Consider the following 72,089-nt stretch of genomic DNA (forward strand, 5'->3'; position numbering starts at 1 on the left):
GCTGTATAAATTAACCACACTGTCTACAAATCACGATGCAAACTGATGTCTGTTCGGATTTGGCTAGTGCTGGTTACCAAGAGTCGATTCCGAAAGGAGTCGATTCCGAAAGGAGTCGATTCTGAAAGGAGTCGATTCTCCATTTCCAGGCATTGGGAATCAGGAGCCGACTCCTAAGCTTTGGAGTTAATTTCTCAAAATGAATAAGAAAACCTGATGCCTCTATCTGATATCTCTCTTAAGCTAGACATTACAAACAGTAGAAGTTGCACAGTGTTTTATATTTAAATAATAATAATAATAATAATAATAATAATAAAACAACATTTTTAATAGTAAGCTGAACAATGCCATGTAGAGTCACACCTCTCAGAAACTAAGGTACCAGACTGCAGTTCTGCTTGTTGCTGGGGTCAGCGTTAGTGTGTATCTTTTGACTTAATTAGCTGTTAGAGTAAAGCATTAAAGGTACATCAGTGCTCCAGTAAAGATATAAAGATATATTATAAAGGTACAAAACATTTCCCCTTGATGCTTCCACCTCAGCACAGAGACAAGCAAAAGTACAGTTTAGTACCTTTATTTCTGAGAGTGCACTTTATTAACTATATTGTTTAGAATAAATATATTATGTATTAGTGTGTTATGTAGCTATTGTACTGAACACTCTCAGGAAAAGGGTACTAAAGTGTACTATGATGCGATGGTCAAGAAATGAGGATGTAGTGTACCTTTAAACATGATTTAAAGGACACCGCTGGACCGTAATCACATTTCAGAGTAAAGGTACTAAAGGTACTAAAGGTACTAAAGTGTACCAGCAGGGCAACAAGCAGAGGTACAGTTTAGTACCCTTTTTTCTGGGTGTATATATATATATATATATATATATATATATATATATATATATATATATATATATATATATTAGTTTTTGGATTTGTTTGAGAATGGAGAAAATGATTCTGTTGAATCGACTCCTGAGTCTGGAATCGGAGTCTGAGTCGATTCGAGCAGCTGTAGTTACCAAGCGACACCCGCGCGCCTGCGCTAGGGAATAAATAAATAAATAAATAAATAAATAAAGACCCGGCCCACGCGGTGCAAGGCAAAAAGATGAGGTTATTGGCACACAGATTTGATTGCTGGGACAGCAGCAGGGGGAATAAAGCTGAAGCTGAAGCTGAGGCTGAAGCTGACCTGAGGAGCCGAACGCCCTGCTGAGGAGCCAGCGGACACTGGCGCTGCTTCTGGCTCGGCTCGGCTCGTAGCGCTCCAGCGGCCTGATCTCCGCCACCGAGTCCACCATGGCAGATAAACGCACACCGAAATGGACAAAAAAAACCCTTACAAAAAAAAAATCCTTATAATCTCATTTCAGTCTTCTGTTATTCCTCTGCATCATTTATGAAACCAATCCGAGAGCCAATCCTTTCATTTTTATTGTTCTCTCTGTTCTCTCTCCATCCTTCTCTCTTCTAACCGGAGAGGAGGATGTCACACTCTCTCACACACACACACACACACACACACGTCAATCAAACATCCTCGTCCAATGGCGTGGTGGTGGGCGTGGCCTCGCAGCATCCTCACACCAAACTAAACACAATCAGTGCAATGATTTTATTAAAGCAGCTGAAGCCTAATATTACTGCACCACTGACACTGATGTGCAATTTACATAATTATATAATATAATATCTCTTCTTCTGTATGTGTGTGTGTTAAAATACATGTATATTACATAACATAAAACAAATATAAAGCAGAATTTAAATAATTATAAAATATAATATCTCTTCTTCTGTATGTGTGTGTTAAAATACATGTATATTACATAACATAAAACAAATATAAAGCAGAATTATCTCTCGATAAAATAACCAGAAGTACAAGACATGAAATATATTTTAAAGACTTTCAGGCAAAAATGTGCAAAAGCAATGCTAGGTCATTTTATTTAGTAATATTATATAAGCTCTGATAGTCAGTATTTAATTCAAATTAGATGATTATTATTATTATTATTATTATTATTATTATTATTATTATTATAAAAATTAAATGATGTGTCCAGGGCATCCCCCACTTTGTGCCCCGAGCCCCAGGGACAGGCTCCAGACTCCCCGGGACCCTGTGTACGATAAGCAGTATGGAAAATGGATGGATGGATGAATGAAAATCTAGATCTAGAATGTTTTTGCAAGAAAGAGTGGGAAAATATCACCAAGTCAAGATGCACCACGCTGATAGACTCTTACCCAAAAAGACTGAGTGGTGTAATAAAATCAAATGGTGCTTCAAGAATGCATTAGTTTAGGGGTGTACATACTTATGCAACCAGGTTACTGTACATTTTTTATTTTTACTTTTTTTTCTAAAATGTTTCTGATTGTTTTTCATTTAATTTTTATACGTTGTAATTTCACATAGAGGGTGGAAAAAGTTCTGACATGATTTATTAAGTTTTATTTTTTTACTTCACAAAAACCTGCCATTTTCCCAGGGGTGTGTAGACCTTATATAAATATATGTGTGTGTGTGTGTGTATATATATATATATATATATATATATATATATATATACACAGTGGTGCTTGAAAGTTTTTCTATATTAGTTAGAATTTTCTATATTTCTGCATAAATATGATCTAAAACATCATCAGATTTTCACACAAGTCCTAAAAGTAGACAAAGAGAACCTTATTAAACAAAGGAGACAAAAATATTATACCTGGTCATTTATTTATTTAGGAAAATGATCCAATATTACATATCTGTGAGTGGCAAAAGTATGTGAACCTTTGCTTTCAGTATCTGGTGTGACCCTCTTGTGCAGCAATAACTGCAACTAAACATTTCCGGTAACTGTTGACTGCACATCGGCTTGGAGGAGTTTTAGCCTGTTCCTCAGTACAGAACAGCTTCAAGTCTGGGATGTTGATGGGTTTCCTCACATCAACTATGTGCTTCAGGTCCTTCCACAACATTTCTATTGGATTAAGGTCAGGACTTGGCCATTCCAAAACATTAACCTTATTCTTCTTTAACCGTTCTTTGGTAGAACGACTTTGTGCGTAGCGTCATTGTCTTGCTGCATGACCCACTTTCTATTGAGATTCACATCACAGACAGATCTTCTGACATTTTCCTTTAGAATTTGCTGGTAAACTTCAGAATTCATTTTTCCATCAATGATGGGAAGTCTTCTTGGCCCAGATGCATCAACACAGGCCCAAACCATGATACTATCACCACCATGTTTCACAGATGGGATAAAGTTCTTATGCTGGAGTGCAGAGTTTTCCTTTCTCCAAACATAACGCTTCTCATTTAAACCAGAAAGTTTTATTTTGGTCTCATCCTTCCACAAAACATTTTTCCAATAGCCTTCTGGCTTGTCCACATGATCTTTAGCAAACTGAAGACAGGCAGCAATGTTCTTTTTGGAGAGCAGTGGCTTTCTCCTTGCAGCCCTGCCATGTGCACCATTATCGTTCAGTGTTCTCCTGATGGTGGAATCACGAACATTAACATTAGCCAGTGTGAAAGAGGCCTTTAGTTGCTTAGAAGTTACCCTGGGTTCCTTTGTGACCTTGCAGACTATTACAAGTCATGCTCTTGGAGTGATCTTTGTTGGTTGATCACTCCTGGGGAGGGTAACAATGGTCTTGAATTTCCTCCATTTGTACACAATCTATCTGACTGTGGATTGGTGGAGTCCCAATTCTTTAGAAATGGTTTTGTAACCTTTATCTGATGAGGATCAACAACTCTTTTTCTGAGGTCCTCAGAAATCTCCTTTGTTCATGCCATGATACACTTCCACATACATGTATTGTGAAGATCCCTGCTCTTTAAATAAAACCGGGCACTAACTCACACCTGATTGTCATCTCAGTGATTGAAAATACCTGACTCTAATTTCACCTTCAGATTAACTGCTAATCCTAGAGGTTCACATACTTTTGCCACTCACAGATATGTAATATCTAGATCATTTTCCTGATTAAATAAATGACCAAGTATAATATTTTTGTCTCGATTGTTTAATAAGGTTCTCTTTGTCTACTTATAAGACTTGTGTGAAAATCTGATGATGTTTTAAATCATATTTATGCACATATATAGAAAACTCTAAATGGTTCACAAGCTTTCAAGCACCACTGTATATATACACAGTCCCCTCCGAAAGTATTGGAACGGTAAGGCCAATTCTTTTGTTTTTGCTATACACTGATGACATTGGAGTTTGAGATCAAAAGATGAATATGAAACAACAGATCAGAATTTCAGCTTTCATTTCCTGATATTTACATCTAGACGTGTTAAACAACTTAGAACACGGCACCTTTTGTGGCAGACCACCCAATTTTTAGGTGAGCAAAAATATTGGAACAAATATGTCTTGAAGTAAATTAAAGTAAATAACACTTAATATTTGGTTGTATATCCCGTGTGTAGGGAAAGCATTAGCTCAAAGGGAATATTAATTAATTTGGGGAAAATATTATCAGAATCAACTTATTCGTCCACTGAACATTTTGGTGAAGGCGTACGTTAATTCTGGAAAGTGATTACTCTTGTGGCCTTTGACAGTAATACCATATTATGATAACAAGACTATTTCCTAGCACGGTAACAAAAGAGGCAAGTTTATGGACTTAAATCATGAGCAAAAATCACAGAACAACTTCACTTTGAATATAGACAAGACTTTATTACACTATTCTAAACTACCACATGGAAACTAATCTAACACATGTACACACACACACACACACACACACATGCAGGAATGATAGACAAGAAATGAGTTTTACAGTAGAAGAATGACAGATTGCTAGATTTTATGGCAATGTATGGAATTCAGTTAGACCATGACCTGAGTGAACCATCAATACATTAAGATCAAGCTTCTTAGCTTTTACTTCACCAGCTTAATGAGAGTTGGGAGGTATCATACTTGCATTCCCTTAGTTAGTGGGAGGAGAGTATCGAGATGTCGTCAGCGGTCAGGAGGCCTAGTGGAATCTTGATCAGAGTTCTGAAGAAGTTGATCACAGCCGCAGACTAGTTTCAGACTAAGACTTAACCAAAAGACTTTGTGGAAAGCACAGTTACTTGAGTGGATAAGAACTGATACAAAACTTAAAGAAAAAAAAAGATGAAGACTGGACAGCGAGACAAAAGGATGAACCAGATAAGACTAACAAAAGAGTCTTTGCCACTGCCAGCTTAATGGTTCACTCGGCCATGGGGTGTTAATGTTAATAAACTTTGGCACCTTCTCATCTTCAAGTCAGACTTGCTGGCACCATCTTGACAGAATCGTTGGTTTATGGCATGGATATGCTTAGTGTATGGATTGTTGGATGGTTAAACCAAAGCTGTGGTCGCTCTGAGGTCCTACACTTGCTTGCAATAACTGCATTAAGCCAGTCACCCACTGACGTCACCAAACTGTTGCATTCTTCTTTTGTGAAGCTTTTCCAGGCTTGTAGCACAGCTTCTTTCAGTTGTTGTTAGTTTTGGGGGGTTTCTCCCTTCAGTCTCCTCTTCAGGAGGTGAAATGCTGCTCAGTTGGGTTAAGGTCTGCTGATGGACTTGGCCAGTCTAAAACCTTCCACTTTTTCCCCTGATGAAGTTCTTTGTTGTGTTGCAGTGTGTTTTGGGTCGTTGTCTTGCTGCATGATGAAGTTCCTCCCAGTTAGATTGGATGCATTTCTGTGTAAATTAGCAGACAGAAAGTTTCTGTAGACTTCTGAATTCATTCTGCTGCTATTATCATGAGCTCCATCATCAATAAAGATTAGTGAGTCTGTTCCAGAAGCAGCCATGCAAGCCCAAGCCATGACACTACCTCCACCATGCTTGACTGATAAGCTCATATGTTTTGGATCATGAGCAGATCCTTTCTTTCTCCACACTTTGGCCTTTCCATCACTTTGGTAGAGGTTCATCTTGGTTCCAGAAGTTTTGTGGATCATCTCTGTATTTCTTTGTGTATTCATATCAGACCCTCTGATTCTTGCTGCTGATGAGAGGTTTACATCTTGTGGTATGGCATCTACTCGAAGTCTTCTTCGAACGGTGGATTGTGGTACCTTCACCCCTGCCCTGTGGAGGTTGTTGGTGATGTCACTGACTGTTGTTTTTGGGTTTTTCTTCACAGCTCTCACAATGTTTCTGTCATCAGCTGCTGTTGTTTCCTTGGCCGACCTGTTCCATGTCTGGCTGTTAGTACACCAGTGGTTTCTTTCTTTTTCAGGACATTCCAAAATGTTGTATTGGCTATTCCCAATGCTCGTGCAGTTGATTTTCCCTCTTTTTTCAGCTTCTAAATGGTTTGCTTTTCTCCCATAGACAGCTCTCTGGTCTTCATGTTGGTTTATCCTTTTTAACAACAAATGCAGTCTTCACATTTGAAACCCAGGGGTCAAACCAAGAACAGACATTCAGAGCTATTAATTCTTTAAACAATCAATCTAACAGGCCACACCTGGGCAAAAAGAAACACCTGTCAGTCACATGTTCCAATTTTTCTGATAACACGAACAAATGGGTTTAAACAAAAGGTGCCTTGTTCTAAGTTGTTTAACACGTCTAGATGTAAATATGAGGAAATGAAAGCTGAAATTCTGATCTATCATCTCATATTCATCTTCTGATCTCAAACCCAAATGTCTTCAATCTATAACAAAAACAAAAGAATTGGGTTTATATATAGTCAGTTCTGTGTATTATAAAAAACAATAAATAAGCATTTAAATAAAACAAATATAACACACAATTATCTCTGGATCAAAAGTTGCATAAAGGTTTTTCAAAAGGTTTTGAAATGACCTTTTCAGCCGGTGTGAAAATAAATTTTTTAAAGACATTCAGGGAAAAATGAAACCTTAGCAAGGAAGAGCATTCCAAATATGGTAAATTTGTGTATTATTATTATTATTATTATTATTATTATACATTTTTACTAATTTCAAACTTAATCTTGTTCTTCTCATAATTTTCCTTATTTCAAGCATTTATTTTTTAAGCATTTATTGTAAATTCGACTACATTTAAGGTATTTTCACTTGATAATGAATCATATTTAATTTTTATTACTGTGTTTTATGATCTTGAAAATCTTGAAAATTCATATGGACCTAAAAGTCATTTATTTGAAGGCCAGATCAGGAGCTGACCAAGATGTAATCTGACATGCTTCTCGGAGATAGTGAGGTGATTGATCAGACTCCAGAAACCTTCAGCAACATGACATTTTTTTTTGAAAAATTGTTTTAATTAAATTAATTTTGCCCTTTTTTCCTCATACAGAAATACAATTTGTTCCTGTTTCAGGGTGTGAACTTCTGAAACTCTGGATCATTGACTCCCTCTAGTGGATCTTCAGGATGAGAGGTTTGTGTATCAGATGAATCTGCTCTCAGTGTTGTCCTCTCTGCTCTGTCCATCAGCAGAAAAGGTACCAGCATTGAGCAGATTTTATCTGAGTGTTTTTTCATCACAATGATATAATCTTGAATAATTCAGGTTTTGAGCTGGAGCTGATATCAGAACCGAGTCAGCGATAATTTTCTTCTTACTGTCCTGCTCTCCTGGTGTCTCAAAACATCTCACACACACACACACACACACACATATACATATATATATCACCCTTTGAATCAGCCTTTAAAGAAAAACAGTTTAAACAGTCTTTAGTCTAGAAGTTGTTATTATTAACATTTAAACCTTTTAAAACTGATTAAATAATGAACTGATGTATTTCCACTGGTGTTTTTATTTATTTATTTATTTATTTATTTATTTATATTAAACAAACTACAGGTAGTTTTAGATTCATATTAGGTAAAGTGGCAACCGTTTGTTTTCATGGATGGTGAAATATTAGTCCATGACGTTTTAACTGAAAAAAAATTCACTGAATCATTTGTGAGTCATTTGGGGAGTCGACTCTGGCGGTTCAAAGACGGAGAGTAACAGAGACAGGAAAAGATTTTATTCTCCGTTATTTCAGCTGCTTGTTACTTCAGCAGATATCTAATGGAATAATTATCGTGTTTCATTTTGTTTATGCGTTTAAAACCCGTTTGAAGCTTTTAAAGCAGCTGTTATGTTATGTATTATATGTTATATATTTGATGTATTTATCACAATGCGGAAGAAGCAGAAACGGAACTAAAACGGAAGGTAACTTTTTCCGGGTTTTGTTTGTGCCAGTTATTTGGATGAAAGTGCAGCAGAAAAAACGAGGTACAGCCCGGAATTTCAGCAAAATAGTAGAGGCTCAGATTTTTCTTCCCAGAGACTAAAGGTGAGATTTCCACACTGCAGGCATGCAGGAGAGGAGCTGTGAAGACCTGAGCTCTACACACACTCTACACACACTCTACACACACTCTACACGCACTCTACACACTCTACACACACTGATAACACACTGATCACACACTCTACACACACTGATCACACACTCTACACACACTCTACACACACTCTACACACACTCTACACGCACTCTACACACACTCTACACACACTCTACACACACTGATCACACACTCTACACACACTACACACACACTCTACACACACTGATAACACACTCTACACACACTACACACACACTACACACACTCTACACACACTCTACACACACTGATCACACACTGATCACACACTCTACACACACTCTACACACACTGATAACACACTGATAACACACTCTACACACACTCTACACACACTCTACACGCACTCTACACACACTGATCACACACTCTACACACACTGATCACACACTCTACACACACTGATCACACACTCTACACACACTCTACACACACTCTACACACACTGATCACACACTGATCACACACTCTACACACACTCTACACGCACTCTACACACACTGATCACACACTCTACACACACTCTACACACACTCTGCACACACTCTACACACACTCTACACACACTCTACACACACTCTACACACACTGATCACACACTGATCACACACTCTACACACACTGATCACACACTGATCACACACTCTACACACACTCTACACGCACTCTACACACACTGATCACACACTCTACACACACTGATCACACACTCTACACACACTGATCACACACTCTACACACACTCTACACACACTCTACACACACTGATCACACACTGATCACACACTCTACACACACTCTACACGCACTCTACACACACTGATCACACACTCTACACACACTCTACACACACTCTACACACACTCTACACGCACTCTACACACACTGATCACACACTCTACACACACTGATCACACACTCTACACACACTGATCACACACTCTACACACACTCTACACACACTCTACACACACTGATCACACACTGATCACACACTCTACACACACTCTACACGCACTCTACACACACTGATCACACACTCTACACACACTCTACACACACTCTGCACACACTCTACACGCACTGATCACACACTGATCACACACTCTACACACACTCTACACACACTGATCACACACTCTACACACACTCTACACACACTCTGCACACACTCTACACACACTGATCACACACTGATCACACACTCTACACACACTCTACACACACTCTGCACACACTCTATACACACACTCTACACACACTCTACACACACTGATCACACACTGATCACACACTCTACACACACTCTACACGCACTCTACACACACTGATCACACTCTACTCTACACACACTCTACACACACTCTACACACACTCTACACACACTGATAACACACTCTACACACACTGATAACACACTCTACACACACTCTACACACACTCTACACACACTCTACACACACTCTACACACACTGATAACACACTCTATACACACACTCTACACACACTCTACACACACTGATCACACACTCTACACACACTCTACACACACTCTACACACACTCTACACACACTGATAACACACTCTACACACACTCTACACACACTGATCACACACTCTACACACACTGATCACACACTCTACACACACTCTACACACACTCTACACACACACTACACACACTCTACACGCACTCTACACACACTCTACACACACTCTACACACACTCTACACACACTGATCACACACTCTACACACACTCTACACACACTCTACACACACTGATAACACACTCTACACACACTGATCACACACTCTACACACACTCTACACACACTCTACACACACTGATAACACACTCTACACACACTCTACACACACTCTACACACACTGATCACACACTGATCACACACTCTACACACACTCTACACACTCTATACACACACTCTACACACACTCTACACACACTGATCACACACTCTACACACACTGATCACACACTCTACACACACTGATCACACACTCTACACACACTCTACACACACTCTACACGCACTGATCACACACTCTACACACACTCTACACACACTGACACTCATCACACACTCTACACACACTCTACACGCACTGATCACACACTCTACACACTGATCACACACTCTACACACACTGATAACACACTCTACACACACTCTACACACACTCTACACGCACTGATCACACACTCTACACACACTCTACACACACTGATACACACTCTACACACACTGATAACACACTCTACACACACTCTACACACACTCTACACACACTGATAACACACTCTACACGCACTGATCACACACTCTACACACACTCTACACACACTCTATACACACACTCTACACACACTCTACACACACTGATCACACACTCTACACACACTGATAACACACTCTACACACACTCTACACACTACACACACTGATAACACACTCTACACACACTCTACACACACTCTACACGCACTGATCACACACTCTACACACACTCTACACACACTGATCACACACTCTACACACACTCTACACACACTCTACACACACTGATACACACTCTACACACACTGATCACACACTCTACACACACTCTACACACACTCTACACACACTGATAACACACTCTACACACACTGATAACACACTCTACACACACTCTACACACACTCTACACACACTGATCACACACTCTACACACACTGATAACACACTCTACACACACTCTACACACACTCTACACACACTGATCACACACTCTACCACACTCTACACCACTCTACACACACTCTACACACTGATAACACACTCTACACACACTCTACCACACTGATCACACACTCTACACACACTGATCACACACTCTACACACACTCTACACACACTCTACACACACTCTACACACACTCTACACACACTCTACACACACTCTACACACACTGATACACTCTACACACTGATCACACACTCTACACACACTCTACACACACTGATCACACACTCTACACGCACTCTACACACACTCTACACACACTGATCACACACTCTACACACACTCTACACACACTCTACACACACTGATAACACACTCTACACACACTCTACACACTCTACACACACTCTACAGCACTGATCACACACTCTACACACACTGATCACACACTCTACACACACTCTACACACACTCTACACACACTGATCACACACTCTACACACACTCTACACACACTCTACACACACTGATAACACACTCTACACACACTCTACACACTCTACACACACTCTACACGCACTGATCACACACTCTACACACACTGATCACACACTCTACACACACTCTACAGCACTCTACACACCTCTACACACTCTACACACACTGATAACACACTCTACACACACTATACACACTATCACACACTCTACACACACTCTACACACACTGATCACACACTGATCACACACTCTACACACACTGATACACACTCTACACACACTCTACACACACTCTACACACTCTACACACACTGCTAACACACTCTACACACACTGATAACACACTCTACACACACTCTACACACACTCTACACACACTGATCACACACTCTACACACACTGATAACACACTCTCTACACACACTCTACACACACTCTACACACACTGATCACACACTGATACACACTCTACACACACTGATAACACACTCTACACACACTCTACACACACTCTACACACACTCTACACACACTGATAACACACTCTACACACACTGATACACACTCTACACACACTCTACACACACTGATCACACACTCTACACACACTGATAACACACTCTATACACACACTCTACACACACTCTACACACACTGATCACACACTCTACACACACTCTACACACACTCTACACACACTCTACACACACTGATAACACACTCTACACACACTCTACACACACTCTACACACACTGATAACACACTCTACACACACTGATCACACACTCTACACACACTCTACACACACTCTACACACACTGATAACACACTCTACACACACTCTACACACACTCTACACACACTGATCACACACTGATCACACACTCTACACACACTCTACACACTCTATACACACACTCTACACACACTCTACACACACTGATCACACACTCTACACACACTGATCACACACTCTACACACACTGATAACACACTCTATCACACACTCTACACACACTCTACACACACTGATCACACACTCTACACACACTCTACACACACTGATAACACACTCTACACACACTGATCACACACTCTACACACACTGATAACACACTCTACACACACTCTACACACACTCTACACGCACTGATCACACACTCTACACACACTCTACACACACTGATAACACACTCTACACACACTGATAACACACTCTACACACACTCTACACACACTCTACACACACTGATAACACACTCTACACGCACTGATCACACACTCTACACACACTCTACACACTCTATACACACACTCTACACACACTCTACACACACTGATCACACACTCTACACACACTGATAACACACTCTACACACACTCTATACACACTCTACACACACTGATAACACACTCTACACACACTCTACACACACTCTACACGCACTGATCACACACTCTACACACACTCTACACACACTGATCACACACTCTACACACACTCTACACACACTCTACACACACTGATAACACACTCTACACACACTGATAACACACTCTACACACACTCTACACACACTCTACACACACTGATAACACACTCTACACACACTGATAACACACTCTACACACACTCTACACACACTCTACACACACTGATCACACACTCTACACACACTGATAACACACTCTATACACACACTCTACACACACTCTACACACACTGATCACACACTCTACACACACTCTACACGCACTCTACACACACTCTACACACACTGATAACACACTCTACACACACTCTACACACACTGATCACACACTCTACACACACTGATCACACACTCTACACACACTCTACACACACTCTACACACACTCTACACACACACTACACACACTCTACACGCACTCTACACACACTGATAACACACTCTACACACACTGATCACACACTCTACACACACTCTACACACACTGATCACACACTCTACACGCACTCTACACACACTCTACACACACTGATAACACACTCTACACACACTCTACACACACTCTACACACACTGATAACACACTCTACACACACTCTACACACTCTACACACACTCTACACGCACTGATCACACACTCTACACACACTGATCACACACTCTACACACACTCTACACGCACTCTACACACACTGATCACACACTCTACACACACTCTACACACACTCTACACACACTGATAACACACTCTACACACACTCTACACACTCTACACACACTCTACACGCACTGATCACACACTCTACACACACTGATCACACACTCTACACACACTCTACACGCACTCTACACACACTGATAACACACTCTACACACACTGATCACACACTCTACACACACTCTACACACACTGATCACACACTCTACACACACTCTACACGCACTCTACACACACTGATAACACACTCTACACACACTGATAACACACTCTACACACACTGATCACACACTCTACACACACTCTACACGCACTCTACACACACTGATAACACACTCTACACACACTCTACACACACTCTACACACACTGATCACACACTCTACACACACTCTACACACACTCTACACACACTGATAACACACTCTACACGCACTGATCACACACTCTACACACACTCTACACACTCTATACACACACTCTACACACACTCTACACACACTGATCACACACTCTACACACACTCTACACGCACTCTACACGCACTCTACACACACTCTACACACACTGATAACACACTCTACACACACTCTACACACACTCTACACACACTGATCACACACTCTACACACACTGATCACACACTCTACACACACTCTACACGCACTCTACACACACTGATAACACACTCTACACACACTGATCACACACTCTACACACACTCTACACACACTGATCACACACTCTACACGCACTCTACACACACTCTACACACACTGATCACACACTCTACACACACTGATCACACACTCTACATACACTGATCACACACTCTACACACTCTATACACACACTCTACACACACTCTACACACACTGATCACACACTCTACACACACTCTACACGCACTCTACACACACTCTACATACACTCTACACACACTGATAACACACTCTACACACACTCTACACACACTCTACACACACTGATAACACACTCTACACACACTCTACACACACTCTACACACACTCTACACACACTGATAACACACTCTACACACACTCTACACACACTCTACACACACTGATAACACACTCTACACACACTCTACACACACTGATCACACACTCTACACACACTGATCACACACTCTACACACACTGATAACACACTCTACACACACTCTACACACACTCTACACGCACTGATAACACACTCTACACACACTCTACACACACTGATCACGCACTCTACACACACTCTACACACACTGATCACACACTCTACACACACTGATCACGCACTCTACACACACTCTACACGCACTCTACACACACACTACACACACTGATAACACACTCTACACACACTCTACACACACTGATCACGCACTCTACACACACTCTACACACACTCTACACACACTCTACACGCACTCTACACACACACTACACACACTGATAACACACTCTACACACACTCTACACACACTGATCACGCACTCTACACGCACTCTACACGCACTCTACACACACTCTACACGCACTCTACACACACTGATAACACACTCTACACACACTGATCACACACTCTACACACACTCTAGACACACTGATCACACACTCTACACGCACTCTACACACACTCTACACACACTGATAACACACTCTACACACACTCTACACACACTCTACACACACTGATCACACACTCTACACACACTCTACACACACTGATCACACACTCTACACACACTGATCACACACTCTACATACACTGATCACACACTCTACACACACTCTACACACTCTATACACACACTCTACACGCACTCTACACACACTGATAACACACTCTACACACACTCTACACACACTGATAACACACTCTACACACACTCTACACGCACTGATCACGCACTCTACACACACTCTACACGCACTGATCACGCACTCTACACACACTCTACACGCACTGATCACGCACTCTACATGCACTCTACACACACTGATCACACACTCTACTCGCACTCTACACACACTCTACACACACTGATAACACACTCTACACACACTGATAACACACTCTACACACACTCTACACACACTGATAACACACTCTACACACACTCTACACACACTGCTCACGCACTCTACACACACTCTACACACACTGATCACACACTCTACACACACTGATAACACACTCTACACACACTCTACACACACTGATAACACACTCTACACACACTGATCACACACTCTACACACACTCTACACACACTGATCACACACTCTACACGCACTCTACACACACTCTACACACACTGATAACACACTCTACACACACTCTACACACACTGATAACACACTCTACACACACTCTACACACACTCTACACACTCTACACACACTCTACACGCACTGATCACACACTCTACACACACTGATCACACACTCTACACACACTCTACACGCACTCTACACACACTGATAACACACTCTACACACACTCTACACACACTCTACACACACTGATAACACACTCTACACACACTCTACACACACTGATAACACACTCTACACACACTCTACACACACTCTACACACACTGATCACACACTCTACACACACTCTACACACTCTACACACACTCTACACACACTCTACACACACTCTACACACACTCTACACACACTCTACACACACTGATCACACACTCTACACACACTCTACACACACTGATAACACACTCTACACGCACTCTACACGCACTCTACACACACTCTACACACACTGATCACACACTCTACACACACTCTACACACACTCTACACACACTGATAACACACTCTACACACACTGATAACACACTCTACACACACTCTACACGCACTCTACACACACTGATAACACACTCTACACACACTCTACACACACTGATAACACACTCTACACACACTCTACACACACTCTACACACACTGATAACACACTCTACACACACTCTACACACACTGATAACACACTCTACACACACTCTACACACACTGATAACACACTCTACACACACTCTACACACACTCTACACACACTCTACACACACTACACACACTGATCACACACTCTACACACACTCTACACACACTCTACACACACTCTACACACACTGATCACACACTCTACACACACTCTACACACTCTACACACACTCTACACACTCTACACACACTCTACACACACTGATAACACACTCTACACACACTCTACACACACTGATCACACACTCTACACACACTGATCACACACTCTACACACACTCTACACACACTGATAACACACTCTACACACACTGATCACACACTCTACACACACTGATCACACACTCTACACACACTCTACACACACTCTACACACACTGATAACACACTCTACACACACTGATCACACACTGATCACACACTCTACACGCACTCTACACACACTGATCACACACTCTACACACACTCTACACGCACTGATCACACACTCTACACACACTCTACACACACTCTACACGCACTCTACACACACTGATAACACACTCTACACACACTGATCACACACTCTACACACACTCTACACACTCTATACACACACTGATAACACACTCTACACACACTGATCACACACTCTACACACACTGATAACACACTCTACACACACTCTACACACACTCTACACACACTGATCACACACTCTACACACACTCTACACACACTCTACACACACTGATAACACACTCTACACACACTGATCACACACTCTACACACACTCTACACACACTCTACACACACTCTACACGCACTCTACACACACTGATAACACACTCTACACACACTCTACACACACTGATCACACACTCTACACACACTGATAACACACTCTACACACACTGATAACACACTCTACACACACTCTACACACACTGATAACACACTCTACACACACTCTACACACACTCTACACACACTGATAACACACTCTACACACACTGATCACACACTCTACACACACTCTACACACACTCTACACACACTGATAACACACTCTACACACACTCTACACACACTCTACACACACTGATCACACACTGATCACACACTCTACACACACTCTACACACTCTATACACACACTCTACACACACTCTACACACACTGATCACACACTCTACACACACTGATCACACACTCTACACACACTGATAACACACTCTACACACACTCTACACGCACTGATCACACACTCTACACACACTCTACACACACTGATAACACACTCTACACACACTGATCACACACTCTACACACACTGATAACACACTCTACACACACTCTACACACACTCTACACGCACTGATCACACACTCTACACACACTCTACACACACTGATAACACACTCTACACACACTGATAACACACTCTACACACACTCTACACACACTCTACACACACTGATAACACACTCTACACGCACTGATCACACACTCTACACACACTCTACACACTCTATACACACACTCTACACACACTCTACACACACTGATCACACACTCTACACACACTGATAACACACTCTACACACACTCTATACACACTCTACACACACTGATAACACACTCTACACACACTCTACACACACTCTACACGCACTGATCACACACTCTACACACACTCTACACACACTGATAACACACTCTACACACACTCTACACGCACTCTACACACACTGATAACACACTCTACACACACTCTACACACACTGATCACACACTCTACACACACTGATCACACACTCTACACACACTCTACACACACTCTACACACACTCTACACACACACTACACACACTCTACACACACTCTACACACACTGATAACACACTCTACACACACTGATCACACACTCTACACACACTCTACACACACTGATCACACACTCTACACGCACTCTACACACACTCTACACACACTGATAACACACTCTACACACACTCTACACACACTCTACACACACTGATAACACACTCTACACACACTCTACACACACTCTACACACTCTACACACACTCTACACGCACTGATCACACACTCTACACACACTGATCACACACTCTACACACACTCTACACGCACTCTACACACACTGATCACACACTCTACACACACTCTACACACACTCTACACACACTGATAACACACTCTACACACACTCTACACACTCTACACACACTCTACACGCACTGATCACACACTCTACACACACTGATCACACACTCTACACACACTCTACACGCACTCTACACACACTGATAACACACTCTACACACACTGATCACACACTCTACACACACTCTACACACACTGATCACACACTCTACACACACTCTACACGCACTCTACACACACTGATAACACACTCTACACACACTGATAACACACTCTACACACACTCTACACACACTCTACACACACTGATCACACACTCTACACACACTCTACACACACTCTACACACACTGATAACACACTCTACACGCACTGATCACACACTCTACACACACTCTACACACTCTATACACACACTCTACACACACTCTACACACACTGATCACACACTCTACACGCACTCTACACGCACTCTACACACACTCTACACACACTGATAACACACTCTACACACACTCTACACACACTCTACACACACTGATCACACACTCTACACACACTGATCACACACTCTACACACACTCTACACGCACTCTACACACACTGATAACACACTCTACACACACTGATCACACACTCTACACACACTCTACACACACTGATCACACACTCTACACGCACTCTACACACACTGATCACACACTCTACACACACTGATCACACACTCTACATACACTGATCACACACTCTACACACTCTATACACACACTCTACACACACTCTACACACACTGATCACACACTCTACACACACTCTACACGCACTCTACACACACTCTACATACACTCTACACACACTCTACACACACTCTACACACACTCTACACACACTGATAACACACTCTACACACACTCTACACACACTCTACACACACTCTACACACACTGATAACACACTCTACACACACTCTACACACACTCTACACACACTGATAACACACTCTACACACACTCTACACACACTGATCACACACTCTACACACACTGATCACACACTCTACACACACTGATAACACACTCTACACACACTCTACACACACTCTACACGCACTGATAACACACTCTACACACACTCTACACACACTGATCACGCACTCTACACACACTCTACACGCACTCTACACACACTCTACACACACTGATCACACACTCTACACACACTGATCACGCACTCTACACACACTCTACACGCACTCTACACACACACTACACACACTGATAACACACTCTACACACACTCTACACACACTGATCACGCACTCTACACACACTCTACACACACTCTACACACACTCTACACACACTGATCACGCACTCTACACACACTCTACACGCACTCTACACACACACTACACACACTGATAACACACTCTACACACACTCTACACACACTGATCACGCACTCTACACGCACTCTACACGCACTCTACACACACTCTACACGCACTCTACACACACTGATAACACACTCTACACACACTGATCACACACTCTACACACACTCTACACACACTGATCACACACTCTACACGCACTCTACACACACTCTACACACACTGATAACACACTCTACACACACTCTACACACACTCTACACACACTGATCACACACTCTACACACACTCTACACACACTGATCACACACTCTACACACACTGATCACACACTCTACATACACTGATCACACACTCTACACACACTCTACACACTCTATACACACACTCTACACGCACTCTACACACACTGATAACACACTCTACACACACTCTACACACACTGATAACACACTCTACACACACTCTACACGCACTGATCACGCACTCTACACACACTCTACACGCACTGATCACGCACTCTACACACACTCTACACGCACTGATCACGCACTCTACATGCACTCTACACACACTGATCACACACTCTACACGCACTCTACACACACTCTACACACACTGATAACACACTCTACACACACTGATAACACACTCTACACACACTCTACACACACTGATAACACACTCTACACACACTCTACACACACTGCTCACGCACTCTACACACACTCTACACACACTGATCACACACTCTACACACACTGATAACACACTCTACACACACTCTACACACACTGATAACACACACTGATCACACACTCTACACACACTCTACACACACTGATAACACACTCTACACGCACTCTACACGCACTCTACACGCACTCTACACACACTCTACACACACTCTACACGCACTGATAACACACTCTACACACACTGATCACACACTCTACACACACTCTACACACACTGATCACACACTCTACACACACTGATCACGCACTCTACACACACTGATCACACACTCTACACACACTGATCACACACTCTACACACACTCTACACACACTGATCACACACTCTACACACACTCTACACGCACTCTACACGCACTCTACACACACTGATCACACACTCTACACACACTCTACACACACTGATCACACACTCTACACACACTCTACACACACTCTACACACACTCTACACACACTGATAACACACTCTACACACACTGATCACACACTCTACACACACTCTACACACACTCTACACACACTCTACACGCACTGATCACGCACTCTACACACACTCTACACACACTGATCACACACTCTACACGCACTCTACACACACTCTACACACACTCTACACACACTGATCACACACTCTACACACACTCTACACACACTGATCACACACTCTACACACACTCTACACACACTGATAACACACTCTACACACACTCTACACACACTCTACACACACTCTACACACTCTACACACACTCTACACACACTGATAACACACTCTACACACACTCTACACACACTGATAACACACTCTACACACACTCTACACACACTGATAACACACTCTACACACACTCTACACACACTCTACACACACTGATAACACACTCTACACACACTCTACACACACTCTACACACACTGATAACACACTCTACACACACTCTACACACACTCTACACACACTGATCACACACTCTACACACACTCTACACACACTGATAACACACTCTACACACACTCTACACACACTCTACACACACTGATCACACACTCTACACGCACTCTACACACACTCTACACACACTGATAACACACTCTACACACACTCTACACACACTGATAACACACTCTACACACACTCTACACGCACTGATCACGCACTCTACACACACTCTACACGCACTGATCACGCACTCTACATGCACTCTACACACACTGATCACACACTCTACACGCACTCTACACACACTCTACACACACTGATAACACACTCTACACACACTGATAACACACTCTACACACACTCTACACACACTGATAACACACTCTACACACACTCTACACACACTGATAACACACTCTACACACACTCTACACACACTCTACACACACTCTACACACACTGATAACACACTCTACACACACTCTACACGCACTCTACACGCACTCTACACGCACTCTACACGCACTGATCACGCACTGATCACGCACTCTACACACACTCTACACACACTCTACACGCACTGATCAAGCACTCTACACACACTCTACACACACTCAACACACACTCAACACACACTCAACACACACTCTACACACACTCTACACACACTCTACACACACTGATCACACACGCTACACACACTGATCACACACTGATCACACACTCTACACGCACTCTACACACACTGATCACACACTCTACACACACTGATCACACACTCTACACACACTCAACACACACTCTACACACACTCAACACACACTCTACACACACTCTACACACACTCAACACACACTCAACACACACTGATCACACACTGATCACACACGCTACACGCACTCTACACGCACTCTACACGCACTCTACACACACTGATCACACACTCTACACGCACTCTACACACACTCTACACGCACTGATCATGCACTCTACACACACTCTACACACACTGATCACACACTCTAGACGCACTGATCACGCACTCAACACGCACTCTACACACACTCTACACGCACTCTACACACACTGATCACGCACTCTACACACACTCTACACACACTCAACACGCACTCTACACGCACTCTACACACACTCTACACACACTGATCACGCACTCTACACACACTGATCACACACTCTACACACACTGATCAAGCACTCTACACGCACTGATCACACACTCTAGACGCACTGATCACGCACTCTAGACGCACTGATCACACACTCTAGACGCACTGATCACGCACTCAACACGCACTCTACACACACTCTACACGCACTCTACACACACTGATCACGCACTCTACACACACTCTACACACACTCTACACGCACTCTACACACACTCATCACGCACTCAACACGCACTCAACACACACTCTACACACACTCTACACACACTGAACACACACTGAACACACACTCTACACGCACTCTACACGCACTCTACACGCACTCTACACACACTGATAACACACTCTACACGCACTCTACACGCACTCTACACGCACTCTACACACACTGATCACACACTCTACACACACTCTACACGCACTGATCACACACTCTACACGCACTGATCACACACTCTACACGCACTGATCACACACTCTACACGCACTCTACACGCACTCTACACGCACTCTACACGCACTCTACACGCACTGATAACACACTCTACACCCACTCTACACACACTCTACACACACTGATCACACACTCTACACGCACTCTACACACACTCTACACACACTACACACACTGATCACACACTCTACACGCACTCTACACGCACTCTACACACACTCTACACACACTCTACACACACTGATCACACACTCTACACGCACTCTACACACACTCTACACACACTGATCACACACTGATCACGCACTCTACACGCACTCTACACGCACTCTACACGCACTCTACACGCACTGATCACACACTCTACACGCACTCTACACGCACTCTACACGCACTGATCACACACTGATCACGCACTCTACACGCACTCTACACGCACTCTACACGCACTCTACACGCACTCAACACGCACTCAACACGCACTCTACACGCACTGATCACACACTGATCACGCACTCTACACGCACTCTACACGCACTCAACACGCACTCAACACGCACTCTACACACACTGAACACGCACTGAACACGCACTCTACACGCACTCTACACACACTCTACACACACTCTACACACTGATAACACACTGATAACACACTGATAACACACTGATAACACACTCTACACGCACTCTACACGCACTCTACACGCACTCAACACGCACTCAACACACACTCTACACACACTCTACACACACTGAACACACACTGAACACACACTGAACACGCACTCTACATGCACTCTACACGCACTCTACACACACTCTACACACACTCTACACACTGATAACGCACTCTACACGCACTCTACACGCACTCTACACGCACTCTACACGCACTCTACACACACTGATAACACACTCTACACGCACTCTACACGCACTCTACACGCACTCTACACACACTGATCACACACTCTACACACACTCTACACGCACTGATCACACACTCTACACGCACTCTACACGCACTGATCACACACTCTACACGCACTCTACACGCACTCTACACGCACTCTACACGCACTCTACACGCACTGATCACGCACTCTACACACACTCTACACACACTCTACACACACTGATCACGCACTCTACACGCACTCTACACACACTGATCACGCACTCTACACGCACTCTACGCACACTCTACGCACACTCTACGCACACTCTACACACACTCTACACACACTCTACACACACTGATCACACACTCAACACGCACTCAACACACACTCTACACACACTGATCACGCACTCTACACGCACTCTACACGCACTCTACACGCACTCATCACACACTGAACACACACTGAACACACACTCTACACACACTGAACATGCACTGAACATGCACTCAACACGCACTGAACATACACTGAACATACACTCTACACGCACTGAGGCAGACTCACAGTATGTCTCCAAACTCAGCACTCCATCACAGAAACTCCTGCAGGAACACACCTTCAGTCTGACACTTGTTTAATTGTATAAAAGAATCAATATCATTGATTTTTTAGATATTATAAACTATATGATGGTTGTTTTTAAATGTTACAAATCCTTGACAACAACTCCTGTGTGTGTGTTTTGTGTGTGTGTGTGTGTCTGTGTGTGTTTAATGTGTTTTGATATTAAAGACATTCATAGAGGAGTACTTAAAGTCCATCCTTTCCGCTCGAAATGGAGGATCGATCAGCGCCTCCTGCATCTACGTCCCTACCTCCTGTCTCTCTCCAGACCTCCATCACAGCTCAGGATGGAGCTGTTCATGCTCCTCAGGTGGTTGGTTGTCACATTGGAGGGAATGTCATTATCACAACTCAATCACACATGCACCCGACCGGTAAGAAACTTTTTAATAGTTTTTGGTCATTTATAAATAACACTCTGTATCTTAATAAGTGCTTACATGCTTCAAATACTCAGTGAAGATACTTGATGATTGAAGATAACAGATACATTTGAATACTGCATTCCCTTACTCTGCATGTTGTGTTGTTGACTAGCCGAGCCCCGTCAGAGAGCCCCGTGTGAAGCCTCTCATACCGGTGAGCACTGCGTTTAAATTCCACTCTTCAACAAAGCAAAAAAAAAAAAAAAGCATCGAGGACATACCAGAACAGGGATTATACATACTGCATGTACTAGAACTATATCAAGGAGAAGGGGGAGAGTAGTCACATTGGAGTATATGTAATACAAAAACTTTTGTTTATCACCACAACAAGAAATAAGGCAGGGAAAAGTTTAAATAAAATACATTACACCTTTCCAGAACAGCAAAATCACTCACTGCAAGGTCCTGGCAATGTTTCAGTGCACATTCCCAAATAATTCTTTTGATATTCATCTCACCTCACCCCTAACTCTTAACCCCTAACTCTTAACCCCTAACCCTTAACTCTTAACCCTTAACTCTTAACCCCTAACTCTTAACCCTTAACCCCTAACCCTTAACTCTTAACCCCTAACTCCTAACTCTTAACCCCTAACTCTTAACCCCTAACTCTTAACCCCTAACCCCTAAACCCTAACCCTTAACCCCTAACTCTTAACCCTTAACCCCTACCCCTTAACCCCTAACTCTTAACCCCTAACTCTTAACCCCTAACTCTTAACCCCTAACCCTTAACTCTTAACCCTTAACTCTTAACCCCTAACCCTTAACCCCTAACCCTTAACCCCTAACCCTTAACTCTTAACCCTTAACTCTTAACCCCTAACTCTTAACCCCTAACCCTTAACCCCTAACTCTTAACCCCTAACTCTTAACCCCTAACCCTTAACCCCTAACCCTTAACCCCTAACTCTTAACCCCTAACTCTTAACCCCTAACCCTTAACTCTTAACCCCTAACTCTTAACCCCTAACTCTTAACCCCTAACCCTTAACCCCTAACCCTTAACTCTTAACCCTTAACTCTTAACTCTTAACCCCTAACCCTTAACTCTTAACCCTTAACTCTTAACCCTTAACTCTTAACCCCTAACCCTTAACCCCTAACTCTTATCCCCTAACCCTTAACTCTTAACCCTTAACTCTTAACCCCTAACCCTTAACCCCTAACCCTTAACCCCTAACTCTTAACCCCTAACCCTTAACTCTTAACCCCTAACTCTTAACCCCTAACCCTTAACCCCTAACCCTTAACTCTTAACCCTTAACTCTTAACCCCTAACCCTTAACTCTTAACCCTTAACTCTTAACCCCTAACCCTTAACTCTTAACCCTTAACTCTTAACCCCTAACCCTTAACCCCTAACTCTTAACCCCTAACTCTTAACCCCTAACCCTTAACCCCTAACTCTTAACCCCTAACCCTTAACCCCTAACTCTTAACCCCTAACTCTTAACCCCTAACCCTTAACTCTTAACCCTTAACTCTTAACCCCTAACCCTTAACTCTTAACCCCTAACCCTTAACCCCTAACTCTTAACCCCTAACTCTTAACCCCTAACCCTTAACCCCTAACCCTTAACTCTTAACCCTTAACTCTTAACCCTTAACTCTTAACCCCTAACCCTTAACTCTTAACCCCTAACCCTTAACCCCTAACTCTTATCCCCTAACCCTTAACTCTTAACCCTTAACTCTTAACCCCTAACCCTTAACCCCTAACCCTTAACCCCTAACTCTTATCCCCTAACCCTTAACTCTTAACCCTTAACTCTTAACCCCTAACCCTTAACCCCTAACCCCTAACCCTTAACCCCTAACCCTTAACCCCTAACTCTTAACCCCTAACCCTTAACTCTTAACCCCTAACTCTTAACCCCTAACCCTTAACCCCTAACTCTTAACCCCTAACTCTTAACCCCTAACTCTTAACCTGTCAAAGTAGAAAGGGCTTAAAAATGGGCTTAAATAGAGCAGTTGCTCTTTGAGACATTTATGACTTAAACTGAATCACTCATAAATTAAATAAGGACAAATTAATAACAAAAGATTCTTGAAAATGTCAAACATCGTGTGCAAGTGTAATCCGTGTTTAAGTGAACTCAGCTCAACACCTATGTATTTTCATCTCTCCTGACATGTGATTATTTATTTTTTAGGACCTGACATTATATTAAGGGTCAGTAAAAAGTTGAAATCCAACCTGAGAGAGAAATTTGAGACCATCTTTGAGGGAACTGCTAAAAGAGGGAACCGAGCTCTCTTCAGGGAGATTTACACAGAGCTCTACATCACAGTGGGAGAGACAGAAGGCGTGAACAATGAGCATGAGGTTTGGCAGATTGATCCTGCATTCAAGACACTTCCTGAACAGGACATGCCAATCAACTGCAGGGATATCTTCAAACCATTTAACCAGCAAGGTCTTGTAGGGAACACAGAAGAAAAGAAAACCAAAGGCAACAAACAAGCAGAAGGTAAAATCAGAACTGTACTGACTAAAGGCATTGCTGGAATTGGAAAAACTGTCTCAGTGCAGAAGTTTATTCTTGACTGGGCTGAAGAAAAAGCCAATCAGGACATCGATCTGTTATTTGTTTTACCTTTCCGTGAACTGAACTCCATGATAAATGAGAACTACAGTCTTCATGAGCTTCTACGTGACTTTCACTCAGAACTTAACGAATTTAAAGATGTAAAATATTATGACGACTGTAAAACCCTGTTCATTTTTGACGGTCTAGATGAAAGCAAGCTTCCATTTGCTTTCGGAGAGAAAAGAGTGTCAAGCGTTTCCAAATCAGCATCTCTGGACGTGCTGATGACCAACATCATCCAAGGGAATCTGCTTCCCTCCGCTTTGGTGTGGATAACTTCACGGCCAGCTGCAATAGACATTATCCCTCCAGATCTGATTCAACGTATAACTGAAGTACGAGGATTCACAGACTTGCAGAAGGAGGAATACTTCAGAAAAAGAATCAGCGACCAAAGCTTGGCCAGCAGGATCATCTCACATGTAAGGAACGCGAGGAGCCTTGAGATCATGTGCCATATACCAGTCTTCTGTTGGATCATAGCTACAGTTCTGGAAAAAATGCTTATCAGAGAGTGTGAAAGAATCCCATCATCTCTTACTGAGATGTACACACGCTTTTTGCTAATCCAAACAAATGAAAAGAAGAAAAAGTATCTCGGAATGACAGAAAGGGATCCATTAAGACTATCCGATGCTGATGTTGAGATCATCCTGAAACTTGGGAAGCTGGCTTTTGACAAACTTCAGAAAAGCAGCATTGTGTTTTCAGAAGATGATCTAAGAGATTATGGCATTGATATCACTGAAGCCTCAGTGAGGTCAGGAGTGTTTACTGAGATTGTCAGAGAAGAGGATCCGATGTTTTCAGTAAAGAAGTACAGCTTTGTGCACTTAAGCTTTCAGGAGTATCTTGCAGCCTTTTTTGTCTTCCACAAATTTGCTGTTGAAGGAATCAGTGTGATGCAGTCCGACCAAGACAAACCTGCTCAAAACCACAATTATGTAGACTATAGCGACAACCTTGCATTTGATGATGATGATGATGACAACTACAACAGTGATTTTGACTTTTCACAGAGGGTTCCTCAGCAAAATTTGACCTTGCATGATTTACAAAAAAATGCAATACACAATACCATGAAGAGTAGGAGTGGGCATTTGGATCTTTTCCTTCGCTTCCTTCTTGGTCTCTCAATGGAGTCCAATTTGCTGTTGCTGAAGTCCATCCCTCTGAAAGTAGAGAACGTGCAGGAGAACATTCATCACACTATGCAATACATCAAAAACATGCTCAGAGAGGAGGATGACAGAAAAACTCCTTCCTCAGAGAGATGCATTAACCTTTTTCATTGTCTTCTGGAGCTGGATGATCACTCCATGGCAGAGGAAATCCGAAGATTTCTGACCACAGAAACACAAACTAGGCCCAGACTAACAGCAGCACAATGCTCCACTTTGGCCTACATCATTCTGCAGTCCAGGGAGGTCCTGGAAGAATTGGATCTGCATAAATACAACACATCTGAGGAGGGTCGTAGAAGGCTTGTCTCTGCTGTGAGGAGTTGCAGAAGGGCTGTGTGAGTGAAGCTTCTTTTGTCTCAGGAATATACTTTCTATGTTCAAAAATTCTAAATCAGCTACTATTTTAAATGTATTCTACTTGGTACTTACTACCTAATCTGATCCATCTGTCCATATATCTATCTATGTTTTTATTTATCACTAGGTAGCTAGCTAATCTTCTTCCCTCTTGAATTTCCTATTTGAATCCTATAGGAATTTCCTTTCCTATGAAACGTCTACCTGAGTTTGTCTATCATTGTATATATTTCATTGTATTGTATTTCTTTTGTCTATCATTGTATATATTTCATACATATATATATATACATACACTACTGTGCAAAAGTCTTAGGCACATGCAAAGAAATGCTGTAGAGCAAAGATGCCTTCAAAAATAATGAAACAGCAAACAGTAATAAATGAAACAAAGTCAATATTTGGTGTGACGATCCTTCGCTTTAAAAAAAAAAAAAAGTGTTGTCAGGTGCAGTGTGTGCAGACTCACCCAAACTGGACAGCTGAGGATTAGAAAGAGAAAATCTCCTGGTCTTTTTCCAGTCTTTACCTGTCCAGTTTGGGTGAGTCAGTGCTCATGATAGCCTCAGATTCCTGTTCTTGGTTGATAGGAGAGGAACCTGATGTGGTCTTCTGCTGTTGTAGCCCATCCAGCTCAAGGTTCGATGTTTTGTTGATTAATTAATCTTTTGCATTTCATTAGTAACACCTGGCTGCTAATTACTCTCTCAATGATTATGGAACTAGGAAGGGTGTACTTATTTTTTCCAGACTGGTTTTTGAAATGAAATCTGTTGTGGTTTTTTTGTTTGTTTATACAAGTTGGTGAGGATTTGAAATATTAAATAACAAGAGCAAAAGTGTCTGAATACCTTCCCCTCAGTGTAATTTACAGGTTTCAAAGCAAAGGGACTGTATACTTATGCAAACACAACTTTTACATAAATAATTTTGCAGACTATTTTTCAGACTTGCACACAATATCATTGTACAGTTGTGACAAAAAATGTGAAAAAGTTCAAGTGGGTGAATACTCATGCATAGCACCTAATATTTAGCCTACCTAGATGGTATTAACTTTGGTCAGTGTCATAGAATATTTTCTCTTCAGTATGTTCTTGAGTTTCTGAATCCACCTTGCCTCTGTATGATCTGATTGTCTCTATTATGTTTATGTAACTTCGCTATGCACAGAAGGATTTCTGGAGATTATTGATTATTGAGCGCCACAGGAAATGTAATTTAGTTGAATCTGTGTCTCTGCAGAATGGCTGATTGTAGTCTGACAGAACAAAGCTGCAAGACTGTGGCTTCTGCACTTCAGGATCCAGACACACCTTTAAGAGAGCTGGACCTCAGCCGCAATTTTGTGTTAACCATGAGGCAGGAGTCTCTCCTGCCTGGCCTGAACAGCCCGTATTGCAGGCTGGAGAATCTGAACATCAGTTACATCAACCTGGAGAAATCAGGAGCATCTCTTCTGCGTGCGGTTCTGATGGGCCCTCACCCTCCGCCACACACACTAAAGTGAGGATAACCACAGACCACAGATCATAAGAATCATTGAAATGAACATGTCACGTAAACACCAGTATGTTAATACGATTAATATTAGCAAAAATATATAAAAAGGTTACCAATATCTGTTCTTAGTCAACCCAATAAGTGTAAGTACAGTTGAGGTCAAAAGTTTACATCCCCCTTTCAGAATCTGCAAAATGTTCATTATTTTACCAAAATAAGAGGATCATACAAAATGCATGTTATTGTTTATTTAGTGCTGACCTGAATAAGATATTTCACATAAAAGATGTTTACATAAAGTCCACAAGAGAAAATAATAGTTGAATTTATAAAAATGACCCCATTCAAAAGTTTACATCCCCTTGATTCTTAATACTGTGTTGTTACCTGAATGATCCACAGCTGTGTTTTTTTGTTTACTGATAGTTGTTCCTGAGTCCCTTGTTTGTCCTGAACAGTTAAACTGCCTGCTGTTCTTCAGAAAAATCCTTCAGGAAAAACCATGCATTAAGAGCCGGGGGGGGGGTGAAAACTTTTGAACAGAATGGAGATGTGTACATTTTTCTTATTTTGCCTAAATATCATATTTTTTCATTTAGTACTGCCCTTCAGAGGCTACAGAAGATAGTTACATGTTTCCCAGAAGACAAAATAAGTTAAATTTACCCTGATCTTCAAATTCAAAAAGTTTTCACCCCCCGGCTCTTAATGCTTTTAATATCTTATTCAGGTCAGCACTAAATAAACAATAACATGCATTTTGTATGATCCTCTTATTTTGGTAAAATAATTAACATTTTGCAGATTCTGAAAGGGGGATGTAAACTTTTGACCTCAACTGTATAACTGATATGAAAGTCAATAATACAACAGTAATTTTAAATATCTAGTATGGGAAAAGCGTAACTATAATTTTCCAGGCTCAACTATGTGTGAGGTGATGCATATCTAACATCATTACCTCGTTAAAGTCACATGAACAGGGAGTATATAAAAGTAGAACTGTGCAGTAAATATTTTGAATATTTCCACAGCAACCCGTAATTCTAACAGTTAAGGTAAGGATTGGGGTTTTTAGGGTGTGATGGTTTCAGGGTTAGTCATGGTGTATCAGACGGTTTCATCACCACTGACTTTTTCAAATTAAAATACATTTCCATCTATTACTTTTTTTAACCTGTTCAAGTTCCTTACTTCAGTGGTTCTCATCTCTTATGTGTCCTTCTGAAACTCCCCCAAAAATTTCTCAGCCCCCTCCATCTGGACTCACACGAAGTCACACAAAAGCGCCTCCGTTTTTCCTGTTACCTCTCCTAATTTCTGCCTCCAAACCACGGTTGAAACAGCTCAGGAAAGCTTCTCTCTGCCATCCCGGTGGTGTTCCCTTACAAAGATGAGTCACTGCTGTCACTCTGAGCATATTCCTAACTTTATCATATACCCCAGCTATCAAACACACAGAAGAACATGGCATTGCTGACCACAACTAAACCAAACAATGCTCTATTTTTGGCCAAGCACAGTGCATAGTGCCATGCTAGTAAGATTTAGTTATTTAGTTAGATTTAGTTATTTAGTTAGATTTAGTTATTTAGTTAGATTTAGTTAGCCTTACGTCATAAGCACTCTCTGTTTATAATGCTTATAATGAAAAGTACTAAATAATGACAGTGTAACAGATTTTATGAAAACCTCATTTCCTAAATAATCTTTCTAAGAAGGAACAAGAAATCTGAATTCAGAATTGATCTTTTTGTTGGATATGTAGTGAGACTTGTATAAAGACTTTGTATAAAGATTTTGGAATATTTTTTTTCTTTTAATTTGATTAATACCATGAAATTTTAGACTATCATACCCTGAAATTTCAAACCATGGTACTGCTAGGATTCATCTACAGGATCTGTACTGGACCTTAAATGAATGGTTATTGATCCTTGAGTGAATGTCTTAAACCTCTAGAGTTTTTTTTTTCTCTCTAGAGTTTTTTTCACTCTCTCATCTATGAGAGAACTGCCCTGCATGAAAGTCTACCAAATGATCCATTCAATTCAATTCAATTTTATTTGTATAGCACTTTTAACAATGGATATTTTCACAAAGCATCTTCACAGAAATGTATAAATTCAGGATATAAATTTTAAATGTAAACATTTATCCCTAATGAGTGAGTCAGAGGTGACGGTGGTGAGGAAAAACTCCCTGAGATGATATGAGGAAGAAACCTTGAGAGGAACCGGACTCAAAGGAACCCATCCTCATCTGCGTGACACCCGATAGTGCGATTATAAATCATTCCCCTCTGTAACTGTGTACTATATGGACAAAAAGTGCAGTTGTGTAACCAGGAAATTCATTATAGTTTACACATGCGGTGTGTTTTGTTGAGGTTATCAGCTGTTCACTGGTGAAGACCTGAGTGCAGAACTGTTCATATGAATTGCAGTCCAAAGCCATCATCATGGTTTTTAAGTGGAACCATCCTCAGTAATCTCATGTATCTTTATCAATAACCAAATACATTCTTTATCTTTTATCTTTTTGCAGGCTCTGTGCATGTGATATTAAAGATGACTCTGCAGAGATTTTGTTTTCAGCCTTTCAGTCATCCGAGTGTCAGCTGAAAGAGCTGGACATCAGCTACAACAGCTTAACCCTGAAAGGAGTGAAATTGGTCCTTCAGGGTCTTCAGAGTCCCAGCTGTTATCTTGAAATATTAAGGTGAGGGAACATTACAATTTACGACAAAAAAACCTGTGTTAAAATAAGACCTTTTACCCTTTAAGTAATTTGTTAGTGGGAGAAACCACCTTTCCATTCAAATAGTTTTATAGCAGATCTTCAGTCTTTACCCATCTCCCATGCTCAATTGTTAACTCTCTCCATGTTTTTTTTTAAAAATAGCAAATATTATTAACTTTATACAACGTAAAATAATGCTAAGGAGGAAGCAAGACTAGAAAGCACAATAATGGATCTCTAAATGTCTGTGCATCAATGTGACTAATATCTTTTAGCTTAGTAATGAAGTAACTCGGATTAATAGAATAACCGGAAATCGTGTTTGTGAATAAAACAGACCTCACGGCCAGTTCATCACTTCTTGCCGATGTTTACTAATATTACTGTAAAATGTGATTTACAGACTGTCCGGCAGTCAGATCAGTGCTGAAAGCTGTAGTTATCTGGCATCAGCCCTCAAACACTCATTTCTGAGAGAGCTGATTCTGGACAACTGCAGCATTAGTGATGTGGGAGTAAAACGTCTCTGCCCCGGACTAATGAGTCCTCGCTGTCCGCTACAGACACTGGGGTGAGAATCAGTCACATTTATAGCAATTCTTTGCATATGAGAAGAAATCTTTACATGAATTAACCTGTCATGTTGATACAAATGTACCGGTACAAATGAGAAATATGTTAAATGATGAACTGAACATCAACAACACACATTAGACAATCGTTTTGTTTGGCTTTTTTCCTGTGGGTGGTGTTTTTCTTATAAGTCTGACCTGATATCAGTGGGAATAACTTAGCTTTAGCTCCACACATTCTTTTTGGTTGCTTGCTTCAGAATAACGAAAGACACCTTTGAAGCTTTTCAAAATAACATGCCTAGGGTTATAGCGTGCCTGAATAGCGGCATAAAGGCTGCTAGAAGACAGTGGGTGAATACTTATTAATTTTGCCGTCTTTTTTAGATTTCTGTATTTTTAAAATAATTCTGAGGACATCTGAGTGACAACGCAATCCAGTGTCACTCAGATGAGGATGATTCCCTTCTGAGTCTGGTTCCTCTCAAGGTTTCTTCCTCATATCGTCTCAGGGAGTTTTTCCTCACCACCGTCACCTCTGGCTCGCTCAGTAGGGAAAAGTTTATATGTATAAAATTAACATCCTGAATATATTTATTTCTGTAAAGCTGCTTTGTGACAATGTCTATTGTTAAAAGCGCTAAACAAATAAAATTGAATTGAATCGAATTAAATAATTTATTTAATGTTATTTCTGTGGAGAGTCACTTCAAACTGACCAGAAAAAAATCCCATTCTAATAAACTTAAATTTGATGTTACAGCAAAAAGAGAAATAATCACTAGGGGGTAAATACTTTCCGAAGGTACTTTATAAAGTGCAGGAAAGGGCAGATGTAAGATTTGATCATGTCAGAAGGGATGAATACAGGAAACAGAAAACAAACTATTGTTTAAAAGAAGTAGTAAACAGGATATGGAAGGAGAAAATTGATTGAAACTGCACAGTCAAAGCCTTGAGCTGGAAGAGTTGTTTCAACAGAACTACTTCACCTTACTCAGAGACGTTGAGTCTGCCCCAAAATCTCAGGTCTCTAGTAGCAGGAATAAATGTAAGATGCCACCCACAGGAATGCAATATATATTTGTTTGAGGGAGTTTACTGATCCTTTTTTCCTCATTCCCACAGGCTTAGACAGTGTAACCTCTCATGGAAAGCTTGTGTATATCTGACTGTGACTTTGGGCACTTACTCTGTGATTAAAACACTCAACCTGAGAGACAACGACCTTCAGGATTCAGGAGTTAAGCTTCTGGCTACTGGACTGAAAAATCCCAACTGTGTCCTCCAAAAACTGGGGTTTGAAAAATGTTTATGAACATTTCTTTTCATCCAGGTGATCCAGTGTTTGGCCACCAAATACTGTATATTCAGCCAAAAAAGAACTAAAATAAACAAATTTGTACATTCAAACGAGCAAAGTATTTTGACAGAAAATCCCAACTTCTCGCAACACCCCCTCACACAACTCAACCTCTACATCAATTACCCGAACACCACCCCCGTTCATCTCAACCCCTTTTTCATTCATCCCAAACCACCCCTTTAACCTGCATCTATTGATTCTAGGCCAAGAGCCAAACTCTCAAGTACTGCCTCACTTAACCTCACTCTCAACTCCTTACAGCTTCCATTTGCAGATTCTCCAAGTTGCAGACATTCATCTTTTCCCTTTAGTCCGCCTTTTTCCCCTTTCTTCACCACAGTTCATTCAAACCCTCCATGGCCAGCTCTGATTTTTCACTCAGCTACACCACAATTGATCACACCATTTTTCCCATTTAACAAGCCAGGCATGGAGATTGGTAGGCCAAGGCCAATATCACATCTACTGTAGTTTCAAGGTCCTAGATGTGTGATTTCTGGCATTATTTTGGAATGTCAACTTCTACATCACAGTCTGCCTCACCTTCAGCTTCACCTTCTCTCTTTTAGGTTGTCAGGATGTTCCATTAGTGTAGAGGGCTGCTCTTCTTTGGCTTCAGCGCTGAGATCAAACCCATCATCATTCCTGAGAGATCTCGATCTGAGCTACAACCATCCAGGACCTTTAGGAAAGAAGCTGCTCTCTGATCTACTGCATGATCCATGTTACAACCTGCAGACTTTAAGGTACACGAAATTAAATTCATTTTAGTTTAATATGTATATTTCATCACATTTATTCAAATATATTGTAAATACTTTAATGCATCGTAATATTTTAATGCATACTTTAATGTATCCAAACAACAAATGTGTTAATAACATGTGGTCAGGAAGTACAGCTTCACAATTTCAGATCCCTCATAGCCATGATTTTTTAAAGCAAGTGAACAAGTATACATTTACATTTGGCATATTCTTTTATTTAAAATGGCTTCCAAGCAGAATCCAGTCTAAGCTCAGTGTAAACAGCACATATGCTACAGAATGTCACCGAGTGTTAGTTAGCTAGCTAAAAAATAAGTTTTTCTTGAAGAAAAAGTACTCTGGGTCACATGCGGAGGAGGTGAGACAGATGCAGGTGCAGTATTTTTAAGGAGCGGGCAGATAAATCCAAAACACGAGTCAAAATCAAAACAGGAAACAGGAAACAGGCAGAGGTCAGGCGATCTACAATCCACGGTAATCGGGGTAATCAAAATACACAAACTAGGAGACAGAACAGGGTCAAGAACTGGAATATCGCTAACCAAAACAGACACGGCTCGGCAACGTCAGGCGGGTAAATGCTGAACGTTACTTCACCCAGAACAACACACAAGGGTTTCAAACGCTAATCAAAGGGCAAACTGAAAACAGGTGAGACTATACAGGAAACACTAGGGAGACAGCCAGTGACAGGGCATGGGTGGAGACAAGACATGAATCAAAACAAAACCACAATATAAAAACACACATAACAGCTCAGAAGTGCTGTTGTGTTCTCAGCGCTTGGCATGACGCTCTACTGAAAGGTCACAGCAGGTATACAAACTTCCCGCCACTAAATCAGACCCGACACCCACAGTGCTTAGAGCGAATTACTATTATAGAATTATCAGATTATAGAGGAGTTTTTCTCCCCTGAATCAAGTGCCAGTGATGAAATTGAGTAACTTTGTCTTTGCTAAAGAATAGAGCTGTTCTAGGAGCAAATCCACATATATGTAGCTTCAGCTAAACACAATATGTGTGTGTGTGTGTGTGTGTATAGATTGGACCATGATGGGCAATCACGACTAGCAACTGGTTTCTGGAAATGTGAGTGTTTATGAAATATTTTACATCCACTTCAGGGTCATAAAATGAATATAAGGAATGGCACATTATGCACAGTTGAGGCTAAACATATTCAATCTCAGTTATTTTTGAACAATTCCACATGTTTCATGTTATCATACATTCCTTTTGGCAAGTCAATTTGGGCATGTATCACATCAGAGGTGGACTGTGGAGTAAACATAGGGAATTTCAGAGAAGATGTCTTTGCCCAGTTCCAATAAGCTAGCCTGCGCTAGCTTTCTGTGCACTTCAAATCGAGATCTCAACTTTTATTTTTCCCTGGAACGAATGGATTCACAAGAATCTCACCAAGACGCATCATTCTTCGGATCGCAAATCAAGTCGGAGCATCAAGGCATTGATTAATGCACCTCTTCTGATCAGCCCAGACTGAGCATCTGGGCTTAATTAGCTATATGAAATATAATTTTTTTTCTATTTCTAGAAGAGTGATTTCTTATTTAGTAACCTGAATTTGACCTGATTGCATTCTATTTCTTATGATAGCCTATAAATAGACCTATACAAAATGCCACTTTGCTCTTTGTTTCTCTTTCTCTCCTAACATCTCCGTGAGCTAGTCTAATGCCGTTAGTTTTCTATTTGATCTCTGCGTTAAGCGTAGTCAATTTTCGTGATTTTGCCTCTGTACACCACCACAACGGATTTGAAATGAAGCAATTAAAATGTGATTGAAGCGTAGACTTTCAGCTTTAATACAAGGGGTTTAACAAAAATATTGCATTAACCATTTAGGAATTACAGCCATGTTTTACATAGAAATATTAGGATTATTTTTAATACTTGGAAGCAAATCCTTTGCAATAAATGGCTGCCTGAAATCTGGAACCCATGGACATCACCAATGCTGAGTTTTGTCTCTTCCTCTCTTGAGCCGCCTTCAGTTGCTGCTTGTTTGTGGGTCTTTCTGCCTTCAGTTTTGTCTTCAGTAAGTGAAAAGTAGCTCAATCAGGTTGAGGTCATCGGACATTTAAGAACATTCCATTTCTTTACCTTACGAAGCTCTCGGGTTGCTTTCGCGGTATGTTTTGGCTCATTACCCATCTGTACTATGAAGCACTGTCCTATCAGTTTTGCAGCATTTGCCTGAGTCTGAGCAGAAAGTATCTCTACACACTTCAGAATTCATCCTGCTACTTCTATCAGCAGTCACATCTTCAATAAACACCAGTGACACAGTTCCATTGGCAGCCATACATGCCCATGCTATAACACTGCCTCCACCATATTTGACAGATGATCTGGTGTGCTTTGGATCATGAGCCGTTCCTTTCCTTCTCCATACTCTTCTCTTCCCATCATTGGGTTCATCTGTCCAAAGAATCTTGTTCCAGAACTGGGCTTTTTTAAAGGTTTTCTAGCAAAGTCTAATCTGGCCTTTCTGTTCTCGCATGTTCCCGTTGGTTTGCATCTTGAGGTAAATTGTCTGTAGTTACATTCATAAAGGTGTCTCTTGATTGTAGACTTTGACAATGATAGGCCTACCTCCTCCAGAGTATTCTTGACTTGGCTAGATGTTGTGAAGGGGTTTTTCTTCAACAAGGAAAGAATTCTGCAATCATCCACTTTGGTTGTCTTCTGTGGTCTCCCAGGCCTTTTGGTGCTGCTGAGCTCGCCAGTGCATTCGTTCTTTTTAAGAATGTACCAAATTGTTCATTTGGCCCTCCTAAAGTTTCTGCTATCTCTCTGATAGGTCTCTTGTTTTTTAAGCCTAATGATGGCTTGCATCAACACCTCTTTGGACCACATAGTTCCCATAAACAGCTAGCAAATATTTTTGAGCCTGTGAGAATAGAGGGTCTCTGTGAAAAATGGCTGTAATTCCTAAATGCTTAATACAATATTTTTGATAAACACCTTGAATTAAAGCTGAAAGTCTAGACTTCAATCACATCTTGATTGCTTCATTTCAAATCCATTGTGGTGGAGTACAGAGGCAAAAATACAAAAATGGTGTCACTGTCCAAATACTCATGGACCCAACTGTACCTACAATACTATGGGAAAATCCAAGCTACTAGGACTAGACCTCAGAAAAAAAATGATGGACCTCCAGATGTCCGGTTCCTCCTTAGGATCAATTGACAAACAACTGAAGGTACCACAAGCATCTGTGCATCATGCAGGAAAGAGGCAGAAATGAACTCCCACGGATGAACAAACTTTGGGCCAAAAGGTTCAGCTGAACCCCAAAACACCAACAAAAGAACTGGTGAAGAAGTTGGAGGCATCAGGTACCAATGTATGTACACTGACCATTAAGAGAGTTCTGCATCACAATGGCTTGAAAGACTCTTATGCAAGGAAGAAACCACTACTCCAACACCATCATTAAAAAAGCCAGACTGAAGTGTGCAGGTGATAAGCAGAGAGTTCTCTGATCAGATGAAATGAAAATTGAACAGTTTTTTGTTGTTTCACAAAGACTAGAAATCAAATATGAAAAAATGATGTGTGAACCCGACCCAGAACCCGACCCAGAACCCTACCCAGAACCCTACCCAGAACCTGACCCAGAAGTAAAGTCTGCTATTCTACAGATTATTCTCTGGATAAGGTGTAACTCTGAAATTCTGTTTTCATAAATGATATCATAAATATGATAAATATGATAGATATGATACAATTTTGGATGATTATAATATTCTTAACTTGCGTCACCTGGACAGTCCTGTTCTTTTTTTTCAGCCGCCATGTTGTCCTCCTTTACCGTCACCATCTTTCTGTTTTCAAAGACATAGTGAATCACATTAGCAGTGCATTAGCCGCTAACACTGTCACATACTCAGTAATCACTGATACACATCTGGTTCATTCATGATCGTTCATTAGTTTTAGCCCAAAATGAATCTGAGAGCTTTCTGTAATATTTATGGTTTTAAAGCCAAAAACTGTTTTGTTTTGAACATCTTGCCTGCATATTTTTTTTGTTCATTTCAAAATGAAGAACAAATGATCACAATCTACATGGCCCAAAGTATGATAATCAGATAACCAGGTATCCCAGGCATCAGTAACTCCACCATTATATGTTGATATACTTAAGCCTAGTTCACAGACGGCACCAACCGACGCCAACCAACACGTTTGTGGGGTTTTGTCAGATCAGCGTGTTAACCCTGTCAGCGAAGAAATGAAATGAAAGCCGGTGCGCTAGGTGCTAGGCTTGCTAAATTGTTGTTGTGGGTAAAATGGCACATTTCTGGATGAAACAGAAAGAAGAGGATAAATTATATAAATAAAATTCTTTATTTTGACCCCCGGTGAGGATCATCTACTCTTGTGTTTTGGTTTTAATCGGGATCATCCGCTAACCGTACGCCATTTTCCATATTCTGTTTCTGGAAGTAAGAAGTGAAACTGCAACAAATGTTTATAACTTACATTTGCATGAAAATATTGTTCATAATGTATGACCTAATAATGGTCTTAGCTTACCACATCGCCTAACTTAAGATGTTTTTCTCTGAGTTGCTGAAACTGCTTGGGGGTAAACCAAGCAAAATTCTGAAAGCTCTGCATATCCTCTGTCTGCAGTTCTCTGCATAAATGTAAGTAAGCTCCCTGTCTCTCACGTCGCAACAACCAAGGCTTCACCCACAACCTCTTTCATTTCACTCTTCATCTTTTCAGGTGAAGAACGACACGTAAAGACAATAGTACTAGTCAAATTGTGATTGTGGTAAAAGGATCATCATTTTTAAACTCTTGTGGTGTCTGTTGGTTCAGTGTGAACATGAATGCTGTGTTTCGTTCTAAATCCAACAGCCAACTTTTAAAAGTTGGTGATTGTCGGCGTTGGTCAGTGTCTGTCAGTGCAGTGTGAACTAGGCTTCAGACTGCAATAGCATGTACATGCCATTTAAAGAATACACCAGTCTATTAAGTCTAACAAAGGGTTAATGTTTATGTTTTTTCTCCCTAGACTACCAAGAGCTCAACTTCAATTACAGCCATGATCTCATATGTTCTCAAGACAGGAAAGGAGTTGTTAGGTATCAGGAGCTTGTAGATATGTACGACCCGCCATATATGACCAGGGAACAAGCCCAGTGGGAAAAGGTATCCTGCAGTGAAGAACTGACAGATGGAAGGTTTTACTGGGAGGTGCAATGGGATGGCTTTGTCAGTATTGCATTAAAGGAGGACAAGCACCGTTTTAGGGGAAAATCTTTAAAGTTTGTCTGCCACAGTCACCAGTATGCTGCCATCCATGAAGAAAATGTACGTGTAAAAACACTCTTTGCTGTGCAGCCTGCCCCCACTCCTGGTTTAAAGACAACTGGAGTGTATCTGGACTATCCAGAAGGAACTCTGTCCGTTTACAGCATCTCCTCTCAGGGTGTGAACCGCCTCTACACGTTCCACACCACCTTCAATAAACCGGTGATCCCTGAGTTCCATTTAGCAAGGCCAGATGTGGTGGATGAACTAGGATCTATCATCGTCATTGTTACACAATCTCCCGAGTCTGTCCAGCATACTAAATTACAGCTCTTTCAACAAATTGTGGCTAGAGAAACATGGTAAATGATTATTGAACCTTATAGTGTAGGGGTTTATATTATTAAATACACAAGGAATCCAAGAAGTTACCAGGGCAGTCCACAATTTTCTTACTGAAATACGAGCAGGAAATTGCAATCCTCCCTTTTATTTGAAAGGAAACACAGAAGATTTAACACATTGATCTTTACTGTCACAGTCAGCAATATGAAAAATGATATATTAATAAAGCAAGAGAAGATTATAAATGGTAGTCTGTAGCCAGAAGTTCTTAGAATACAGCTTTGTGCATGTTCTGAATGATCCTGTGTCTCCCTTATGGTGCACTTGCGACAAGCTATAGCTAGGTTGCATCTTAGCATGCTAGTCATTAAAGGACAATATGAGATAATATAGGACTCGTACATCTGGAGATGTGGCATGAGTTCACATATAGATATAGTGAGTTCAACAGTTCTGTAGGCGAGTAACGTAAAGGACTGCCTAGCCATTCTACCCTATTCTACATCCTACCTATACTACTGCTTTTAAAGTCCATTCACTCATCTGATCTATATGAGGACTTGTGAGATATTTACTGATTCTTTAGAAGCATTAAAAAGTACAATGCAATGCTTCTTTTACTTTGGAAATCTCCCTACTGTTTCTATACACAGACTATATTGCACAGACTTCATTGAAACCACAGGGTGCAATTTAAAATCTTAAATTCGAACAGTTTTTAACACAAAGAAAACTAAAATCATCAGTATTGTCAACTTCGTGATATTTGTCAATAGATTATGTGACTTTTTAGACCTCCTTAGTGACTGATCACAATACTTTCTTTGTTCTTTCTTTTAAATCTTCTTCTTGGTGATATTCACAGGAATAAAAGTGAGTTATTCCATCTGTAACCATTTCCTTTGTGTTCCTTCTTTCCAATTTCCCAACTCCTCGCTACCACTGCTTCATTCTGTCTACGTTCTTGATAGAAATGATAAAGTTTTGTAAATGCATTTGTGGTGCTGTTCTGTGACTATCTATTCTTTCTATTCTGATAAAACAAATAAAGGCATATAAGCAGATTTCTGATGATTGATGATTGAACTGATGATGAAAGATGATGTCAACTCGCGGTTCAGTGACGCTGGGCTGGACAAGCAATGGTGCTTTTAATAACTGCTGAAATCTGTCTTTCACTTGGTCATGGAAAGGCAAATGCAGTACACAGGTCTAGGAGGAAAAAATAAGCTGTTTTTAACAGATGAACTTCAGAATGTGTTTTTGGAATATTCTGTTTTAATTTATCAATTTGAGGTTTTTAGTTTCACTTTTTATTGTTGTTGCTGGTGTTTTTTTGCACTCTTAAAAACCTTAGTAGATGCCCTTCTTCCTTCTTAGCTGCTATATATGGACTCTACAAAACACCCAGATCTATGACACGACCAATCAGAACCACCCCAGACCAATATAGAGGAGGCAGGAGGAGGGCAAGAGGGGCACAGAATTAGGCATGGGGGAAATCAATGAATATTAAAATTTCACATTAGTAATATAATGAAGTCACATGCAGTAACATTTCCAAAATCCAGATGAAAACCACTGATTGATGGACAAATTAAAATGGAACCGTAACAGATTTCATGGCTTTGATGAATTTGACTGATATAAACTAATAATTATGTTTTTTTTTAATCAGATGATGCTAGGTCACTGAAGCTACAAGTTAAAATGAACTGTTATTAGGAATATCATGTTTTTTTCTGCTTCTGGTTGGAGTTTTGTTGCAAGTGTAAGTATCAGGTGAGGACTTTAAAAGTACACAGTGACCTCAAATTATGTTACCCAAATTAAATTTAAAAATAAATTTGAAGTAAATCGTTAAATGTCCTGAAGGTCCTCATGCTACCAGCCTGGATGCTAGTTAACTAAATTTTGTGTATTTTTCTAGTTCTAAGAAATCCTCGACGTTTTTACTCATTTAAGAGCAGAAACCTTGTGAAAATGAGATTGTTGTCTGAGATCTGTGATGAGGTTAACATTTTTTTTTAATAATTCAATTAAATTTTCTTAGATTCAGTGTTAAAAAAATGATTTTTAAAAAGTTTCATGTTTATAATTTACTAGGGCTAAATGACATTGTGATTAAGGAATCTCTATTATTTAAATTTTATGTTAAAAGATAGAAAATACAATGCAAATAAGGTTATTTTGTTAAATACTAGGTAAAGTAAGATTTCATGGAATAATTTTAGCCATCGTTAGGCAAACAAGAACCATCACTGCTCAGAATATCACCACATTTGTCCAAAAAGTGGCAGAATGGCAAAGCAGAGTTACTCTTACCAGCTCAAAGTTGGTTATTTTCCAATAACAGCATGTGCCCAAGTGTGTTATTCCTTTTATCCCACAGCAATTTGCCAATGATGGCATTTTTAATTAAATAAAGAAACACACATCATACTGTTTATCCATTTATAGTTACATTTAATGACATTTTTTGTAGTTTAATTAAAATGAATGTGATTAATCCCATTAAGTCCAAGTGACCAATCAACAGGCTTATAACAATCATAACCTAAATCTACAGGGACAGAAGATAATTCATAACTCACATTTATCTACAGGGACAGAAGATAATTCATAACTCACATTTATCTACAGGGACAGAAGAAAACTTACAACATCAAGGTAAGATGATAATTTGTATCTCAGGACATCTACAGGTACAGAAGATCACTCGTAACTCGTGGTATCTACAGGTACAGAAAATAAATCATAACTCGTGGTATCTACTGGTACAGAAGATAAATCGTAACTCGTGGTACCTACACTCGTATCTACAGGTACAGAAGATCACTCATAACTCATGGTATCTACAGGTACAGAAGATCACTCATAACTCGTGGTATCTACAGATACAGAAGATAAATTGTAACTCGTGGTATCTACAGGTACAGAAGATCACTCGTAACTCGTGGTATCTACAGATACAGAAGATAAATTGTAACTCGTGGTATCTACAGGTACAGAAGATCACTCGTAACTCGTGGTATCTACAGGGACAGAAGATCAATCGTAACTCGTGGTATCTACAGGTACAGAAAATAAATCTTAACTCGTGGTATCTTCAGGTACAGAAGATCAATCGTAACTCGTGGTATCTACAGGTACAGAAAATAAATCATAACTCGTGGTATCTACAGGTACAGATGAATTATAACTTGTGGTATCTACTGGTACAGAAGATAAATCGTAACTCGTGGTACCTACACTCGTATCTACAGTTAAAGAAGATCACTCGTAATTCGTGGTATCTACAGGTACAGAAGATCACTCGTAACTCGTGGTATCTACAGGTACAGAAGATCAATCGTAATGTGGCACGGCCACAAAACAGAGAAGTAGCGCTCATTTCAAATATTCAAATCATTTCAAACATTTCAAATAATGCGGTGTTAATTGTGTTTATATTTTTGTTATGATTATTTATATGTGTATATTGTTTTGTGGGTGGGGGGAGGGGATATATTGAATTGGAATATGAGGGACTCTTATTGTTAAAGGTCACTTTTTAAGGAAGTGGTAACTGGCAGCCATTTTGTTTTAAGGTGAGGGCACATGGTGTGAGGGGGGCTCTCACTGGTGCCAGTGCCATGGGTTTAAGGTCTATCTAGTCCATTGACTTGAGGATTACCTGATTGGGGGGTTGAGGCCTATTTTTCAGTGAACAAGGATGTTTTCTCTGTCTGGGATCATTTGTGGATCACTTTTCCCTTTTTCCTGTGGCACTGCATGTGGGATCCAGAAATCCCTGAGAAGAAAACATGGGTGAGACTGATGGAGTTTTTTCTTACTTTTTCCTGTTTTACACCTGTTTCCTTTTTGCTGGGATTATTGTTTTTGTGGACTGCTACTTTGCTGTGGACTCTGAATGATGGGATTTGGATATCTGTGCCTTTATAGGACTCATGGATTCATAACAGCTCTTGCCTTTTAGACTCAATTTACTTATTTACCTTTCAGTGTGCTGTTCATTGTGCTGTGGGGTTGAACAGTGTTTGTGTGAAGTCTATATGTCTATTAATACATGCATTGATCACTGAGAGTCTTATGTTTGCACATGCTTTATTGAATTGATGGTTGGTCAGCTGTTCCATACAAGATTACTCTAAAAGAACTCTTTGGTAACAATAGGACTTCTAATAAGATAAGTTTAATTGTTACAGTAACTCGTGGTACCTACAGGTACAGAAAATAAATCGTAACTCGTGGTATCTACAGGTACAGAAGATCACTCATAACACGTGATATCTACAGGTACAGAAGATCACTCATAACTCGTGGTATCTACAGGTACAGAAGACAAATCGTAACTCGTGGTACCTACAGGTACAGAAAATAAATCTTAACTCGTGATATCTACAGATAGAGAAGATCACTCATAACTCGTGGTATCTACAGGTACAGAAGATCACTCATAACTCGTGGTATATACAGGTACAGAAGATCACTCATAACTCGTATCTACAGGTAGAGAAGATCACTCACAACTCGTGGTATCTACAGGTAGAGAAGATCACTCATAACTCGTGGTATCTACAAGTAAAGAAGATCACTCATAACTCGTTGTATCTACAAGTACAGAAGATCACTCATAACTCGTTGTATCTACAAGTACAGAAGATCACTCATAACTCGTTGTATCTACAAGTACAGCAGATCACTCTTAACTCGTGGTATCTACAGGTACAGAAGATCACTCTTAACTCGTGGTATCTACAGGTAGAGAAAATCAATCTTAACTCATTGTATCTACAGGTACAGAAGATCACTCATAACTCCTATCTACAGGTAGAGAAGATCACTCATAACTCGTGGTATCTACAAGTAAAGAAGATCACTCATAACTCGTGGTATCTACAAGTAAAGAAGATCACTCATAACTCGTGGTATCTACAAGTACAGAAGATCACTCATAACTCGTGGTATCTACAGGTAGAGAAGATCACTCATAACTCGTGGTATCTACAAGTAAAGAAGATCACTCATAACTCGTGGTATCTACAAGTACAGAAGATCACTCATAACTCGTTGTATCTACAAGTACAGAAGATCACTCATAACTCGTTGTATCTACAAGTACAGAAGATCACTCATAACTCGTGGTATCTACAGGTAGAGAAGATAAATCCTAGCATTTAGAATTCTGGGTAATTTTTCTTGTAGAAGATGTTTCCTTCTGGCTGCACCCTCAAGTGCACTGTGGAGTTGAACAGCAGGCCGTGTTCCTTCAGTTTCTGTTTTATCTGTAGAACAGAATTGTGCACAGTTAATGTTAGCATCACGGTCTGTTTAGCAAATATTTATATAACGTTTTATAGAATTTGCGTATGTTTGGTGTTGTGTGTGAGCGGCTTCATCGGGATACGTCCAGATATTTAAAAATGTTTCATGTGTGATACATGCAACAGATCTTAACAGAACTGTTTTATTTATTTTTATTAAAATTTTTATTTAAATTGTTGCACACTTTTTTTTTTTTTTTTTTTTTTGGAAAGACACCATGTGACTCACCAGATCTAAAGTAGTGAACTGCAAAGCCGGATCAGACACTGTGTCATCAGACAGCACCTGCAGTTTCATCACTTGCTTTTTTCTTACTGGAATAACTGGGCAACACACACACACACACACACACACACACACACACACACACACACACACACACACACTACATTCATTACATTACATTCATTTAGTGACAAACTCAGTCCTCATAGTTTCATTGTTGTAACATATTTTTTTTAAATCAAGAGAAATCAAGACTGCTGAGAGCCTTTAAAGTGGAGTTACATTATAAAAGTAAGTTTACGTTACGACAACATGATTGTGTTACTTTATCTGCAGCCTAATCCTGTGTTTGCTGTGTGCTCTTCAATTTTAGCAGAATTATTACTATTACTAGTATTATTATTATTATTATTATTATTACTCAATTTGAAGTTTGTTGATTGGACGAGAGATAAAGTCAACATTACTGTAATTATAACTTACAGCCTTTCATCAGCTTTGTGTGTGACAGACCCTGAGCTGGAGAGTAAAAAGTGTGCTTACTTTGTTACGACACTTAAGCCTGTTTTTAAACTTGAATTTCTACTCATAGCATTATCAAACATCACAACATTTAATTTTTATGTGATGTGGATGTTAAATGTTTGAGCCTTTGAAAAGAAGAAAGGTGAATTTTAGCATTTTTACTTAATTAAAAGTAAAATGCAGTTTAATAACTCACCGGTGTGACAGAAGAAATAGTAAGTGTTACTGCATGGTTCATCGCTAAACGGACCGTTATTAAACCTGACACAGTTCTCGGGTCGATAAAAGTTATTAGGCTGTGCAGGGAGCCATGTTATGTTTGACACTTTTGTCCCATCTGACCACTTCCATGTGTCCCTGTATAGTCCGAACCAAGAGCAACCCTGCTGCGACGCCACATTAGCTAACTCGCTGTTATCGGCTGCGCTGACCGCAGAGGCCAGATCTGTGTGAGACTGTCGACAGTAAGCCTGAGCATCCAGCCAGCTCAACCGAAGATTAGAGACGCCGACGAACCTCTCCGCACCACTGTAGTTTCCTGTGACACATGATTAAAGAATCTGATTAATTCTTTTAGTAGCACAGGTTGCTAAGTCAATGTTTCTGAAACCCGAAAGCTAATGAAATGAAACACACTGACTCACCATCGTAGCATATGAAGGGGTTCAGGTTAGTGCAGGGAAAATCCCGCCAGTATCCACCTGTCTCTATTGTCGCACACGGTTCATTGGCGTTATTATTATCAGGCTGTGAAGGGTACCACTGGCTAAAACCCGTACTCATCAACGAGATGTTGTTGAAGGACCAGCGCCAGCTGTTGACGTCGTTGTACAATCCGACCCAGGCTTGCGATGTCATACCTGCCTTTGCCAGGGCCATTATCTTTACCCAGTCATCGCTGCTTACGATAGTAGCCAAGTCGCCGTAAAATGTCCTGCAGTATTTCTGTGCCACTGGCCATGTGTTCGATGATTTGATCAAAGTGTAGTTGTGGAGGACAGTCTGCAGGTTGGCGACTGGGACAAGACCTGTTGGCAATATTTTATTTTACAATACACACAAAGGATCTGCACTCTGCCCTGGCTATGTCTACTACATAGGTGCATACCATCATGGGCAGGGCAAGAGGACATAGAAAGGCAACAAAAGGCTGGTGATAAAACATTTCCCAGTAGAGAACCAGATGTGACATGGAGATCGGCCATGAGATCAGGAATGACATCGTATCTTTATAGTAATATAAAAGGGAGACTGTTGGGGACAATGCTGGCACTTCTGCACCCTGCACATCAGTCCCGACACACACCTTTGTATATTTCAGCTCTGTGCTAGCTTCATACTTTGTCACTTTTTTGCTCGTCTTTGAACTTTGTGTAATTTAGCATTATGCTAGTTTTACTGTATAACTCTTGTGTATAATCTCTACACTCACTTCTACTGTACATATGAAAACATTTTTATCATATTCTTTGTACATGCAGTTAGATATCAGACATCATAGATGTACTCTGTAAATAGCAGATAATTGTACCCTTTACAGGTGCCATTTCTTTTGGGAAATCAACCCTTTTTCTCCTGTTTTGCTTATTATTTGCTTTCACGACTCTGGGATATTTGCATCGCGGCCACGGATGGCTGTGGCATCATCAGGATTCAAACTCGTGATCTCCCAACAACGCAGCAAACGCTTTTGTGTTGTGCCACTCAGGAGCATCCTGTATTTTTTTTTAATACAGTATATTTGCAATGAAATCACAAATCTGGTGTCTGATCTTTTTGATTTATGTCACGACCCTCGCTTCCCACTGACACAGCGAGCCCGACATTAACTTGTTTTATAGAGATGAACAAACCAGTTCATTGTAACACAATGACTCAAGGTCTCATGGGTATCCATTAGCAGCAGACAGGATAGAGAGCGTAGCATAGAGAAGATATTTAAAACAGAATGTAGCTGAAGTGACTTTCTAGCAAGCAGACTAAATAGCTACATTTATGCTAGATACACTAAGAAAGTGCTAATGACAATGTTCCGTCAACTGTTATGTACAGGCTGGAGAGTAGATAAAGGAAGTAGAAAAGAAGGGAATGAGACAGTTATTACTTTTTCTAACCAAATTCAGAGACTTCGAGAAAGAGAAATGGTAACAAGGGCATGTCCAACGCATCAACATACAACGCATAAATGCTTTGTTTGATATTTTGGTTGAAGTATCACTTTAAATGGATTTTAAAATTACTGTTCCTTAATTGAACTATCGCACATCAGCACAGCTAGGTCTCTTAGAAAGAAAGAGATGAGAGAAATGAGAAAGATACAAAAGGGACAGAAAAATCAGTGGAATTCAGGGCTGTGTTTCAAATACAATCATTTTTTTCTTCATTTAGTAGATCACAGACGTGACGTGGAAAAGCTTTAAGTGCATTCTTCCCTCAGTGAATAAGACGATGATGATTCCCCCCCTTTGGCTGATCCCGTTTGGGGTTGCAACAGTGGATCACCCGTCCACATATTATGATCCCGGCACAAGTTTTACACCAGAGGCCCTTCCTGACACAACCCTCCCCATTTCCCAGGCTTGGGACTGGCCCTGAGAGCGCACTGGTTCGTGCAACGCTCCAGTGGCTGGGGTCTGTCCCTGACCAGGAATCGAACCCACACCGTGGCGCTGAGAGCACCGCATTTTCTGATAATAATACCAGAAAATAAAAAGCTCCAATACTGAATAGTTTATCAGCAAAACAGTTATTAAATACACACTTACCAGTTAGACAGAGCAGAGGAAAAAGATTCAGCTTCATGATGGACCTAAAACATTGGAGTAAGAACATTTGCAAAAAAATATATGATCATGCTTAAATTGGTGATGGAAAAAAAAGGCTAGAATATTACTTCAAGTAAAAAAAATTAATAGATCATAACTATCGCATACTGATATACAGTTAATGCAACACAAAAATGTACCTGTAATGTGGAAATGTGAAGGCTCTGACTTTCTGAAAACCCCAGCTGAGCCCTTATAATCACGAACCTCTCTTACGCAAATCAGCATTCGTCACAAATGCCAAAAAGGACAAAAAGGACAAAAGAATTTACAACAACCCTTGTGTAAAAAAAAAAAAAAAAAAAAAAAAAAAAAAAAGGCCAAGACACAAGTCTCATTGAATAAACAAAAAGCAAGGGCATGGAAATGCCGAGCGATCATCTTCACTCGGCCTAAAGACGTGCAGTTTATTCACCTGTGTGTTAAAAAAGTGTGTAATGAACAATGCTAACATTCATGTCAGTGTTAATTACTGAAGAATGATACACATATATATATTTTTTAAATAAAACTTAACTTTCACAGTTCTATATTGACTTAGAATTGAGTCTAACCTACTGAGTATTAATCAATCATGGAACATTTTATTTATCTCTTTTTATGTTTCCCTCAGTTTAAATAGTGGCCATGAAAAGCGCACACGTGTGTGTTCATTCTCCTAAACTACTAGACTCATTCTTTTTAACATTAGTGAGTCGATTTTAAATGAAGTTTATTAGCTAAATATATTAGTTAGCTTGGATGGAGAAGTGTAAGTTTTGTCTCACTTCAGAAAGCATGTCATGTCGTCTGTTCATTAGTGCAGCAGTGTACACTAGGCTTAGGTCACTAAGCATCACCTGGTATTGGATGCTGGTATCAGAGCACTGTATATGAGCGTGAGTAAACGAGCATCGTATCGATGCATCCCTAGTTTTAACGGCTATCCCTGGGACACCTTTTCCCAATCCCTATCCTGGAGAGTTTAATAATTATGCTGTTGTAGTGGTTGGACTACAGACTAAAGCTATGAACTATCTTTCAATGAACAACTAGGCCATTTTACACCTATCAGCCATAGCATTAAAACCTTCTTCCTGATATTGTGTAGGTCCCCCTTGTGCTGCCAAAACGGCTCTGACCCGTCGAGACATGCATCCATTTTGTGCTACAGTAGCTCTTCTGTGGGATCAGACGAGCTAGCCTTCGCTCTCCACGCGCATCAGTGAGCCTTGGGCGCTCATGACCCTGTCGCCGGTTCACCGGTTGTCCTTCCTTGGACCACTTTTGGTAGGTACTAACCACTGCACACCAGGAACATCCCACAACACCTGCTGTTTTAGATCTAGCCATCACAATTTGAATCTTGTCAAAGTCACTCAGATCCTTACACTTGCCCATTTTTCCTGCTTCCAACACATCAACTTTGAGAACTGACTGTTCACTTGCTGCCTGATATATCCCTCCCCTTGACAGGTGCCATTATTCACTTCACCTGTCTGTAGTTTTAATGTTATGGCTGATTGGTGTAAAACTAACCACAGATTGTTTGTTTTGTGCCTGGGTTAAACCTTCCACACCTTATGTAAATCTATTCCACTAAGCTAAGCTACTTTGCTTTGTAATGCCCGCAGGATAAACTTCTTAATTCAAAACAGTACACTTAGCTGTTTACACACCTGCCATTATTCATCACAGTGACACAGAAATGCTTGCAGAGAATGATGCAGGAAAAAAATGCATTACAGTATAAAAATGATCGATGGTTTCAGCACATGATGAAAGAGCTTCAGCTTCATGGATGTAACTCAGCTCACTGGTCCTTATTTAAATGCATATGATATGTTCCAATTTAACTTCTATCCTCTAATGTACATCTAATTTACATGAAACACACTAGTTTATGCAGGTGTTACATCAGCGAGCCGACTATCAAGATCTGGAAAAATTGAATTCAGTGAAGCTGAGTTTGAGCTGTGCTTGTCTGAGCTTGCTGCAAATAAAAAGACAGATTTGGAAGTATCCTATTTACTTCTTTATTTATTTACTAAGCTTGTACTCCTGTGACCTCTATTTATAGCTAGGCTTTTATTCATTTTAGAACTGGTATAGATCAGATTTAATTAAAGCATCACTTATAAAAATGGGAGCCATGTTTTCTTCACAAATGAATACACAAATTATTATTTCATATCTACAAAATGCTGAAAGAACTGAATCAAGCACTGAAAAACAGATTACCAAAATGATGTTACCCCTAATGAAAATGATAGTTTGGTGCCACCGGGTGAAAGAGAGAAAATGTTACACAGGGTACACAGATAGTATCAAGATGGCTAAAAGGACTGTTGTTTTTTGCTCCCTGACATTTGAATTAAAATCTTGGACATTGGTCTGTCCTCTTGTTTAATTTTCAGTCTCTCCTCATAAATATGAGCATCAAAAGTCTTTTCTAAAATCAGGACAACATTAGCAGTGTCAGCCATTTCATGCCACAAAGACGTTTAGCTGCTAGCTGAAGGAGGAAGTGACAGCTAGCTAGCTAGAATTATAAACAACAGATTTCCAAAATGAATGCAATTAACCAAACAGAGCTTTACATTTACAGTTTATTTACAATATTTACAAATGACAAAGTGAGTAAAACTGTTTTGGATTAGGCTACTCAACTAACTAACTGCAGCTCCAAGCAAAGATTTCTGACTGGCGTCGATATGTTTAAGTTTGAGATGTCAGGCATGTTCATTACCATGTCAGTGATTGGCAGTTGGTTATGATGTTTCACCCCTTTGCGAGATCTGCCAATCAAGGAGAACCCGTGCATTCAGACGCAGGACAAGTGAAGAGCACGCTGTCCAATAACCTTTTTTTTCTGTGCAAAACCCACCCACCCCACAGTCCATTAACCCCACCCCCCTTTAAAAAGTCCAGAATCTTTTCCCAGGTGAGGGAAAGAAAGATGGATGGTATCAGATATGGCATCCTCTGTTGAGCGGTTGGGACCGTAGGTGTACTGAAATGGGTCCAGTGTGGTGGGAAGACTGCTCTTTATGTGTATCATAACTAGCTGCTCGAAGCACTTCATGATGGTGTGAGTACAACGGGCCGGTAGTCGTTCAGGCAGGACACTGATGATTTCTACGGCACAACGATGATGGTGGTCGTCTTGAAGCACACAGGGATGACTGCTTGGCTATGGGAGATGTTGAAGATGTCTGTAAGGACATCTGCAAGCTGATCAGAACATTCCCTGAAGCCAGGCATGTGGTCAGGACCAGCAGCGTTCTCTGGGTTATCTCCAGACAGAGTTTTCCTGACGTCTACTGCAGGCAGATGAAGTATTTGGTCAGTGAGAGTTGGCATGTTGTTGCTTTGAACCATGCATAGAATTCATTCAGTGCATCTGGGAGTGAGGCATCACTATCACAGACAAGTGCTGTATCTTTGTAGACTGTGATGGTCTGAATGTCTTGCTACATACACTGTGTGTCCTTGGTGTTAAGGAAGTGACCGTGAATTCTTTCTGCATAGTTGCACTTCACCTCTAGCCCAGGACAGATTTACATTTTCATTTACATTTACATTTATGGCATTTGGCAGATGCCCTTACCAGAGTGCAGTAGTCCAGTCTCGAAAGGACAGGTGACTGAACAAGCACCTGAGGGGCCTGTGTGGGTAGAAATGGACGAATCCTTCTGATAGTGTAAAGGAGAAATCGGGATGAGCATGTCAGATTAGCAATGTGAGAGGAAAAGGACAGTTGATTGTCCATGGTTAGCCCAAGGTTGCATGCAGTGACCAAAGGTGAGATCAGGGAGTTGTCCAGGGAGATCACAAGATCCTGAAGTCGGGATGAATCACCTGGGATGAACAGCAGTTCAGTTTTGCTGGGATTACGTTTCAGCTGATGAGCTGCCATCCATGATGAGATCTGAGTGGAAACATGAGTGTCTGAGGGAGGGAAGGAGAGGAAGAGTTGAGTGTCATCTGCATAGCAGCGGTATGAAAACCCATGTGAGGATATGACCTCACCAAGAGATCGAGTATAGGTTGGCCCTTGCTGTGTGGAGGGCTGCATTGCCATCAGTTCTGAAGGCATTGTCTTGAGTTTTCAGCAGTGAGTGCACTTCAGCAGTCATCCACGGTTTCTAGTTTGCACATGTGGTGATGGTTTTGAAGGAAGACACAACATCTATGCACTTGCTGATGTAGCCAGTCACTGATGCTGTGTATTCCTCCAAAGCTGTGGTTTTGTGGTATGTAGCAGCCTTTCTGATCATATTCCAGTCTGTGTGTTCAAAACAGTCTTGAAGTGCTGAGATCTAAGGTGCTGAGGCTCCCTTAGACCAGGTTCTCACCTCTTTCAGACCTGTTTTGGCACATTTCACAAGTCATCTGTATGCTGAGATTAGGATAACAGAGATGTGGTCTGTGCAGCTGAGGTGAGGGCAGGGTGCGGCCTTGTGAGCACCATGAATGTTGGTGTAAACAAGGTCTAGTATTTGTTCCCCTGGTCATGAAATCAACATGCTGGTGGAATTTTGGCAGCACTGATTTCAGGTTTGTGTGATTAAAGTCCCTGGACACAATGAGAATTCTATCCGGGTGCTCTGACTGTAGAGTTCGTTTAGTGCTTCCCTTGCATTAGCACCAGCTGGAATGTACACTGTGACAGTGAGCACAGGGGTAAACTCTCTGGGGAGGGAGGTCATATGGTTCGCACTGTAAAGTCACCAAGTCACTACCAGTGACAAACAGTAGCTTGAGACCACAAAAGCATTCCTGCACCATCCTTTGTTTCTATAAACACACAGACCACCACCGCGAGTCTTACCAGACAGTGCTACTCTCCTGTCGGCGTAATGTGCAGTTAGCCCAGCTAGCTGAATGGCTGCGTCTGGAATGCTGTTGTTGAGTGATGTTTCCGTAAGAACGAAGACACAGCAGTCCCTGAGTTCACGCTTAGTATTTAACTGTAGTCTGAGGAAGTCCAGTTTATTGTTTGGGAGTGGACACTGGAGAGGATGTTAGATGGATGGATGGTAGAGCCTTTAGCCTATCACAGATTCCGGCTTCACCGGCTTGCTTACCGTGCTTCCGCTTCCTTGCACACTGTTTCCGGTGCCTTCTATCCTTGTCAGCGACGTCAGGTAATACCATTGACCCAGGGCCTGGTTCACGTAGCAGCCCGAAGTCACCTACGTCTTCCTGCAGTCTATTGCTTATTTCTCCTGAGCTTTGTTTTCCAATGTTCACCAAAGGTTGGTGATGATAGACATGTTCACGAGTGTTTCAGATGCACATCCCTGGTAAACGTTTTCCAATCGGTATGGACTACACATCATGTACACCATATTTCTGGACCCGAAGTGGCCGCTGCGTGCTACAGCACCACCATCTTGGTCAGAAAATATATAAAACACGCCACCTTAAAAACATATATGTGAGCAATGTGTTATATATAAAAGGTATAGTACTTTTAGCAGTTATGCATTAAATCTGCCTAGTGTCTACTGAAACTAGAACTTTCTCAGTGTCTCAGAACTTTCATATGCATTCAACGCTTAGGAATAACATCCCTTATACATCCATGTTCAAACACAAATGTTGTACAAACTGGATACACATACAGTAAAACAAAAACTCAGTCAACAAACTAGTCTCTCATGTGCTCAGGCAAGCAATCTCTTAAGTGAACCAATACTTCATTTGCATTACGCAGTTGCAAATAAGACAGACAGAGAGACAGACAGACTGCAGAGTGACCCACAGATGCAGAGGGAGGAAGCCGATGAACAGGGAAGAACAAAGAACATGCTAGATCTTTCTGCTGATTCAGCACTGAAAGTTTATTGACTTGACAAGAGTACTGATCGTGAGTCAGGGTCAGACATTACGAATGCTAACAGTCCAGGTGGTTTAAAGAATAGCCCTGGCCTCGTTACAGTCCAGTTTTGAAGGGGGTTTTGTGTTTCTATTGTGCAAGAGCATGTAGAAATAAACACTCACCATTTACTGGAAAAGCAGATCCAGCATTTATTTCAGCCGGCTTCAGAAACTGGAGGAAAGCACTTGAAAGATTTATTTCACATGAAAAAAAGTCACTCAAAATCACTGTTCATTTTCACTCAAATACAGTTAGTGTTTACATGCAACCTGTAGATTTGCAGCCGTCTACAATGAGGGCAAGGCACAAGAACAAGAAAACCGGTACTGCTTTGAAAAGATTTGAATTTGAAAAGATTTGAACTCTCCTTGCTTCATGTAAGTAAACATCCTCAAACTGCTGCCACGAAGTTGGAAGCACACGATTGTACAGAACGTCTCTGTGTGCTGTAGCTTTACAGTTTCCCTTCACTGGAACTACGAGACTGAAACCTGTTCCAGCATGACAATGCCCCTGTGCACAAAGCGAGCTCCATGAAGACATGGTGTGTGAAGGTTGGAGTGGAAGAACTCGAGTGTCCTGCACAGAGCCCTGACCTCAACCCCACTGAACACCTTTGGGATGAACTGGAACACCGACTGAACCCCAGACCTCCTCGACATCCCAACATCAGCGCCTGACCTCACTAATGCTCTTGTAGCTGAATGAACACAAATCCCCACAGCCACGCTCCAACATCTAGTGGAAAGCTTCCCAGAAGAGTGGAGCTCATTATAACAGCAAACACACGGGGAATAAATCTGGAATGAGATGTTCAACACGCACATAGGGGTGTGATGGTCAGGGGTGCACATACTTTTGGATATACAGTGTGTCAGATTACTAAGTGTATATAAATGTGTGTATTGAAGTCTTACCATGCTGAGGTGTGTCTGATGTGCCATCTGGATTCTCTGTAGGGACTTTTGTTGCTTCTGTTTATCATGAGTCCATAATGTTTAGCAGTGTTCATATATTTATGAAAACACAAATACATCACAATATTAGCTGTAAACTGTAATTCTCCATGGCAGTGTAAAGCTCATTCATTCTGTCACTTCTACTTCTTCTAACACACACATATCTTTTCTCCTAATGCATGATATTTGTTTTGTCTTTGGAACAGTTTAATATGTGACAGCTCGTGATTTGTATGAAAGGCATCAAAAGATAAAAGCTGGAAGCCATAACCAGACAGTCGAGTTAAACTAAACTCTCTAGAGCCTGAAACAGTCACAGATAGCTACACTGCTGTTCTATTACACTGCTGGTGATAGTTTTATCAGAGGTGTGCTGTCATAAATGTTCAGAACAGATACACGTGCAAATACTGTAGCTATGTTCTTGGGAGGTAGGAGGAAACCGGAGAACCCTGGAGAAACAAACACAGGAAGAACATGTGAACCTCCACACGGACAGGAATCTGAGCTCAGGACTGAACCCAGGATACTGGAGCTGTGAGGCGACAACTCGACCCACTGCGTTGCCCAGTTCCACTCCATTCATTTACCATCATTTTTATAAAAGTATTAGAGAAAAATTTCCCCCATTCTGATGCTCTTGACCTGTATATCTGCACGATTTGATGCACGGTGCTGCTGACACATGATTGGATAACTGTTCCTAATAAATAGGACAGAGAGTGTATTTAAATTTAAATAATGATCATATTAAGTGCTTGTTAAACTGAGCATTTAAATGAAATAAATCATATAAAGTGTGTTCTTTGTCACTAGGGGGCAGTAGTGCATCTATAATTAACACCTTACATCATCTAGAGCTTTAGCATGACTGTAATAACCTCACCTTCTCAGGATTTAGTCAGGAGGTCTGTATCATAAAAAAATAAAAATACCAGCAACAAGAAACATTCACACTCAACTCTATATGTTGCTCAATGAAGAATGAATCTTTCTGTCTTTCCATCTTTCCTGTGTTGTGTTTAATTAGTGCCAGTAATCAGAGTTAGACTCAAATCATCCAGATAAAAATGCATTCCAAGGATATTCATTTTTCTTTACATTTAATATTTATTTACATATTAATTTTGGCATTATTTGTGTTTTGTGACTGTATGTATTTATATTACATCTGTGGGTTTATATTGAATACTCAGCTTTTGTAAGTCACACATATGCATTTAATTTAATTCATCATTAAAATAAATATGACTTCATTACATGACAAACAGTAAATGGTGACCTTGTGACAATAAATTGTAATAAAAACACGTTTAAATCGAATGGCAGCACAGAATTGTCCACTGGGTGGAGTAGGCGGAGCTTGATGTCAGCATGGCGCGTTTACTTTTAGGAGTTTTACGCACTCATGAGGGGTTTACTGAGCTTTCAGGTGTCAGTCGAGCCTCAAGCAGTGGGGTTTTCTCCTGTGTCGACTTCTTTATCCCTGTCCACCTACACACACACACACACACACACACACACACACGAGGTATTGTTGACATCTTCCTGCCAAGTTCATTTTTTAATCTAATTCACTTAAACCAGATGTGCTCAGAAGTTTCTAATAAAGAGATTCGCATCATGAAGCTGATGTTCCTGATCTCATATTATTATACACTATTCATTACATTATACAGGAACTCATTCATCATCATCATCATCATCATCATCATCATCATCATCCTCGTCGTGTGTCAGTATGGGGCATTAAAACACTGAAATTCATACTGTTCTTACTGTTGAAGACCTTTTTTGTGATTTTCTGTTAAATATATTTTCCGTTATTATTGTTCATTATTGTTATTGATCATAAATCACACAAACTCCTGAACGGCAAAAACACTGAAATCTGTAAATATTATATCTGTAATATTGCACTATAATATTGCATAAAGAACCACTGCATGGCTGTTTGACTCAAAGTTTAATTAATGTACTGTATCTATAAATGTATGTAATGTATATACAGTACTGTGCAAAAGTCTTGGCACCCCCTTTTTTTAGTACTAATTTTATAGATTTTCTGACTTCTACATTATTGATTCAGTACAAAACCATTTTAGATTCCAAACATTAGTTTTCCAGCACAAAATGAAACGTTCCAGAAAAATGTTTGTATGTCAGTAAAGAAAGCAGCAGATTCCATAAGAGACACTTTTCAGATAAAAACATAATGAAGGCTGCTGGGTTTCGCTGCAGAAATAAGAAGCGAGTCGACAGTCAAAGTCTCCAGAAGAACTGTGGCTGCTTCTGCAAGATGCTCAGTAACACTTCCAGCTCATTTCCTTATAAAACTGCACACACTGCACCTCAGATACTGCTTTATTTATTTAAAGTGAAGGATCGTCACATTAAATACTAACTTTGTTTCATTTATTACTGTTTACTGCTCTTTATAGGATTTTTTAATGTAGAAACATTTAATTTCATTATTTCTGAAGGCGTCTTTACTCTACAGCGTTTCTTTACACGTGCCTAAGACTTTCATAGTACTGTTTATACACGTGTGTACATAACAGTTTGTGTGTAATGTATATATGTAGATAACAATTTATACAGTTCCCTCAGAAAGTACTGGAACACAAGCCTGGAAAAGCATCATGAAAGAAGAATGCAGCAGTTTGGTGAAGTCAGTGGATCACCGGCTTGATGCAGTTACTGCAAGCAAGAAATATGCAACCAAACATTAAGTGTTATATACTTTATCTGTTCCAATACTTTTGCTCACCTAAAAAATTGGGTGGTCTGATACAAAAGGTGCCACGTTCTAAGTTGTGTAACACGTCTAGATGTAAACAACAGGAAATGAAAGCTGAAATACTGATCTATCGTCTCATGTTCATCTTTTGATCTCAAACCCAAATGTCTTCAATGTAGAGCAAAAACAAAAGAACTGGCCTTGTGTTCCAATACTTTCAGAGGGGACTGTGCATAGGTGTGTGTGTATGTATGTGTGTGTATATATATATATACACACACACACACACACACACACACACACACACACACACGCCACTGTGCAAAAGTCTTAGGCACATGTAAAGAAATGCTGTAGAACAAAGACGCCTTCAAAAATAATGAAATTAAATGTTTCTACATTAAAAAATCCTATAAAGAGCAGTAAACAGTAATAAATGAAACAAAGTCAGTATTTGATGTGACGATCCTTCACTTTAAATAAATAAAGCAGTATCTGAGGTGCAGTGTGTGCAGTTTTATAAGGAAATGAGCTGGAAGTGTTACTGAGCATCTTGCAGAAGCAGCCACAGTTCTTCTGGAGACTTTGACTGTCGACTCGCTTCTTATTTCTGCAGCGAAACCCAGCAGCCTTCATTATGTTTTTATCTGAAAAGTGTCTCTTATGGAATCTGCTGCTTTCTTTACTGACATACAAACATTTTTCTGTAACGTTTCATTTTGTGCTGGAAAACTAATGTTTGGAATCTAAAATGGTTTTGTACTGAATCAATAATGTAGAAGTCAGAAAATAAACATCTATAACAAAGTTTGTACTAAAAAAAAGACTTTTGCACAGGACTAATAGATAGATAAATAGATAGACAGATAGATAGAATGTATGTACTGTATATATGACTTTTGTTTTAATCACACTTGGTTTTTTTGTCGCTTTTCGTCCACCATCCTGTCGATCGCTAATTTCAGCGACATGCAGCTTTGTGACATTTGCACGCTTTAAATCAGAATTTAAAAGAAATTCTTTTTACTTTACCCACAGCTTTTATCTTCCCAGTTATTTACAGGAAACTGCCCCTCAGCTTATTTTTATATAATGAGGACCAGGTGGAGTCGCAAAGCAGAAGCGCACACACAGCATTTGAGTAACACACACTGGATTTTCCGACATTCAAATCCAAACCCACGAGCATTTCTTCTTGCAAATGATGCACAGATAAGTACATAAATAGTCATTACTCAAACACAGACACGCTGCATGTTTTTAAAAGCTTTTAATGTTGTACAGCTTGACCCCACAGAGCAAAACACAAAAAGCACAAACACACACAATATTTGAGTAACGCAGATTCTCTCCTAAGCAAATGTCTAATAAAGAGATTTTTAAAATGGTGTTATTTAGTGAAAGTTATTTAAAGTTATTTAGTCTTCAGCACATCGGAGTTTACGCTTCTTTGCGGTTTCTCTGTAACATGAAGCTGTGGTATAAGAGGAATAGAAATCTCAGAGACTCTCGTTTTAGGAAAATAATCAACAGTAACTTTCATCACACCTGGATGATCAAACATTAATCTGCATTACTCAAATCCAAACAATACAAAGCATCTGTAGTTTCTCTTTTATTTTCACTCATAGCACTGAGTCAGAGTTGCTCTTTTATGCTGAAGTTTTTTCTCGTAAAAGAAAGATTTAAAATATAACTGTGTGTTATTCTGGTTAGTATTTGTTTTTATAAAGAGGTGTATTTACATCAGCATAAAAGTGCTAACTTCTACAAACACAGTTCCAATACTGTTTCCAAACTGCCCTCGTCAACAAACCGCTCACCAAAAACACGCCATTTCCTCGCAGATTTACACACTCCGTACAGTCATATCATCTCGCTAACTAGCTGGCTTGCTAACTAGCTGTAATTTAAAATACAAGTTTGTTAATCAAGCTAGCTAGCTAGCAAGTATCTATCTAATCTAACGACTAGGATTTGCAAACTCACAAACTAATGGCTTCATCAGAATTTTAATTTAATACAGACTTGCTAACTAGCAGAAAAAAGTTCACTGTTTGCTGGTTTGCTTTTTTTTTTTTTACTAGCATCATAATTAGCTATCTAGCGAGTTCATTCATTACTCAAGTAATGCAACAGCACCATTAGACACTGTGTAAGCATTAGAGTTTATAAATATAAATGAAATAAGTCTGTTAAGTAGTAATTGTAATAATTGTAACCAGTTACCAGTTTGTAGTAACTGGCATTAAACTAGCAGGTTGGAAAACTTAGCTAGTTGTGTTAAGTAGCGCAGTTCCATCAGGAGGAACGAAACCGAAATGCTGTATTTTAGGAATGTTGTTGTTTATAATTATAGAAATATTTGTCAGCCATTTTGAAAAGGAAACTGTCAGATTGGAGCAAAGCCTTCTGGGTAAAGTTCTGGATAACGTTTACATTACTGTCGAGTGTGAATCTGATCAAAGCAGACTTTTTAGAAGTGTTTTCTAAGCGAGGGGAAGTGGACGAGGGCACGTTAAAACCAGCAGCGGGACTGAGACACGGCGAAGCTTCCGGAGACAGACAACATCAAACGATCTCCGATCTCCAAACGCTCCGCCGCTAACAAGCAGGAAGCAAAGAGACAGCGAGAAGCAGCTTGTTCCAGTGAGTTTATTTCTGATTAAAAAAATCCTCTGGAGCAGAAAATCCATCAGAATACAAAAATAATCCAATAAAACCTAGACAAAAAACAAACAAAAAATAAACAGCAAAGAAGTAAAATTATAACGCATTAGTAATGTAGCTTTGTACATGAGAAAATGGCTGCTCTGGAGGACACACTGAGGACGGGGATTGCTAACACACACACACACACACACACACACACACACACACACACACACACACACACAGAAATAACTAAACATCCGTTCTTAAGCACACAGACAGGAAGACAAAAAGCTGATGCAGGAAGTACAACAGCAATATGGTACAGTGTCTATAGTGACCTTTGACCTGTAGTGCAGCGGCGCTGGTGTGTAAACGTGTGTGTGTGTGTGTGTGTGTATCTGTGTATGTAGTTCATTTATAAGGAACCTGTTTACAAGCCAACCATCCCAAAGGCAACAAGCTCACTTCCTCACAGGACAGGAAACGATGTAAAATATCAAACGAAAGCTGTTGTTGGCGCATGAGCTAAGTGTGTGTGTGTGTGTGTGTGTGTGTGTGTGTGTGTGTGTGTGTGTGTGCGCGTGTGTGTGCGCCATGCAATGCTTGCGTGTGACACTAAAAATGTTTCCATCCACACACTGAAGGAGGGATCTGTAAATATTTAAGTGATTATTGTACACACATGTCCAACCTCGGTGCGACAAACGTAGTACACACACACACACACACACACACACACACACACACAAATCCGATGCGCATCTGTTCACCATAACCAGAAAACCTTGGGGGGGGGGTATGGTAACAACATATTGCTATGGTAACAACATGCTAAGGGTCAGTTAGCTGTATACACACACACACACACACACACACACACACACACACACACAACAACCCTCTAACATCCCCTCTACATTCACATCATAGCCATGTGCTGATAATCGGTTCTACAACATATTGTGATATTTTTTGGCGTTTCTGATATGAAGGTTCGAGGAAATTCCATAAATCAGAACACGAAAGTTTAAACAAAGTGGCTCTCGTATATAATATTGCAATAATATTATGCAAAAAAAAATGACAGAAAATCTAAAACATTGTTAAAAAATACGATATTGTCACAGTACTCTACAATAGCGTGTAAAAAAAAATTAAAAACAACCAAAAGTTAACACACCTGTCAGCTTGAGATTATTTAGCATTTATTAATAATAACGAGCTGCAGGAATGTTCAGGAATGTTGTGTTAACTTTCGGCCGAAAAGAAAAATGTATATACGAGTGAAAAATTCTGACAGTTTAACAACAGGAGATTTGTGTGTTTTTATTTTTATTTGTTTATAAGGACCTGAACAAATACCTACATTATGGGGACTCGAGTCATCATGAATGAAATATTGACCCTTCATCAGAGTTTATGATCTTATCACGATACTGTAGTGTGAAAACGACTGCATAGCAAACATCTTGTTCATCGCAACATTATTATGGGATCGCTCAGGCAATGTCGCGACACTCAAAGATATTTTTACGATATATGTTGTGTATCTTGACCATTCAAAAGTTTACATTAGTTTAAATTAGCGAGAAGATTGTGAGTTTGAATCTCAACGAAGCCACAGCCATCCATGACCGGAAGTCCAACAGAGCAACCTGTGTGGGAGGGGCATACTCTCTCTCCTGTCAATCACAACTACACTAGCCAATCACGGGGGTCTCTGAGCTCATGTATGTGGAAGAGGGCGGATAGCGCTTTCCTCCGAGTGTGTTACGCCGCACCGTGACGCAGCATGAGCAGAAATGATACGGCTGGCTTCACGTGTCTCGGAGGAAGCACACGATAGGTATCTGTCGTATGACGGGGAGGAAATCGGGGAAAAAAAAAGGAAAAGGGGAATTAAATTTAAATATATAAATAAATGTTAACGTCATTGCTTGTTACTGTAGTAATGGAGTTAAAAGCACTGACAGCTGATGATACGCACAATATTCAGCAAAACGCAGGATGAATCAGTTCATATATTCTGGTATTGATTCATGTTTCACTTCGACTAAACTGTAAAGACAATTATCTGCACATGGCTATAATCATCTCAGCTAACCCTGGACTTCTCCTTACAGTTATTGAGGAATAAAGTTAAAGCTAACGTTCCTTTTTAATAATAAAAGTCGGGTTTATGTATAATGAGCAGCAAATTAATGTGTGTACATGTTAAAAGGACTACAGCAAAAAAGAGAGAACACATTACAATGAAAAACAGAATGTATACATCAGATGTTCAAAAGTTCAATCAAGTCTGATTTTCACCCCCACACGAGGATGAAACACAGGTTAATTTACACGCTACACACGAGTCCTCCAACTCTGCTGGCCTTCTCTGGATAGCAAAATGGCAAAATAAAGAAAAGAAAAAGGAAAAGGAGAATATTACACAATTATTCGGGAGTAATTAAAGAACAGCAGATGAGTAGTGTTATAAATACGGAATGTTTGAGATTGTTATATTATTACGGGATAAAAATCCCAACTGCTCTCACACACACACACACACACACACACACACACACACACACACACTCATTAGCATTTAATTGTTCGGTCTCATTTAAAAAAAAAATCAAAACACTAAATTAAAAAAACTAGCAATGCCCCTTAATGCAGATAAACACGCAGCACAGGGATATAATGATGAAATTTAGATAAATTTTGGGGTTTGAGATTTAAACAAATAATTAAATGAAGACCTCAGAGAAAATCTAATCTCACTCCCAGTTTTAAAAAGCGTTTCCTCTGCGCTCAGCTCAGGTTTCTGGTGCTAGCATTCTTAAGGAACTATGATAACATTTATAGATTATTAGCTTGCTAGCTAGGTGACGCCATTAACACCATGCATTGTGGAAACATTGTGGAAACAGCGTCAGTGTTGTTAGCACCTTGCTCCCTGCTGTTCCTGCGTATCTGTAGCAGGCTTGGTCTTGGTGCTGATGCTAAGTTTATGTTTTTAAGCCAGTTTTAGCACTGATTAGCGTGACCTTGATGTGTTAGCACTGCTCTGTTAAATGCGACAGCGTGGTGATCTGTTTCATTTGAAGCTTCTAAAGACCACAGATGATTAATAACCTAGCTAGAATATTCAGTCGAGTTTTCCGATTGTCCGAAGCGTTGATGTTTTCCACAACCAGTTCTACCAGTGAACATATTTCAGAACAATTTCGTGACTTGACCATTTAGCGCTTTCAGTTTATTGGACTAAAACGTTATCTACAGTCCTGTGGGTTGCTTGTGAAGGGAGGATTTCCTTATGATGCAGTGATGGTGATTTTGAGGTCAATGTGGTGCTACAGCGCTGAAAAAAAAAAACAATAAAAACAACCAAAACAGCTAACACAGCTACATCCCTTCCTGTTTTATCATCATACTTTTTACTAGCAATTTGCTTTTTGGGGTCACTGTAAATCACGACAGGACCACAGCTAAAGAATCAAAACTGTTGAACTCACTTATCTTGAACATGCTAGGTTTAGAGCAGTTAGCGGTATGACAGACGGGTTTCTAGCGACTTTTAAAGCACCTTGCGCTCGATGTTGTATCAATATTAGTGTCTCGTTGCATGTCTGAAGTGGAGGTTTGTTTTCTTTAAAAGGCGATTTTGTGCCATCAGGATTTTTTAGGCTAATATTAAATTTAAACATAAGAAACCAGCTACTGAAGGAACTTTAAAATGGCTAAACCCTGGCTGCATTTATGACGTTCTCGTTGCATTCTTATAGAAAAGGTGGTAGTGGTGTGTTTATAGTAAAGCGCACTACGATGGGATTAGCGCTTACAGCCCTTCAGCGTCTTGACTTGGACCTGATCTCGGCGTGGTGCGTGATTTCGGATCCGTTGGAGTCAGTCAGTACCTCTTGGTTGAGCGTGTTGAAGCGGACATCAGCGTGCTGGCCTGTCCGTCCACGCCGGAGACACAGCCAGCACAGGATGCGCTTAAACGTGCGCCGCATGTCCTGGTCACGGTACGAGTAGATGATGGGGTTCATCAGCGAATTTAACTCGGCCAGGACCAAGACGAACTTCTCTACTTTGAGCACGCCGCAGTTACACTTCACACCGTCCAGCAGCAGCAGCACCAGACCCGGAGTCCAGCACACCACAAAGCACCCTGACACACAGACAAGAAGCAAAGCGTTACATTAGCAACATGGAGTTACAGCATCAACTCTCAACACAGTCCCAGATCCCAGTCTGTGCCCTTATTTCCATTACTGAGTAAGTCACAGTGTAACTAATCGAAGCGTGAAATCGTGCTTGCTGATTGCCCAAATTCAGACTTACACATTTATCTAAATTCAGATCTCAGATCAGATCACTAGTCTCACACCAGAAAATAAATAATGCGTTAAAACCATAGACCGCAATCTGTTAATTTGTATGTGGTTCGGGACGTGGCCTAGCGAGAAAGATCATCATTTCTATGCTGAAATAAAAGCTAAATCACATCTTGAAGCTCGTCCATTATTGTCACCAAACCACACCCTCCAGAGAAACTCCGCCCACTTTCACAAGCACTGTTTTATATAGTACCACAACTGTACCATATTAATTTATGCTTTTTATCTGAAGGTTTCTTCCTGATATCATCTCAGGGAGTTTATAAATTTAAAATGTATATTCTGAATTTATAGTTTTCTGTAAAGCTGCTGTGGGACAACGTCCGTTGTTAAAAGCACTACACAAATAAAACTGAACTGAATTGATGATTTAGCGAGTCTTTTACACAGACAGTGAGACGGGAAACGAGACGGAACCATCGAGAACATCAGCATTTACTCCAGATGTGTTGGAAATGACTAACTAAAGGCTAAGATTACACTCGAATTACACTGAGAATCAAACACTGAGGCTCTGGACATCTTTTTAAGAAAGCATCCTTTTTATTGTTGCGTCTCACCTCATGAAAATTCAGTCACTGATGTCGAATCTTTTCATAAACACGGAGACACATGACTGTTTCCAATGTAGCAAAGAGCTAAGAGCCGATATCGCCTGGATTTTAGACCAATAATCCAGTTATTCAGCACATGTTTTCTCTAAATCTGGTTCACGGTCGGGTTGTACTTCTGCTTTAACATGTATTTGCATTGCGTAACAGACACATGCTAACATTCAGTCCTCCAATAAGCTAACCGTGAACCGTATGTAGCTGCTGTGCTGGGTGGCAGGTAATCACTGATTGGTTGGCTGGGAGGCGTGTCCGATTGCGTGTCCGATTTGATGGGATTTGTGATATTTCTTCTGCAGTTTTAATCAAATTCAGATGAATATTGTTTAAATCAGAGTAATACTGTTCATAATACATCTAAAGTGTAAACTTTCACTCTAAATTTTCCCTCATCACATGAACTTTCCGTCTTCTGTAGACGAGCTCGTGCTCTGAAGCTGCTTTCTGAAAGTGTGGTTCGTTAAAAACCTGAAAACAGCTGGCAGCAGAAACGGGTGAAAAACGCAGTGTATAAATCTCAGTGTAAACAGATTCGGTGTGTGAGTGTCTCAGACCGGTGTCTTTAATAAACACTTCTCCTCTGGGGTAAAACCCTCACGCTCAACAGCGAGTAGAAATGAACACGAGCGCGTTTCCTGCGTTTCCTGTTCACACACGGCGATAGGAGCGATCACTTTACTGTATAACGCTTTTATTTACAGAAAACTGCAGTCGTGATAGTGTTAATATAAATATATAAAGTGTGAGGCTTAATAACAGCTGTAATGTGTGTTATCACACACTGTTCTGTCTCTTTCTTCTAACACACTCCTAATAAACACACACTGTAGGTGATGTAAAGCACAGCAACGCAATAACAATAAAATCTAAAGCATCGTTCGTGAGTGATGGATTTCATTGTGGATATAAATGCTAGAGAAACTGAAGTGTTTTCATACGAGAGCTGCTCATGCTGCTGACTACAGACGAGTTAAACACCTCCGAAACGCCTTCAGGGAGAATTCACTCGCTTTATAATTAATAACGCGAGGTTTCTGTTTTCCCAGCACTTTACAAAACAAGGTCATGTCTGTGTTCTCTTCTATTTCTTCTTCTTACACTGAAACATAGAACTCGCATTGTTTTTCATCTTTTCTTCTCTGTTTAATTCAGAATATTGTGCTGTGGTTCGTGCCGCTGAGTTCTGGATTGTGATTGGTCAGAAGTGCAGCTGCAAATCACAGGTTTATTTATACTAACGCGCTCGTTGTCGTACGTTATGGTTTCTATAGTAACAGCTCATTCACAGGGACAGTCAGAGGTAAAGCTGTAACTTTAAGTTGTCTGACATCTTCAGAAACTTTTTTTTTACTTTAACAGAGAAACGCTTTGCAATTTCTCAGTAACATACGAGCTGTGTTTTTTTTTAATCTTATTAACTTGAAGAGAGAGATAAAGAGAGGCTGGTGAGGGAACTACTATTTATAGCTGCTATTACGTAAGAGACAACAGGGACTAACCTGCTTCACAACATTAAATGTAACTATAAATGGGTAAAATGTATGACATCATTCTTTACTTGTAATTGTTGGTAAATTGCTGTGGTGTAAGAGAAATAAATCACTTTGGGGACGTGCTGTAAGAGGAAAATAATCCACTACAGGGTGGTAACAGTACCTCCGCTTCATCACTCCACCCTGTGCTTAATGATCTTCCTGTAACACACATGTTTATAACTTGGTAGGAAGTGTAAGTTCCATGTTGTGCCCTTCTAATTCGGAGGTTGATTGGCATGTTGCGGTGTGACAACATGCATGTAACCAGCCATGAATATTGAGTTTATTGTTATCAGCTCACTGACATTAAAGAGGAATTATTAGATTATTGAGCGTGGAAGAATACTGAATGTGGAAATGTACAAGAATTTCAGGTAGTGTGTGTTCTGTTGGGACATGCATCCATGTGATCAGGAGTACACCAGATTCCTCACACACACACACACACACACACACAGAGAGAGAAAGGAATGCAGAGGAAGTACAAAGAGTGTGTGTGTGTGTATGTGTGAGAGAGAGAGAGAGGGCAGGAATGAAATGCGAAATGGTGAAAGGCTGGATAAGCGAGTCACGACAAGCCCAACACTGCTCAGCACTCCTGCCCTTATTTTGTGTGTGTGTGTGTGTGTGTGTGTGTGTGTGTGTGCGCGCGCTTCTCAGTGTAACTTGACTGTAAACACGTTCCAGGTGAACGAGCGGCAGAAAGATATTCCTGAATCCCTGTAATAAAGGAGTGTAAACAGAACACACACTACACCACTCCGTTGCTGCAGGGCATCAAGAGGAGGAGAAGAAGAAAAACGAGCAGCGGTTTATAAGCCGAGAAAAACCAAGCCACGATTGATCCACATACCTACAGATGATTGATTTAGTCTCCAATTGGTCAGAGATTTAACCTGGTCTCCAATTGGTCAGAGATTTAGATCAGTCTCGGACTGGTTGGAGATTAGACCTTTCTCAAGTTGGTCCAAGATTTTGGACTGAGACTTAGACCGGTCTCTAACTGGAAAGGAGGTTTAGTTTAATATATCATATGACTTATTTATTTATTTATTTATTTATTTATTTTTATAGAGCTTTTAAGGGGGTCATCAGTTGTTCCTCTGGGGCAGAGGTATTCAAGCTGTGGGAAAGGAATTGTGGAGGATGAGGGTGAGATGGAAAACACCAAATAAATTAATATTAATAAGTAGTAATGAGGAGAAATAAGTAAATATTTAAATGACCCTTTGCACATTTTGAGAGGTCTCAAAAAACTGGGAAGTGGGGCTCATGAGGAAAAGTTTGAATGTGTCTGCTCTGGGGGAACCCCTAAAGGTTCTTTGTAGAACCCTATAGCAGTGTTTCCCTAACAGAAACACTTGCAAACAGAATCCTGTTTAGTAAACCAGGAACCCTTAATTATCCATGAATCCTTAAAGAACCCTTCAAGAACCCTTTTTTTCTAAGACTGTAGACTTACGCGGTGTTGAGTGTAAGTGCTTTTGTATGCATGTATGTTACCCAGAATGACAAAGACGGTCTTCATCAGGTTCTCCACAGTCTCTTTGTGTTTGCTCTGCACTGTATGCTGGCTCATGCGCTGGCTCTTGTGCCGGACATAGAGGAAGATACGGGTATAGACCAGCACCATGACGCTGAAGGACAGCAGGTTGAGGACGGCCCAGAACACCAAGTAGCTGCGGCTGTACATGGGCGCCATCTTGGAGCAGTTGTCCGTGTCACACAGGCAGTTCCAGCCCATGCTGGGGATCAGACCCATGAGCACGGCAATTGCCCAGATGCCCACAATCAGCAGGATCACCCGCATGTTGCTCATCTTACTGTGGAGCTGCATGGTGAAGATGGTCTGGTGTCTCTCTAGAGCGATGGCCATCAGGTTGATGACTGATGCAGTCAGACTTGTAT

The 72,089-nt window shown here is 40.6% G+C and overlaps 3 protein-coding genes and 1 long non-coding RNA gene across 13 annotated transcripts in view; 1 reads left to right on the forward strand and 3 right to left on the reverse strand.

Annotated features, from left to right (window-relative positions):
- The window catches only part of LOC113524911 (calmodulin-regulated spectrin-associated protein 3), a 27,595-nt gene extending 26,094 nt beyond the window's left edge, over nt 1-1,501 (reverse strand). For all 3 annotated transcript variants that reach the window (XM_026911298.3, XM_026911297.3, XM_026911296.3), the window contains exon 1: nt 1,201-1,501. In XM_026911298.3, coding sequence (XP_026767099.3) covers nt 1,201-1,309 — 109 coding nt within the window. In that variant the 5' untranslated portion in view covers nt 1,310-1,501. The remainder of the gene's footprint in view (nt 1-1,200) is intronic.
- Nucleotides 1,502-7,975: 6,474 nt separating this feature from the next.
- On the forward strand, nt 7,976-43,585 carry LOC113524903 (NACHT, LRR and PYD domains-containing protein 3). 2 transcript variants are annotated; one of them, XM_053229806.1, is made up of 11 exons: nt 7,976-8,326; nt 25,531-25,736; nt 25,900-25,941; nt 27,950-29,906; nt 31,174-31,434; nt 33,979-34,152; nt 34,577-34,744; nt 35,874-36,044; nt 36,681-36,857; nt 37,924-37,970; nt 41,938-43,585. In XM_053229806.1, the coding sequence occupies exons 2-11, from the start codon at nt 25,574-25,576 to the stop codon at nt 42,540-42,542; spliced, it is 3,765 nt and encodes a 1,254-aa protein (XP_053085781.1). In that variant the 5' UTR covers nt 7,976-8,326; nt 25,531-25,573; the 3' UTR covers nt 42,543-43,585. The 2 variants fall into 2 exon arrangements, with proteins under 2 accessions (XP_053085781.1, XP_053085783.1); XM_053229808.1 differs by lacking the exons at nt 31,174-31,434; nt 33,979-34,152; nt 34,577-34,744; ... (2 more) ...; nt 37,924-37,970; nt 41,938-43,585 and having other exon boundaries at nt 27,950-29,910.
- A 3,039-nt stretch (nt 43,586-46,624) lies between these two features.
- On the reverse strand, nt 46,625-49,463 carry LOC128317563 (uncharacterized). Its single transcript, XR_008301052.1, has 3 exons — nt 48,796-49,463; nt 48,078-48,172; nt 46,625-47,809 (listed from the first exon to the last, which is right to left on the reverse strand). It is a non-coding gene; the product is annotated as an uncharacterized LOC128317563 (long non-coding RNA).
- A 9,791-nt stretch (nt 49,464-59,254) lies between these two features.
- Nucleotides 59,255-72,089, reverse strand: part of lpar2b (lysophosphatidic acid receptor 2b) — a 30,051-nt gene continuing 17,216 nt past the window's right edge. For 4 of the 7 annotated variants that reach the window (XM_026911288.3, XM_026911287.3, XM_026911286.3 and 1 more), the window contains 3 exons: nt 71,685-72,089; nt 67,550-67,806; nt 61,505-66,024 (listed from right to left, as the gene is read on the reverse strand). The exon at nt 71,685-72,089 is cut by the window's right edge and continues 10 nt beyond it. In XM_026911288.3, the coding sequence (XP_026767089.1) occupies nt 65,938-66,024; nt 67,550-67,806; nt 71,685-72,089 (749 nt within the window). In that variant the 3' untranslated portion in view covers nt 61,505-65,937. Of the gene's footprint in view, nt 59,744-61,504; nt 66,025-67,474; nt 67,807-71,684 lie in introns of those variants that run through there. The other 3 variants (XM_026911294.3, XM_026911291.3, XM_026911290.3) reach the window with 3 other exon arrangements.

The sequence above is a fragment of the Pangasianodon hypophthalmus genome, chromosome 26, assembly GCF_027358585.1.
Source record: "Pangasianodon hypophthalmus isolate fPanHyp1 chromosome 26, fPanHyp1.pri, whole genome shotgun sequence".
Classification (NCBI taxonomy): domain Eukaryota; kingdom Metazoa; phylum Chordata; class Actinopteri; order Siluriformes; family Pangasiidae; genus Pangasianodon; species Pangasianodon hypophthalmus.

Coding starts and splice junctions, on each gene's coding strand:
- LOC113524903 (XM_053229806.1), top strand. CDS start 25,574: ATGGAGGATCGATCAGCGCCTCCTGCATCTACGTCCCTACCTCCTGTC. Junction 36,045..36,680: donor TGTGTCCTCCAAAAACTGGG/GTTTGAAAAATG, acceptor TCTCTCTTTTAG/GTTGTCAGGATGTTCCATTA. Junction 37,971..41,937: donor AGCAACTGGTTTCTGGAAAT/GTGAGTGTTTAT, acceptor TTTTCTCCCTAG/ACTACCAAGAGCTCAACTTC.